Here is a 72,089-nt window from a genome sequence, read left to right on the forward strand (position 1 = left end):
GTAATGAAAGGTGTTTTGGGGTATTTAATGTTTCTTCTTAGTGTTTTATGGTTTAATATTTGATACAACTATCCAATCAGCATGATAAATGTATGGTGTTTGAGGTTTCGATATGTAGTTCATGGTTTAATGTTCCTTCTTAGTGTTAAATCTGGCAGTGTGCATGAGTTCACAGTGGAGATAGATGAGCAGTAGTAGGTGAGGAACTTTTGGTTTCTAATTCTGAAATTTCTGTTTGGAGTTTGTGAGCTACTATTTTTAGATTCTTATAGATATCATGTTCTAAATCTGAGCTAATGTTTTGGAATTTGTGGCAACTTACCATGTTCAAAGTTCCTTTCGTTACATGATTCTTAGATTCTTATAGATATAAGATTTATGAAAAAAGTAGTTTATTCGGTTTCTTGAGCTTCATCATTATTATCTTTCGAAGTTCCTTTCGTCACCATGAAGACCTTTTGATGGTAGTTGAAAAAAATAGAATTTAAACAAGATACAAACAATGGTCTTCAATCTGCAAGCTAAGAACAGTCCTCATCAATAGAGAGATTCATCTTTCACTTTATTACCAACATAAGCATAGAATATAACAAACTGAATTCATTCAAGTATTTCTCTTAAGTTACAATACTTGCATAGTGGAAGAAACAATAACCAAAGTTGTTTTAGTTTTTAAGACTACAAAGAGGGTTAACTAATATCTTCCAGCAAAACACAACTCAAGACTCCAGGAAACTCATGCTGAAACTGCATTATCTATATGAGAAGCTTTTTGATTGCATCCTGCAATTACATCAGTTTGAGAATAGATTAGTATGATTAAATATCAAGAAATTTTAATGACAATTGAACTAAAAATTTCAATAACTGCAATTACATCAGTTACATCAGTTTGAGAATATCATTACTTGCATCCTGCAGTTACATCATATGAGAACTTCATTGCTAGTCATAGAACAAGCAATCACAAGCTCCCTTCCTCAACCTACATTATCGAAGCTTGCAAAAACAAACTAATCACAAAATTTCACAAGAAAGAAGAACAAAAACAAGAAACAAAAGAAGAAGAAGAAGAAGAAGCAACACTTGTGGATCTTCTTTTCTGAAATAAAAGACAAAAAATGAAAAATAATTAAAACTTGGATAGCAATGGTACCTGAACAACTATCAAACCTGAAAATTTTTCAATTTGTTTAATGTTCGATAACTCATCTTGCTTTCTATAAATTGTAGAACCCTGTAACAAATAAAAAAAGTAAAATCAATTATCACCAAAATATAACACCAAAGTAGCAAATTGCACCAAATATATAAACCAAACCTTTTTCTGAGACTTTTCCTTTGCCCTTTTCTCAATTTTCTTAATTTTGGATTATTTTCTTTTCGTCGGTGGACGCCCACGAGACCTTACTTTTAGTGGACTGTGAATCTTTTTACTCTCATTTCTTGATTCTTCATGTATTATGTTGTTGTCCTGGTCACCATCTAATGAATCACCAATATTGATATCCATAAATCTTTTTTTTTTGCTTCTTTCAATATCCCTATTAAAACAAAGCACCTCTCATCATTTTTTGACCCAAGTTGTCCCACTTCTTATAACAATGGTTGAAATTTATTATATCTTTGTCTTTCCTTTTCATGCTGACAAGAATTATCATAAATATTGGTGATTCGTTGATATCCATGTTTAATGCCTTTCCACCATCATTCCAAAATATAATTTTCTAGAACTGTAGTGACATTTCTTTTCACCGGAACAGACATCAAATGTCTACACACAATTCCATGAAACTCAAAGAGATGACACAAACACTTCATTTGACATTGTAACTCACTATATTGTACACAAAAGGAAATTTCTTTTGGAGTTGTTCCCTCTTTTCCATATACAGTTTCCATCACCTCAAAAAAAGTGTTGATGCTTCTATTGGTGCAATCGACCTCCAAGGTTTTAATATCCGACAAATATGTTTAAGTATGTTTAATTAGGCTTGATCATGGGAAGTCCAATCGTGGCTAAGAAAGGGTGAGAAGTCAACCAAGTGACTAGTGCTAACTACGGTTAGGCAAGGGAAATCTCGGTAGATCGTGGAAGCAAGGTGGATTCAATAGGTTTGGAGGACTGATCCCTGGGTAGCTGAATACTGAGTCTTAGTGAGTGAAGCCAGGTGGAGAAAACCCTAGGGGGTGGTAACCTTAGGTTCTGGCGAGTGAAGTCAAATGGTGAAAATTTTAGGGGGAGATAACCTTAAGTAATGAGAAGTCTGGGAAGAGTGAACTCCAAGCAAGGTTGATTAGATGGTTTTTAGTCGACTGCGCGCAGTCGACCGGACCAGCGGATCTTAGTGATTCTAAGTTTAGTTTTACCATAGCATTTTGTATTACTATTATTGCTACTGGCTAATGTAGTATATATTGCAGGAAAAGTCTTAGTGGATCAAGTGATCAGACACTGAGCAGAGAAAGTCCAAACAAGTCTGGAGGACCATGTTTGGCAGGTAGGTTGAGGTAAGTAACTGGAGGAGCAACAGTGAGATCATGCTCTTGAAAGGAACAACCTAAGGTCGCTGATCCAACTGAAGAAACTGGAAAAGTTTCCAAGTTAAGATCAAGACAGTTATACTGTCTAATACTACTTATGCATCATATATATTATTACTGTATTAATCTCTGTTTTGCGGGAGTATACTGTCTAACACTGTTTTGTAGGTTCAGCATGATCGGTCGATCGAACAGAAGGATCGATCGATCGAACAAGGCTAACTCAGAGCAGATACAAGTTCAAACCAAAGAAGAGTAAAGTTTGATCAAGCCATGATCGATCGATCGAACAAAAGGATCAGTCGACTGCACACTGATGATGTGGCACAGATTAGTTCGAGCTGAAGCAAAGAAGGAAAATTGCTTGATCGGTTGACTGAATTAGGTGATTAGTCGACTGAACAATAAAGACATTAATAGCGCATTAATGAAGAATCTTGACGAATGAGGAAAGCTCATTATTCGGTCGACTGAACAATAAGATCAGTCCCATTAAACATCATTAAGGCCTGAGGATATGATCTCAGCAAAGAAGGCAGGGAGCAGGTTCGGTTGATCAAACCCAAGGATCGATCGACCGAACATTGACCATTCTTATAAAAGTGAAGCTCGAGGTCCGAGGCTATAGAATACATTTGTTCGAAGTTGATCTCTGTGCAAGCTGCTATTCATACTACAACTACTAGTTTTCATAAGCAAGCTACTGCCTCAAGAAGTACCGACAAGTTGCATCCCTAATCTTCTGTCGGTATATTTTTATTTGCTTGCACTGTACTTATTTACTTGTAAGATAGTAGGTTGTTACTATCTTACACATCTATTTGTATGCACTACTTCTTTCCGAGATTTTCGAAAAGAAGAGTTTTAGTGAATTACTCAACTGTGTGATCAAGGATCACGATCTTGGAGTAGGAGTCAACATAGGCTCCGAACCAAGTAACCACTTGAGTCTTTTGTATTGTTTTCCGTTGCCGCTTTGTTATTTGTTTTACGAGTTGTTACGAAAAGAAAATATTTTTTAAAAGAGCGATATTCACCCCCCCTCCCCTCTATCACACTCTTTCGATCCTACTCCTTCTTGTTTCACAAATGAAGTATTACAAAACATCAAACCTCGCAGTTCATTTTGAAACAACTTGAATATCTTGTTAGTGTAAACACTTTGAAATTGCTTTTCAATTGGATTGCCACTAATGAGCGGAATAATTGAATTGAAAGACGCAAAATCAGAATTATCTTCCTTTTCAATCTTGCTTTTCAAAGCATTCTCATATTGTTCAACAAACTGCTTCAAAGTTGTTTTTAAATGAACATAATCATCAAAAAATGCATTCATACTCTCACTTCTTTGACTTGTCAACATTTCTACCCAAAACTTATCTTTCACATACACAAGCATTCACTTATGATGAATTTCATATAAAGAATTTAATCAATCATTTTTCTCCAAGCTAAATTCTTCGATCATTTTTTCCAATTGCTATCACATTTTGTAGATGTCAAAGAATTGTAAACAATATTCTTCAAGTTTCTCTTTATCAACTTATAGCTAGCATGACTACTAAACTTGGCTGGAAGTTTTTCATAATATGCTAAAGACATAAATGATGATGAGAGTCCGGAAATACCTCAAGAATTGTATTTTCTATGGTTTTGCATTGATATGTAATAATAGCTCGTGGAGCTCATCCTCTCATACATGTCAACCATAATTTAAATAGCCAAATGAAAGTTTCTGAATTTTCTTTAGATATCAAACCATAGCCAAATAATATGGATTCATCATGATGATTTACTCCAACAAACGGAGCAAATGGCATATCATAACTATAGGTAAGATATGTAGTATCAAATGTAATGACATTAGAAAAAGAATCACATCTATTCCTACATCCTGCATCAGCCCAAAATATATTTCTTATGCGAGAATCTTCATCTACGTCAATCACATAAAAGAAATTTGAATTTCTACTTTGCATATGACAAAAGTAATTATTTAAGGCTTCTACATCACCATTCCCAAGCCTTAATCTCAATGCTTCAGCCACATAATTTCTACACTTTCTCTCATCAAACGGCAAATTTTCATAGCCACCAGCTTCAACAACAAATGATTGAAAACTCTTACTCAAGGTTATTCCTTCTTGATCATTTAACTTTAATTTCCTCTTAGTTTGAGAATCTAACACTTTATTATATCTAAAATATCTTATCTTCCTTGGACTTAATGGGTGATTGTGTTCTAGATGAATACTAGTAATGACACATAATTCATCATTCTGAACTATAATATTAATCTTTGCTTTGCAATCTATTTTGCTACAAGGTCTAGGATAAAAGGAATTTTTCACTCTAGGAATGGTCTTACCATTTTTAGAGCATCCGAAAGAAAAATACTTCATCTAGCCATCATTTCCTTTTTTAGAACCCTACTTTGAAATATTAAAACCAAGACCTTGGGCATATGATTTGTAAAAATCATGAATTTCTTTTTCAGATGAAAAATGCATCCCAACTTGTGGAGTATCAACTACATTTGAGCTTGATGAATCACCCAACACTGACACATCACCCTCAATTAATAGTTCTTGCTCCATAATAATTTTACAACCTAAATTCAAACAAAATTGAAGATGGAAATAAACAATAGCACAAAGAAATGTTTAAGAACATCATTAGAAAAAAAAACTAAAGATGGAAATAAATTCAATATTTTTCTTTTGATGTTATGAATACACATAACCATCAGTAGTAATAGACCATACAAGTTCAACATCATACTCTATCATAAAACTACCAAGTAAGCACATCCATTACTACAAGCAAGTTAATATTGACATGGGGCCTACAATAGTTTGATGCATAATAGTTGTCTACAGCAACACTGAAGAGCATTAAAAAAAGAGAGAGAGAGATCCTAACAATTTAGTCCGAAAGTCAAACTTGACAAGAATTATTATGCGTAACAATGATATAGAGCCATCGGACATAAAATAATAAAATAAATGAAAAATGATATTAGAGAGAATGAAGCGCATGAACTTTGCAAATTATAACAACAAAAGAAACATTCTTCGTGACCCCGAGAAGAATGGAAAGGGTAGGAGATACCATCGAGGGAAAGGGAGAAGGTTACGTCTGTTCATAGTGCTGTGAACACCACTGCTAGGTCGCACGGAGGCAACAACAAGCAGAGCTTGTCATCTGGCAAGAACTCGGTGAGGCAGATGGCGCAGTCGAAGGGCTACTTGCTGCCAAGGATCACGAATCACGATATAGAGGAAGAGGGGGAGGGGGAGGCATCAATATGGGTCCTCGGTGGGGAACCGACGGCAGGGGTGGAAGGACGAGGGAGAGGTGGGGAGGCAACAAGCGGAGCCGAGGTGATAGGAAGCGGAGCTTGTTGTCTGGTCACGACATAGGGGTAGTTCTCGTGGAGGTGGAAGGACTGTTGGAACTAGCACTGGAACCTGCCAGGGTCGGTGGGGAGGCGACGGCCATGGGTAGAGAAGAAGGGAAAAGCGGTGTTAGGGCGTGGAGGAGAAGGGAGTTGCAATGGAATTAGGTTTTGTTCGTATTTGTTGCATTCTTTTATTTTTTTTTATTCTTTTTTTCCACGTAAGATTTGCTGACTGTATCCTTGAGAGTTTCATGCCTTTCTTTCCCTCTACATATCATTTCTCATACTTTTATTGCTGATGCTACATAGTTAATAAACTGTAGTGCCACATTCTTCTCTTGATTTTGCCATGTCATCCCTCGGACTACTTTTTGCAACAACTTTAGCATACTATTTAAAGTCATCATTTATCGTGTAACATGTAATGCTCATCCAACATTTGATATGCTCTCATACAGAGCTATTGATCTCATTTTAAAAAAAACAATTGCACTAAAATTTTTATTTTCATGTTACACTAAAAAAAAATAATCAACTTTACCGACAGAATTTATTAACGGAATTTATTCTATTGGTAAATGTGAAGTTTACTGATAGAAATAATTATTTCTATCCGTAAAAAAAATATAACATTTCTTCATGTGAAACCTACCGACGGAAATCCATTTTCCGTCAATGATTCCTGACGAAAATCCATTATTGTCAGGAATCACCAACGGAAATTGGATTTCTATCAAAAATCATTGATAGAAAACGGATTTCTGTCGAAAAATTCGAACTAGATTACTGACGGAATTCCATTTTCGTCGGTAAAATCATTAAAAGTAGGGCACGCCAACCTCTTTTTTTCACACGTGTGCCTTCTTCCATCTTCTCCTCCTCCTGGTACGTTCACTCCCTCTCCCTCTTCCCTTTGCCCTATTTTCCAACTACCAGTAGCCTCCCACTCCCTCTTTCCTTTTTCCGACCGCTAGCAGGTGGCGGCCTAGCGGCTATGTCGACCACCAGCATGCGGCTAACAGTTGTGTTAGCCACCAACACACGATTACCGACTGTAGCGGTCGCCACTTGTTGGCACCGTGGCCGGCCAACACCTGTTGGATGCAGCTGGCAGCTGATCGCGTGCCTAGCCGCTAGCTCGCGGCCGGGAGTTTGTACAAACCTCAAGCTTTTGCTAAATTTCTAACTAATTTTAGTTAAATTTTTATTGTGATTGTTTATATTTAATTTTAACTAATTTTTATTTTTTTATTTTGTGGTGTACTAAATCTACTACTATTTTCCAATTGGACTACTCTCTTCAAGTATAATTTCTTAAATAGTACATATATGCTATATTAAATAGTTGACATCTTGATGGTGATTTGTAGGTTAATAGAACATATATGTTTTATGGTGATTGTTATACTTTATGGTAATGGTTATGCTTGTGTGAATTTATGTTTTAGATAGTTGACATCTTGATTTTAATAATACAAGTATTAAACATGTTAAGTGATTGAGTTACATAGTTCTCGACATATTAACCAAGTTGGTGATGCACATGTTTGTGTAAGGGATGTAACTAAGTGTGAGCACCCTAGAACAAGTGTTCTATTAAAATTTCAAATGGACAAGAATATTTAGTATCAACTAAAAGAACTAAAGTTTCTTTATTCTCTATTTTATTTTTGATTGTTTTATTTAAGTTTAAATCAAATTTTATAAGTTTAATAGTGTTTCAAATTGTATTTTTAAGTAGGTAACAATGTATATGAATAAAGTTTGGATGTACAATTAATTAGACAATAGATTTATTAAAGATAATTTTATTGCTGAAGTTGTAGAGTTTGTGAACTTTACTAAGAGCCATCTAGAGTGTATGAATGATGTCGAGTTACGGTATCCATATAATTATTCAAAATGTAGAATATAGCCTTCCGTGATGAGGATACCATGAAAGTACATATATGTTGAACTTGCGTTGTGCTAAATTACTATAATTGGTACTGTCATGGAGAATCTTATTTGTATGAACCAATTGAACTTTTTGATGGTTCATCATCTGGCACAACTTTTATTGTGCATGAATCATCAACCAATGATATTGCAATACAATTAATGGTTCACGATGCAATAAATGCTGCAGTTGATTATTCGAATATAGATGAAACACCAATACCTTAATATCAGCAACTATATAAAATGCTAAAGGCTAGTGAAAGAGAAGTGTGGGAAGGTATTTCCTCTGGTCATTCTCAACTATCAACTACTGCAAGATTATTGAATATGAAAGAAGAGCATCACTTTTCAGAAAGATGTTACAATGACATATATCAATTGATGTCAGAGTTGCTTCCTGCTAATAACATAATGACTGATAGTTTTTACAAATAGAAACCAAAGTTGGCGAAGGTGATCGAGTCCAAGAGTTTAAATATCAGGTTTGAGGTTGGAGACGCCTCAGATAAGGTTGGAGGCACCCTCAACATTCAATAAAAGAGGTGTTCATCCAGTAGAACAGACACAAAAAATACATGAGCTCTTTCAACTATTCTATAACCTCGTACTACAACCAATTTAAGCTTCAATGATACAAGGATAACACGATGCCACTACGTGCTCAAACGAGCCTAAACTTGGGTAACGTGTAGTTATTATGTAATATTTCTATCATTTTTTCTGCATATTAAATTATAAAGTTGGTAGTTTTGTTACCAATCTAATTTTTGTAAAGAAGAAATGATCTTGTCCGAATGCTGAATCAACGGATGCTGGGCACGTGGCGCTCTCCAGGTCGATGACGTAGATCTCCGATTGGTCTCACGAACCTACGGCGAACCTGCACAGAAGTCGGGCCGGGAAGGGGTTCCCGGCGACGACCCTCCGACGCTCAAGTCAGGTAAGCGAGTAGTGAAGAAGTGGCTCCAAATATTGTAGAATGCGTACCTCCGTCGAAGGATGAGAGCCTTTATATAGGGCTGTGGAGAAGCGGGTGCACGCATACCGAGGTGTACACATGCCCTCAGGCCATACCCAAGTAAAGGCCTGTCAGTGAGCTTACCTGACCCCATACTGCTACAGTCTAAGCACGTCTCCGATGGGACAGCGGAACCCCCTGTCATAAGGTTTGGAGTACGGCCTAGTCCTAGAGCATGACAACTGTTAGAAGATGTTCCTTGTCCTTTTCACCTTACTTCCTGTCGGGCGTCCGACAGGCCAACATTCGTCTTTCGTCCGGCCGGTCATATATAGAGGTCAACTTGGGAGATTCTTGATAACGGGCTCTGTGGAGACTGTTAGCAGTATGCTACTTTATATCTTTGGCCGAGTGTGACATCCGCTCGGCCCTGCGGTCCTGTTCAATCGAGCGCCGGAACCCCGACCCCTGTCGGGGCGCCTTTTGCCATCGGTCATTCATCGGTCGGCCCATCCTTCTCCGGTCGGCCGGCCGGTCCGCCCTTCTCCGGTCGACCACCTGGCCCTTTGACTTCCGCGTGGCGCTGACCCCTCAAAATGGGGGTCCCCTGTTCTAACCGCCGGATCACTTGCCTCCCCTTCAAGTCTAGTCGAAGGAGGCAATTAGTCCGACTGACTGGACTGAGAGTTTGGCCGGGCGGCTCCTTCGTGCAATTATCCTCCGCTCGGCTTTCGCAGGGATAGCTATAAGGTTAGTCAACAGCAACATTCCTCGGATCTTCTCGTAACTCGTGCCAATCTTCGACATTAAGACTGAGCACGCACTTAGTAAATGCGTCGAATGACCGAATGCCACGTGGCGCACTGTCGTCATCGTACGGCGGCGGCGTGGTCGAGCGACGAGATCGAGGCAGTTTGAAATGAACTGCCAGATGTGTGCTTTGATCCCCGTGACCTGGATCCAACGGTGGAGGCCGTCCGGCCTCCGCCCTATAAAATCTTCGCTTTCTCCTCTGTCGCTTCACTTCTTCTCTCGCGTGCCCCGGTTATCCCTCGCGTTCTAGAGCTCCGACGATCGTGTTCTCCTGTTTCCAGCGATCCCCGACGTCTCCCTTCGATCTTCCTTCTTTTTCGTAAGGTTCTCCTCTTTCCTTTCTTGTTTCCGGTGCTTTCCTTACATTTCTTTCTCCAGTTTTTGCTCCCGGGGTACTGTTCCGGTGCCCTCTTCTTGTTTTTGTCTTTTTGTCATCTTTCCTGGTTTCATCCGCTCGGCCAATGGCTAGTTCTTCTCATCCTGAAGACCAGTCACTCGGCCCATGGTACACCACCATGCAGTCCCGATTTGACCGGCGTGATTTTGATGTTCTGACAGACAATTTTGAAATCCCCGATGATTTTGAACTTCTTTTGGCCGGTCCCTCCGCTCGGCCACACAGGCCGCCGCGCGGAGCCTTCTGTGTCTTCCGCGACCAGTTTACCGCTGGTCTGCGCTTTCCCGTACATCCTTTCATTATAGATGTTTGTAACTTTTTCGGTGTTCCGCTCGGCAGTTTAGTACCCAACACTTTTTGCCTTCTCTGCGGGGTTGTTATTTTGTTCAAAATCCACAACATCCCCCTCCGACCGAACGTCTTTTTTTATTTCTATTACCCCAAGCAGTCCGAGCCGGGCACCTTCATGTTCCAAGCTAGGCCCGGCCTAGTCTTATTTAACAAACTGCCTTCTTCCCATAAACATTGGAAGGAGTATTTTTTCTATATCCGTATGCCCTAGCAGGCCAACTTCCCGACCAAGTGGCAGGTCAACGTACCCCCCACTCCCGAGCTGAAGAAATTCAAGACCCGACCGGACTACCTCCACGCGGCTAATATGCTAGCCGGTCTGCGGCTCGACATCAATAAGCTTCTTCACGAAGGAGTGATGTACATCTTCGGTCTGAGTCTCATGCGGACTCCCCTTCCGAGCAGCTTCGGTAAGAATTTAACTTGGGCATATACTTTGATTGCTAACTGATTTCTCTTCTTTCCTATGCAGCGGACATTGTCATGGAGTCGGTAATGGCCGGCATTTTGAAGAGAAAGGCGGCGGCGCTCGAAGCCGCGGCAGCTAAAGAAATGGAGACGCTCGGGATCCAACCGGTCGGCTCGCACGAAGAAGAGAGCGGGACACATGCTGGGGAGTCAGCCGCTCAGGCTTCTCTCCCAAAGCCAACGGCTGGGGCAACCCTCAGCCAGGAGCCCTCCGCTCGGGGTGACGGCTCAGCTCCAGAAGAAGAGCAGCCACATCCGAAAAGGCGCCGAGTGGAGACCCTCATCCGATCAGCCACGTCGGCGGTTCAACCGTCCGCCCGAGCCACTGCAAGTGCTCGCGGAAAAGCTCCAGAGGTCGAAGCTATTTCGTCTAATCGGACTCCTTCGGAATGGGATGAGCTGGAGGCCCCTATTGAGGCTATTCCGGTCAGCACCCTTCCGCCCCCTCAGCCAGTCGGGCGTTCAACCATCCACTCTCAATTTTCGGCGCCGGCCTCTGATCCTCTTCCGGAAGCCGGTCGGACGACCCCAGGTCATGGTCGCACCATACGAGTCACTCTTCATCTTCCAACGGAAGAACTGCTGCCAGAGGCTGACCAACCAACAGCGCCCGAGCATACCATCACTTTGAAGGGTCCACTAGCTGAGATGTGGGCCGACGCTCGGGCACGCGTCGCGCTAATCCCCCTCCGAAATTTGGCCAATAGCCATATGCAGCAAGCCACGGGGGTAAGTTTATTTTCTCTCCGAGTTTTGTGTGCATTCCTTCCGATCGGCCAATAACAACTTCTTATTTCTTTTGTCAGAGATGGGTGGAGGAGATTGCTGTCTCCAACCGCCTGGCCTTGGTAGATGAAGAATTAAGGCAACTAAAGGCGGCCGTTGGTCCGTCCGGCTCTAAAGGCCCCTCCTATTCTGAGCTGAAAAAGGAGCTGAAGAAAGCTCAAGATTTGTTGGCGGTCGAGCAGAAAAAGACGGCCGATCAAGCCCATGCCTTGGCCGAGTCCGAGAGACAAGTCAAGTCGCTCGACACAAAAATAACCTTGGCCACCACTCGAAAAAACACGGCCATTTCCGACTTAGAGAAGAAGAACGTGGAGGCTCGAGGCTTGAAGCAGATGGTAAAGGAGCTGATGGAGCAGCTCGATAGAGAGAAGGCGGGCCGCTCGGCCGACGCAAACAAGCAGAAGGAAGAGCTTCAAAATACTAAGGAGGCTCTCACCGCCTCTCAGGCGGCCTTCAAAGAGTATCAAGAGGCCGAGCCGAGCCGGGTCGCCGCCCTAAGGCAGAACTACATCTGCTCGCCCGAATTCTCAGAGAAAGTCTGCGAGCGGATGTACACGGCCTTCAACCTGGCTATGACTGCCACCATCACATATCTGAAGTCTAAGGGTCTTCTTCCGGACTCCACCACTATCCCGGCCGGCGATCATGTGGCGCTCCTGGACCACATTCCCAATGATCTTTACGATTATATAGAGTAGATATTTTCATATGTAACTCGGCCGCTCGGCCAAAAATGATCCTTTTTTGTACTTAGACCGCTCGGCCTAAAGTTTTATTTTTAATGCAAGGCTTTCCTCTCGCGTACTTTGTCCTTTTGCTAGTCAATGTGTGTGTTGTCCGCTCGTCTATTAACACACCTCTAGTATCCGAAAAGGAATTTTACGAAGTATTTGGCGTGACCCTTCCGCTCGGCTAAATATGTAATACTCCGGATACGTAACATTCCGCTTTGAGAGCAGAGATCATTCGCTAGATGCTGATGAAGTACCTTTGGGTACTGAGCCGAGCGGAATGCAGAGACGGTCGAATAATACTGACGACAAGTTCCTTGGACACTCGCATCCTTTTTATTGCCCTTATTCGCTCGGAGGGTTTATAGACGCCGGCTCGTCTCTCGATTTTTAACGTCGGAGCTCGACGGTCTTCCGCTCGGATGATTTATAGACGCCGGCTCATCTCTCGATATTTAACGTCGGAGCTCTATGGTCTTCCGCTCGGCTGATTTATAGACGCCGGCTCGTCTCTCGATATTTAACGTCGGAGCTCGACGGTCTTCCGCTGGGCGGGTTTATAGACGCCAGCTCGTCTCTAGATATTTAACGTCGGAGCTCGACGGTCTTCTGCTCGGCGGGTTTATAGACGCCGGCTCGTCTCTCGATATTTAATGTCGGAGCTCGACGGTCTTCCGCTCGGCTGATTTATAGACGCCGTCTCGTCTCTCGATATTTAACGTCGGAGCTCGACGGTCTTCCGCTCGGCGGGTTTATAGACGCCGGCTCGTCTCTCGATATTTAACGTCGGAGCTCGACGGTCTTCCGCTCGGCGGGTTTATAGACGTCGGCTCGTCTCTCGATATTTAACATCAGAGCTCGACGGTCTTCCGCTCGGCTGATTTATAGACGCCGGCTCGTCTCTCGATATTTAACGTCGGAGCTCGACAGTCTTCTGCTCGGCGGGTTTTTAGACGCCGGCTCATCTCTCGATATTTAACGTCGGAGCTCGACGGTCTTCCGCTCGACGGGTTTATAGACGTCGGCTCGTCTCTCGATATTTAACGTCGGAGGTCGACGATCTTTAAGGCTAACTTGACACAGCCGTTCGGCGAATCTATTTGCCATCCTTCAATTATTTTGACTTCCTACATTACAGGTACATGGGCGACCAAAACGTATACGAAATTACATCAGCGCACCTCTTACCCAGCTCGGTACTGCTGAAGATGATTCGCGCTCCACGGCCGATCCAGCTGCCGCCCGTCTTCGTCTTCCAAATAATAAGCGTCCGACCGGAGCTTTTCGATGATTTTGAAGGGGCCTGCCCAAGGAGCTTCTAGCTTGCCGACATCGTCGGCCGGCTTCACTTTCTTCCAGACAAGGTCGCCGACCTGGAATGATCTGGGGATGACACGCCGGTTGTAGTTTTGCTTCATCCGTTGTCGGTACGCCATCAGCCGGACGGACGCCTTGGCTCGCTCCTCGTCAACCAAATCTAGCTCCATGTTCCTCCGCTCAGCGTTGCCATCATCATAATTCTGGATCCGGACGGACTCGACGCCGACTTCAACAGGAATCACCGCTTCGCCGCCGTACACCAAATGGAAAGGCGTGACGCCCGTTCCTTCCTTTGGGGTCGTTCGGATGGCCCACAGAACGCCCGACACTTCATCCACCCAACTTCCCCCCAGACGGTCGAGCCGAGCGCGCAAAATGCGAAGAATTTCCCGATAGGCTACTTCGGCTTGACCATTGCTCTGGGGGTACGCCACAGACGTGAAGTGCTGTTCAATACCATAGCTTTTGCACCAATCTTCGAGTAACTTTCCTGTGAATTACCGCCCGTTGTCGGAAACAAGTCGGCGAGGGATGCCGAACCGGTAGATGATATGTTGCCAGATAAATTTCTTGACCATCTGCTCGGTGATCTTGGCTAGCGGCTCGGCCTCTACCCACTTGGAAAAATAATCAACCGCCACCAATAAAAATTTTCTCTGTCCGGTCGCCATAGGAAACAGACCCACAATATCCATTCCCCATTGGTCGAACGGACAAGACACAGTAGCTGCCTTCATTTCTTCCGCCGGTCGGTGAGAGAAATTATGATACCTTTGGCAAGAAAGGCACGTCGATACGGTCCGAGCGGCGTCTGCCTGTAAGGTTGGCCAGAAGTATCCGGCCAGCAGGATCTTCTTAGCCATCGATCGTCCGCCCGGATGCCCTCCGCATGATCCTTGATGTACTTCTTGGAGGATGTAAGCCGAGTCTTCCGAGTTCACGCATTTCAACAGCGGGCGAGAGAAAGCCTTCTTGTAGAGTTGATCGCCGATGAGTGTGAACCGACCGGCTCTCCTTCTTAACAGCTGGGCTTCATTCCGATCGGACGGTGTGACGCCCGAGCGTAAAAACTCCGTAATGGGTGTCCTCCAGTCGCTCGGAAACGTGAGGCCTTCCATCCGGTCGACGTGCGCCACCAAAGATACCTGTTCAATTGGCTGCTGGATGGCGACCGGCGTTATTGAGCTCGCAAGTTTGGCTAACTCATCGGCCGCTTGATTCTCTGCTCGGGGTATCTTTTGGATAATAACCTCTCGGAAGTCGGCCTTGAGATTTTCAAAGGCTTCGGCATAGTGTTTGAGCCAAGCGTTGTTAATCTCAAAGGTACCTGTGAGCTGCTAAGCGGCCAATTGAGAGTCTGAATGCAGCATCACCCGTCCGGCCCCTACATGTCGGGCGGCCTGTAAGCCGGCTATAAGGGCTTCATACTTTGCCTCATTATTCGTAGCTCTATAGTCAAGCCGGACGAATAAATGCATTTTCTCTTCTTGGGGAGACAGCAATAATACACCAACACCACTCCCGAGCCAAGTGGACGATCCGTCCACAAATATCTTCCACATGGCTTCGGGCTCTGGCCTTTGTACCTCGGTGATAAAATCTACCAAGGACTGCGCTTTTATCGCCGAACGGGGCTGGTATTGAATGTCGAATTCGCTCAACTCTGTAGTCCATTTGATGAGTCGTCCGGAAGCTTCTGGATTCAGCAAAACTCTTCCCAGTGGACTATTCGTCCAGACGATGATGGTATAAGCCAAGAAATATGGGCGAAGACGCCGAGCGGCGAGGACCAGAGCGAAAGCCAACTTCTCGAGCCCGGTGTAGCGAGATTCAGCATCTTTTAAAATGTGGCTCAAAAAATATACAGGCTGCTCTCAACTCGCCCTCACTAGTGCCGAGCCGACTGCTTGCTCGGTTGAAGACAAGTAGATACAAAGCGGCTCACCCGCAGCTGGCTTGGCTAGTACCGGGAGAGAATTCAAATATGTCTTCAAATCTTCGAATGCCTGATCGCATTCTTCGTCCCAATGAAACTTGGTGGCTTTGCGCAAGATTTTGAAGAAAGGTAGGCTCCGGTCGGTGGTTTTGGAGATGAACCTGGATAGGGCAGTTATTCGACCGGTCAATCGCTGCACTTCCCTCAGATTTCTTGGAGGCGGCATATCTTGTAGAGCTTTTACCTTGTTGGGATTTGCTTCGATACCCCGCTCGGTCACTATGTAACCCAAGAAACACCCTCCTTTTGCTCCAAACAGACACTTCAGGGGATTTAGTTTAACTCCATACCTTCTTAGCGTTCGAAAAGTCTCCTCCATGTCTTCAAAGAGATCGGCCGCTCGGACGGACTTGATGAGAATGTCGTCCACATATACTTCAAGGTTTCGCCCGATCTGCTCTTTGAACACTTTGTTCATCAAGCGCTGATATGTGGCTCCCGCATTTTTCAATCCGAACGGCATCACATTATAGCAATATGTGCCGTCGGCGGTGACGAAACTAACCTTTTCTTGGTCTTCACGGGCGAGCGACACTTGATGATAGCCCTGGTAAGCGTCGAGCATACATATCAGCTCGCAGCCAGCTATGGAGTCCACCAATTGATCGATCTGGGGCAAAGGATAAAAATCTTTCGGGCAAGCTTTGTTGAGATCCCGAAAATCTATGCACACTCTCCACTTGTTGCCCGGCATGGAGACTAACACCACGTTCGCCAGCCAGCTCGGGAACTGAATCTCGCGTATATGGCCGGCCTCCAGAAGCTTCTCAACCTCCACCCGAATGATGGCATTCTGTTCAGCGCTGAAATCCCTATTTCTCTGCTTCACCAGCCGAGCGTCCGGTCGGACATGTAGCCCGTGCTGCGCTACACTCGGCGAAATTCCGGGCAGCTCGTGCGTCGACCAGACGAAGACATCACAGTTTCTCTGGAGGCATTTGATCACTTCCTGTTTCTGGCTTTCCTCCAGATCGGCCGCAATGAACGTTGTGGCCTCCGATCGGGTCGGGTAAATCTGCACTTCCTCTTTTTCTTCATAAACTAAAGAGGGAGGCTTTTAGGTTATAGCGTTCACCTCGATCCATGGCGACTTCCGAGCGGAATTGACTTCTGCTCGGACCATCTCGATGTAGCATCGCCGAGCTGCTAGTTGATCTCCTCGTACTTCTCCCACTTTGTCCTTGACGGGGAACTTGATCTTCTGGTGGAAGGTGGAAACGACCGCTCGGAATTCACTGAGAGCTGGTCGCCCCAATATGACGTTGTAGGCCGACGGAGAATCCACCACGACGAAGTTTACAGTACGCGCCCTTCTGAGCGGCTCCTCTCCCAGTGATATGGCTAGCCGGATCTGTCCGACCGGCTAAACTTCATTGCCCGTAAACCCGTAAAGGGGGGTTGTCATGGGCAGCAGCTCGGCTCGATCAATTTGTAGTTGATCGAATGCCTTTTTGAATATGATATTGACCGAGCTTCCTGTGTCAATAAAAACGCGGTGAATAGTGTAATTGGCTATTACCGCTTTGATGAGAAGAGCGTCGTCGTGGGGGACTTCAACTCCTTCCAAGTCCCGGGGCCCGAAATTATCTCGGGTCCGCTCGCCCTTTCCTGGCTGCAGCCGACCGCATGGATCTGGAGCTGTCGGACGCTCGCCTTCCTTGCTCGGTTAGAGTCGCCTCCGGTCGGCCCGCCAGCAATAATATTGATCTCACCTCGGGAAGTTTTACTTCTATTTTCTTCCCCCCGCACGGACGGTCGGGACCGTTCTCTAGACATTCGGCGATTCTCCCACCTCGGAGAGCGATGTCGATCGGGAGTCTGTTGTTTTCGCCTGTCAGCTTGGGTCCGGTTGGCTTCATGAGTTCTCTGTCGCCTATCGGCTGAGGGCGATCGTCGACCACCACTCCGGGGAACGGGATGAGCAACCAAGGGAAGACTTCGACAATCCCTTGTGTTGTGCGTATCCGTCCGGTGGAAGGAGCAGAACATTGGGGTCTATTTCTTCTTTGGCTTGGGCCGAGCGGCAGCTACCTCTTGCACGTGGGACCTAGCATGGGGGAGCGGATTGCTTCGGCCCTCGGTCCTCTGGGTGGCTGAGCAGCGTGCGGCTTCCGCTCGGCAGGAGGAGCTCGCTCGGTTGGAGTTTCTTTTTTCCGGGCCGCTTGGGCTTCCTCCACGTTGATGTATTCGTTGGCCCGGTGTAGCATGTGGTCGTAGTCCCGGGGCGGTTTCGGAATGAGTGATCGGAAGAAATCACCATCCGCGAGGCCTTGTGTGAAGGCATTCATCATGGTCTCTGAGGTGGCTGTTGGAATGTCCATGGCCACCTGATTGAACCGCTGGATATAAGCTCTGAGCGGCTCTCTTGGCTCTTGCTTGATGGCAAACAAGCTGACACTCGTCTTCTGATAACGCCGACTGCTGGCAAAGTGGTGGAGGAAGGCCGTACGGAAGTCTTTGAAGCTTGTGATGGATCCGTCCGGCAACCTCCGAAACCACCGTTGAGCCGATCCCGAGAGGGTGGTAAGAAAAACCTGACACTTCACTCCATCTGTATATTGGTGAAGAGTAGCCGTGTTATCGAACTTACTCAAATGATCATCCAGGTCGGTGGTTCCATTGTATTCACCGATCGCCGGAGGCACATAGTGCTTTGGCAAAGGGTCCTTCAAGATGGCCTCTGAGAACTGACGATTGACCCGCTCGGGCGAGGCATCCGCTCGGGGGGCTTTACCATTTCTATTGTCCCGTATTGGTACTTCATCTGACGAAGAGCCTCTATCGCGATTAGCTGCTGCGGCTTCAGGAGGAGTGCGGAAGAGAGCTCGATGGAATGGAATGGTGGCTGGGGGTGCTTCCGCTCGGCCACCAGATGCTGATGTTGCTTGCTGCTCAGGTCGCTCGGCTGGTGCCTTCTGTTTTTGTTCCACAAGCTTAGCGGCCCTCGACTCGATTAGAGCATCTAGTTCTTCCGTGGAAAGCGTCACTGTGTGCTGCCGTCCAGCTTCGTCCATTACTTTCAATCGAATGCAGGAGCGTTCCCACAGACAGCGCCAAATTGATCCTGTCCGAATGCTGAATCAACGGACGCTGGGCACGTGGCGCTCTCTGGGTCGATGACGTAGATCTCCGACTGGTCGCACGAACCTACGGCGAACCTGCACAGAAGTCGGGCCGGGAAGGGGTTCCCGGCTACGACCCTCCGACGCTCAAGTCAGGTAAGCAAGTAGTGAAGAAGTGGCTCCAAATATTGTAGAACGCGTACCTCCGTCGAAGGATGAGAGCCTTTATATAGGGCTGTGGAGAAGCGGGTGCACGCATACCGAGGTGTACACGTGCCCTCAGGCCATACCCAAGTAAAGGCCTGTCAGTAAGCTTACCTGGCCCCATACTGCTACAGTCCAAGCACGTCTCCGATGGGACAGCGGAACCCCCTGTCATAAGGTTTGGAGTACGGCCTAGTCCTAGAGCATGACAGCTGTTAGAAGATGTTCCTTGTCCTTTTCACCTTACTCCCTATCGGGCGTCCGACCGGCCAGCATTCGTCTTTCGTCCGGCCGGTCATATATAGAGGTCTACTTGGGAGATTCTTGATAACGGGCTCTGTGGAGACTGTTAGCAGTATGCTACTTTATATCTTTGGCCGACTGTGACATCCGCTCGGCCCTGCGGTCCTGTTCAATCGAGCGTCGGAACCCCGACCCCTGTCGGGGCGCCTTTTGCCATCGGTCATTCATCGGTTGGCCGGCCGGGAGGTCAGCCCATCCTTCTCCGGTCGGTCGGCCGGTCCGCCCTTCTCCGGTCGACCACCTGGCCCTTTGACTTCCGCGTGGCGCTGACCCCTCAAAATGGGGGTCCCCTGTTCTAACCGCCGGATCAAGCAATTTGATAGTGAATTACCCATTGATAGATTTGAGAGATCTGGGTCTTGGTGTAGGAGTAACTAAAAGCTCTGAACCAAGTAAAAATCGACCTTGTGTTCTTTCACTTGTTTTTATTGTTTCTATTTTCCACTGCATACTCAAAAATTATAAAAAATAAGTTTTTAAAATACATGTGATTCATCCCCCCCTCTCACATGCATAATCCTACACATCGTTGCCTAACATCTAGTTAACCTTGACTTGCCAAAATTATTAGGACTCATGCTAGCTAGAGGGAGGGGGTGAATAGCTCTTATCACTTCATCTTGATCTTGTGCTCGTCGTTTGAATGAGTAACAGAAACCTTGATTCAAACTTAACTCTATATGCACAACTACGAGATTTTACTTGGTATCCTCTATAAGTACCTCGTGGTAGTTTTGATGTAGTCAACCGAGTTAAGTTAGGTCCTATTTATATTTGATGTCTTATTTCTAAGTGTGCAAAAACTTAAGAGTATAAGAAGTTGAGCAGAAGACATAGTGGATGAGAAGGATGGCACGGGAAGGGAGCCGAAGGGCTCGATGCATCCAAGGACCGAGGAACTGGGAAGAGTACACCAGTGGACGAGAAAGATGTGCATGCTGTTCGAGGGACAAGAAGCTGAGGAGGAAGCTTTCTTGAGGAGAAGGCTAGAGTTGGGTTCGGGTGAGCTCAATTCCAGATATCCAAAGTATCACCCAAGTGAGCGCGAAAAAAAGTCAACTTTAAAGTTGACTTTATAGTCTACCAGAAGCTACTGGAGGCATCTTCAAGGAGCTATAAGGCGCCTTCAACTCCAACTCATAGAAGGCACCTTCAAGCTTGCTGAAGGCACCTTCGAATCCTCATGAAAGGCGCCTTCAAGCTTGTTGAAGGCCACCTTCAATAGCCATTAGCCAAAGATAAAGTTTTATCTTCGATGAATAAAACTTATCTTATTGAAGGCACCTTGGACCATCTTGAAGGCGCCTCCAAGCAACAGATAGATTTTTCCAATGGCTATAAAAAGACCCCTGGAGTTAGAAATTTAATAATAACTTTTGTATTAACTTCCTAATTACTTTCTGAGCTATCAAAGAGTATAAGAGGCTTCTCCACCTTCAACGAAGGAGAATTTTAGTGTGCTTTCTGTAAGAAATGATAAATTTAATAATAAGTGTTATTAGAGAAATAACCTTATTGGATTTTTTGAGAATCTTTATAAATTTTTCAGAAATTAAACGGAGTCCGTATGACACGGTTTAAGGGGATGAATCGATTGTGCATAAGGAAAGCATGTTCAGGATAACTAATTAAGTGGGAGTTGAATGAGGAGTTAACTTAGAGTTTAATTAAGTTAACCTAAGTATTTAAATCAAAAACCTAATCCCTAAATTCCTGATTCCTTCTCATTCTCGCTGATTCCCTTTCTCCCTAAGATGATTCGCTGATCCCCTCTCTTGATCTAGTCGTCATAGCCCTAGATCGCCAACCGCCGCCTACCATCGTCGCGTCTCCTCGTCGACAATAGTCGATGTCTTCCTCTCCTGGCCACGGGCACCAGGTGATCGCCGGAAGCTGAGCACGCGAACTGGCGATAAGGGTAGGCTTCTTGTGTCCTTTCTCCGATCCACTTCCTTGTGCCATTACCGACTACAGTCTGGCGTCGGTCGCCAACCGTCGTGACCCCAACCACGAGACGTGTTGTTAGACGTCGACGATCTCCACCGCAGCCACTCTCATACCCTAGCCTTGATCCTTCTCCAGCTAAGCTCTCCCTCTTCTTGATCCATCACCACCACCCTCTCATCGTTTGCTGGTCAGATTTCTCCACAAGCACGGGTCAACGCTAACGAATTCTTTGTGACTGCAAACAATTTTTTGATAGCTCTCCAACTCGGTGACACCATCGTTGGCTGTGAATGAGAGAAGAGGGCAACCAGCAAGAGGAGATCTCTATTTCCTCATAGCAACATCCAGGATCTTCATCAAGTGGTTATGGATCTGAGTATAGAGCCCCTGTTCATTGCAGCAACTTGTGGATTCTTCATCGATTGATTGTGGACCTGGATTGGGCTAAGATGTGTTTAGGGTTAATACAAAATTGAATCCATTTTGCTGCATTGAATTGATTCTATTTCTGAAATTGAAACTTGTTAATTAGTGGATGATGTGGGATTTGATTAGTGATTGATCAGTGGATTAAGGATGGACTTATCATCTAATTGAATTTGCATCATTAGGTGGAATTAAACATGGTTACCTAATCGAATTAGAATTGGGTTTTAGGTTGAGCTATTTGTATATGTGATTAGCTAAACTATATATCATGTGATTTGCAAGATGTTGATTCAAGACAAGCATCTCAACATGAGGTTGGTTTATCATGATCGATAGATAAAGGCGGGTATTTCTTCCTTGGTCTCTTTAGTTCTTTGAACTTAGTGCATGGCTGTTTGATTGATGAATTAGGTTATTTTACCTTAAATATGTTTGTTTTGATATCTTTCTTGAGACTTATTTGCTTGAACTTGGAGATGTTCTAGTTATTTCATATAAAGTCTTGGCTTTTGGATATCTATACTATTAGAGTGTATACTAAAAGCCTAGCTTTTGTAAACATTTATTTTGAAATAAAGAATCACATTGGTCAAATGTCTACATTTATATGCTAAGTGTAGTTGTTCAATTAATTTATATTGTAGATAACATGGTGTGTGGTGTCACATATAGAAGATCATGTTATCAATTCCTTATAAATTATAAACAGTAGCTCACGACTAAGATGGAAAGGAACAACCCATTGGAATAGTCGTAGTGTAATTTGGTATTAGTTTATCTTAACTATAAAATTACACTAGTACACTCTGAGTGTATTGAGCAGGACCATTTAAGGTAAGTTCTTTTTATACTGACTGTATAAAAGAACAAGACCTTTGTTATTATGGAAGTGTGTGCTCTTAATCATGATATAATAACAAACACATATACTCAATATTCATTTCTTTAATTTATCAAAGGGTGTGATTTATTTCGATAAATCAATAGGCCCGATAAGTTGGGAAATAGTGTTATTTATATGGTGTGTTGTTGATTATAGAATGAAATTGTGTCCTAGTAATCTAGGTTGATGATGTCCCCAAGAGGAGCTCATACGGATTGTCATGTAAACCCTGCAAGTGGACTTAGTCCGACATCACGATAAGGTTGAGTGGTACTACTCTTGGAGCTAGATATTAATTAAGTGAGTTGTCATTAACTCATTTAATTAGTGGGCATTCTATATCTTAAACATAGGGAGATTAACACACTCATGATAAGAACGACCTCATATAGTAACATGGGATTGGTGCGGTAGTTCAATAATAACTCTTTAGTGGTATGAATTATTATTGATGAACTCGAGTTGGGTGTTCGGGGTAAACACAGGAAGCTCAAGTTCATCGGGAGACCAAAACCAATTCCTCCTCTCGGTCCCTGTTGTAGCCTCTTATTTATAAAGTCTTATACCCACCCATACCCACCTTCTTACCCACCTTAAGGTGGCCGGCCAAGCCTATCTTGGAGCCCAAGCTAGGGTCAGCCAAACCAAGGTGAGTTGGTGGCCGACCCTAGCTTGAACCCAAGCTTAGGTGGCCGGCCAAAATAAATTAAAAGGATTTTATTTTTAAAATTTTTTATTATGTGAAAGCCATGGTTTTAAAAGAGAGTTTACAATTTAAATCTTTCCTTTTATAGTCTTCTACAAAAAATTAAGAGAAAGGTTTGATATCTTTCCATATTTGTAGTTAAAAGGAAGATTTTAATTTTTGATAAAACTTTTCTTTTTTAACCATCCTCATGATTTTAAAAGAGAGTTTTAAAATTTAAATCTTTCCTTTTATAGTTTCTACAAAAGATTAAGAAAAGATTTGATATCTTTCCTTATTTGTATATTTAAAGAAAGATTTTAATTTTAGAGAAAACTTTCCTTTTTTTAAATCATCCACATGTTTTAATAGAGAGATTTTAATTTATAAAAGTTTCCTTTTATGACCAACCATGAAGGGAATTTTTTTAAAAAAAATTATTTAAAAATTTTCAGAAACAAATTAGGAAGTTTTAATTTTATGTTTAAAACTTTCCTTCCTTGGAGGATTAGATATGGACGGCCACATTAATAGAGAAAAGGATTTTTAATTAGTTAAATTTCCCTTTTCAATGGCAAGGAAAATAAGGAAGTTTTTATTAAAACTTTCCTTATTTGCCAAGACCAAGGAATATAAAAGAGAGGGCAGAGGTGCCTAACCTCACAAGTATAATACATCTAGTATTTCTCTCTTCCCTTCCTTGTGGTGGCCGGCCTCCCTCTCTTCTTCCTCTTCCCCTTTACTTCTTCCTTGGCCGGCGGCATCAACTCTCTAGGAGACCCTTGTGTTGGACCCCGTGGTTGTTTTGATGTGATCAACCAAGTTGGTTAGGTCATGTTTTGTGTTTGATCCCTGTGTCAAAGTGTGTAGGAGCTTAGGAGCGCAGGAAGTCGAGTGGAAGACGCAGCTAGCGAGAAGGACGACACGGGAAGGGAGCCGACTGGCTCGGTGCGTCCGAAGGATGAGAGAGCTGCGGAAGAGTACACCGGTGGGTGAGAAGAACGTGCGCGACATTCGAGGGGTGTTAAGCCGGGAAGGAAGGCTGCTCGAGGAGAAAGGCGAAAATTGGGTTCGGGTGAGCCCTATTTCGGTTGGCCGAAATCACCCAAAAGAACGGAGCTTTGGAAGTCAAAGCGAAGGAAACAGTGAGCTGGAATTCAAGCTCAAGGCGCCTTGAACAAAGCATAGAGGCACCTTCATGGGCTCGTTGAAGGCACCTTCATGACTCCTTGAAGGCGCCTTGAGCTAGTCAAAACTGACCATTTGCGCTGCGGATAAAGTTTTATCCACCCAATCAATGGAGGCACCTTGGACCTCAGTTGGAGGGGCCTTGGACCTCCGAGATAGAATTTCCAAAGACTATTTAAAAGCCCCAAGAACTAGGAATTAGCAAGGAATTAAGAACTCAACTTTGTAATTAATTCCTAGCAACTAGTGAGCATTCTAAGTGTGTAAAAAGGCTTCTCCGCCTACAGTGAAGGAGACTTTGCTAGTGTGATCTTCAACTCCCTTGGATTAACAACCGTCTTGGTTGTAACCAAGTTAAACTTCTGTCTCCTCTTTTATTTTCCGTCTTAATTTTACTTATTGTTTCTGTATTTTTTAGTTGAAAGCTTTGAGGAGGGTATAGTTTAATTTTGCAGGCAATTCATCCCCTCTTGCCGACCTTCGTTGCACCAACAATTGGTATCAGAGCCAGAGCACCTTAGAAGGACTAACCGCTGACTGAAGTACAACGATCAAGATGATGGTCGAAGTGAATATTCATCCCCCGAAGTTCGACAGAGACTTCGCGACGTGGAAACGCCGGATGGAGGTATTTTTCAAGACATAATATAACGACTCGGCCCTTTTGGCCTCTTGGGCGGCCCTTGTGGCGGCCCAACTGGTGGCCCTTATGTCATCGGTCCATTTGGCGACCTCTAATGTCATTGACCGATGACCTTTGGCCGTGCCGTTACTCACTAGGACTTTCCACCCCTGGCTAGTGGCATTTTGCCTTCCCTAGGATTCGAACTCTAGACCTCCAGGCTTAAGTACTAGAGTTTATGAATCTTGGTAGCCAAGTGAGAGCCGCTCACTTGGCTACCAGGATTCATAAACTTAAGCCTGGAGGTCTAGAGTTCGAATCCTGGGGAAGGAAAAAAGCCACTAGCTAGGGGTGGAAAGTCCTAGTGAGTAACAACACGGCCAAAGATCATCGGTCGACGACATTAGAGGTCACCAAATGGGCCGAAGACATAAGGGCCGCCAGTTGGGCCACCACAAGGGCCGCCCAAGAGGCCAAAAGGGCCGGGTCGTTACAATAAAAAGGCACCTTTTTATTGTAACGACCCGACCCATTTGGCGACCCATTTGGCGGCCCATTTGACGGCCCATTTGGCGACCCTCGGGTCATCGACCGTCGACCGTCGGTCGTGCCGTTACTCACTAGGACTTTCCACCCCTGGCCAGTGGATTTTTTGCCTCCCCCAGGGTGGGAACTCTAGACCTCCAGGCATCCACTGGCCAGGGGTGGAAAGTCCTAGTGAGTAACGACACGGTCAAAGGGTCGTTGGTCGACGACATGAGAGGTCGTCAAATGGGCCGACGACATAAGGGCCGCCAGTTGGGCCACCACAAGGGCCGCCCAATAGGCCAAAGGGCTGGGTCATTACACATAATTTGATATTTGTTTAATTATGAAATATGGCTATGCAGTTCCAAAAGACAAAGAATAACTCAACTGGACAAAGAAGGAGCAGACTGAATTCGTGGCCAATGGAAAGGCGGAATTCCACCTACTCAGCGTGTTGCCGCCCCAGGAGGTAAGTCGGATCGGGAGCTACGATTCCGCTAAAGACCTCTGGGATAAATTCCTAGAGCTTCACGAAGGTACCTCAGAAGCTAAGCTAGCAAGGCGCGACATCCTCCGGACCCAGTTAACGAACCTTCGGATGAACAACGGTGAGAAGATAGCGCAACTCCAAGCAAGGATTAAGGAGCTAATAACTCAACTAAGCAATCTTGGAGAAGAAGTATCGAACCGGGACTCAATCCGGTATGCGCTCAACGCCTTCCCCAGGACTCCAGAATGGGCGTCCTTAGTAGATGCATACTACATCTCCAAGTACTTTGAGGTAAGCACTTTAGAAAAAAAATTTTCAACTTTTGAACTTCACGAATCTCGAGTTGCAGAGCCTATTGGAGTAGAGAAGACTAGTTAGAACATTGCCCTAAAGGCAAGATCAAATGATTCTAACTCCGAAGCCACGATCGACCAATCGAAAGCGGCACTACTGGTAAAGCGTTTCAATAAGTTTTTTAATTCTAATAAATTTAGGTCGCAGACAAAGAGGCATCAGCAATGAAAAAGAATGGTTCGTTGTTACAATTGCAACGAAGAAGGGCACATCAAAGATGACTGCCCAAAATTAAAGAAAAAGGAGAAAGAGAAGGAAAAGACAAAGTACAAGAAACCCAAATCCTCCAAGCAGAAGAACCTGAAGGCCACTTGGTCAGATTCGTCTTCTTCCGAATCAAACGTCGAAGCCTTCTTTGGGTTAGCACTAATGGCTAACCATCAGCTGGAAAAAGAGTCAAGCTCAGAAATGAGCATAGATGAAGGGGGAGGAACTTCAGACGAAGAAAGCGACGATGAAGGGGGAGCATCACCGAGTCAGGTAAGTCAGGTACGTAATCTAACCCCTACTCAATCGTTTCAATTTATTAAGTCTCTTTCTAAAGATTTATTCCAATTAGAAAAAGAAAATGCTAAATTGAAAGTGAACCTACCAAAAGCATGCTCACTAGAAATGTATGATAATCTAAAATTAGAAAATGAAAAATTAAAAGTTGAAATTGAGAAATTGAATGATAATGATGCATGCTTAAATAAATTTCCAAAATCAAAATTAAGAATTTATGGAAAATTGAATTGGTATATTAGAAAACATCAGGGACAACTTAAGAAAGTCTCCAGAAATTATGTACCCCCTAAATTTTTGAATAACCCAGTAGGAAGGAATCTATACTGGATTCCAAAATCCTTGCTAGATTAAAAATTTTTTTAAGGCTTTTAGAAGAAAAATTAAACGTTGAAATTTCTTTATGAAGCTTTGTCTAAGGAAGTGGTTGTTGCTCCAATAACCAAGAAGGTCTAGTGCCTCGCCACGACCTGAAAGCTAAAATATTAAAATAAAATGTTTAATTAACTTTCTGAAAAAGCATTAAAACTAGAATTAAATAATGCTTTGAAAGTTTTCAAACATTTTTTGAAAAATTCTAAAAATTCAGTTTACTTAGATATTTTTACTCATTTTTGCTTAAAAATTTGCTAAATATTTTTTTAAATATCATATTCTCTTATTATAACCCCGTTTTTGCTGTGATCAAAGGGGGAAAGAAAAGCACAAGTTCAAAGGGAGAGAATTTTTTAAAATTTAAAAATATTTTTGAAAAATAATATTTTTGAAAAATAATATTTTTGAAAAATAATATTTTTGAAAAATTTTGCTTAACTCTTAATTAAGTAGTTGTAATTTTATTTATTGCAAACTTATGTTTAACATGTTAGTTTAGTAATTTTCTTTAAACTTACTGTTTGTCTATTTTTACCCTAACTTGAAGTTGGGTTGATGCACATCAAAAAGGGGGAGATTGTTGGACCCCGTGGTTGTTTTGATGTAATCAACCAAGTTGGTTAGGTCCTGCTTTGTGTTTGATCCCTGTGTCTGAGTGTGCAGGAGCTTAGGAGCGCAGGAAGTCAAGCGGAAGACGCAGCTAGCGAGAAGGACAGCACGGGAAGGGAGCCGACGGGCTCGGTGCGTCCGAATGATGAGAGAGCTGTGGAAGAGTACACCGATGGACGAGAAGAACGTGTGCGGCGTTCGAGGGACGTTAAGCCGGGGAGGAAAGCTGCTCGAGGAGAAGGCCGGAAATTGGGTTCGATTGAGCCCTATTTCGGTTGGTCTAAATCACCCAAAAGAACGGAGCTTCGGAAGTCAAAGCGAAGGAAACAGCGAGCTAGAATTCAAGCTCAAGGCGCCTTGAACAAAACATGGAGGCACCTTCATGGGCTCGTTAAAGGCACCTTCATGACTCATTGAAGGCGCCTTGACCTGGTCAAAACTGACCGTTTGCGCTGCGGATAAAGTTTTATCCACCCAATCAATGGAGGCACCTTGGACCTCGGTTGGAGGTGCCTTGGACCTCCGAGATAGAATTTCCAGAGACTATTTAAAGGCTCCTGGAACTAGGAATTAGCAAGGAATTAAGAACTCAACTCTGTAATCAATTCCTAGCAACTAGTGAGCGTTCTAAATGTGTAAAAAGGTTTCTCCGCCTAAAGTGAAGGAGACTCTGCTAGTGCGATCTTCGACTGCCTTGGATTAACAACCGTCTTGGTTGTAACCAAGTTAAACTTCTGTCTCCTCTTTTATTTTCCGCCTTAATTTTACTTATTGTTGCTATATTTTTGAGTTGAAAGCTTTAAGGAGGGTATAGTTTAATTTTGCAGGCAATTCACCCCCCTCTTGCCGACCTCCGCTACACCAACACCTTGGTGGCCGGATTTTTCTTGGAGAAGAAGTAGAGAAAGGAGGCTTTGTTTCTTTGCATCCCTTGGAGCTTAGTTGGTGCCCGAAGTTCTTCAACTCAAGGAGTTTGTTGTTGGCCGAAACTTGTTTGGAGAAGGAGGCTTGGGTGGATTCTCGTCTCGGTAGATCGTCGCCCACACGACGTCCGAGATAAGAAGAGGAATACGGCAGAAGATCGTAAGGTATATAAGCTATAAAAGGTATAACTAGTTATTAATTTCCGCATCATAACTAGTTCATCATTTTATTTAGATCTTGAAATATCAAACACAAGAGGCTAATGAATCTAGGTTATCGAATTTATGTTTTTGATTTTGTGTTTCTTTTGTTTTTCGAATTTGTTATTCGATTGTTCTTTTTGGTTAAACCTAGGGTTACTATAAGGAAATTAAATAGTAAATTTCGTTGAAAGACTTTGTCTAGGAAGTGGTGGATGCTCCCATACCTAAGAAGGCCTAGTGCCTCACCATGTTTAACCTGGAAGTTAATCTCTGAAATTAATATTTAATTGAATTTGTAACATGAGTGGATTTGGATCAATAATATTAAGCATCATTTTTGATCCAAGTCTAAACCACTAAGAATAGATAAGTTGAATTTGGAATCAATAATGTTATGTTTTATTTGTGATTCCAAATTTAATTTCTAAAGAACATAATAGGTTATCAGGAAAGGTTCAGGACTTGTACAAAATTTTTGTACAGGGGAACCGATACGATATTCTGAGTAGAAACCAACATATACTTTGTTATGTATATACATGTAGAGCATGTATGATAGGGGATATTTTGTTGAATGTGTTAATATGCTAATTATACATATGTTGTTGAGCATACACATGTTGGGTATGGGTTATAGGAGTCACCTTATTGACTATCTATTTGTATGTTGTGTGCGTACACTTGTCTGGTGTTTACTATTGGGGGGACTATGTTGATTATATCTTTGTTGTGTGTAGATGTGTCTGACTATTGGGGATATTATGTCGATAATACCTATATTGGTGATCATATGTCTGGTGTGATATTAGAGGTATCATGTGTTGGATCGAAAGCGCTAGAGGGGGGGTGAATGTAACACCCACTAAGCTTTTAAGATAAATATGAGAATGATGAATTTGCCTTAGAAAAATATTAGTAGAATGTTGAACCAAAAAGAAATAAAAAGAAATAAAAATAGGGAGTGGTCAAGGATTGAACCTTGAACCTCTCATGATGTAAATGATAGGATTAATGGGTAATAACCAGTTGGGATAGGAATGATATATTGATAGCAAAGGAGGGAAACTCATGATAAGGATGAGAGTAAAAGCTAGCCAAAAGAAAGCAAGAAAAGAGCAAGAGAAAGGCAACTTGCCTTCCTTCTTTTCTCTCCCTCTTCCTCTCCCTTTGCCGTGACTTAAAGAGGACAATTAAGGGGATTCATTCCCCCTTGTTTCATCATGAATGATGAGAACAAATAAATAAATAAAATAAAAAAAAAAAAAGGGGCTAAGGGAGAAGGAAAGCAAAAACTAATTTTGCTACCTCTTCCCCCTTAACATAAAATGGAGCATGTAAAGAGACACTACAACAAAAACCTTCATAGACATCGGTTTTCCACCGGTGTCTATTTGATTTTCGACCGATGTCTATGAAGCCGATGTTAAAAGTCTGCCATTTTAGACATCGGGTTAAAACTGGTGTAGTATCACTTAACGACACCGGTCTTCGAATCAGTTATTAACCGGTGTAGTATCACTTAACGACACCGTTTCATCAACGGTGTAAAACCGATGTAATATTGTATGTTAATAACACCAGTTTTGGCAGCGGTAAATGACCGATGTAATATTACTTTATAACACCGGTTTTACATCGGTGGAAAACCGATGTAATATGTATATTTTTTTAACAGCACAGATTTGATTTTAAAACCGACAATAACAAAAAAAAATACACAAATATTCAAAAATTATACAAATATTCTTCATTCAATAATATCCATAAAATACACAAATATTCATAAATTATATAAATAATATTCTTACAACAATATCCATAAAATACCCAAACATTCTTTTTACATCAAAAGCTAGCTAATAGATATCAAAATCAAGGTAGAACATTCTTTTAACACATCAAGGTAGAACTACACTTCAAATGTAATCTAGCATGCATTCAGCCGACTCGAACTGCACTTCATCAATTTCAACTCTGGAGTACTTGAGATTTGTAAACTGTAAAAACACATAAATCCACCATATGTCAAATAACTAAAACAAATGTGTACATGTATCAAATAAAAAATATAAGATCACAAGTGCTTGTCATAAACATGCTTACCAGCGTGTTGAAACCTATTCTGTGAATGGTGGCTTCGAATGAACTTCACGAGCAAGGCCAAAATTTGCTATCTTCATAAAGTCCTTGGTTACCAATAAGTTCTCTGCAAAGGTCATAATCTAGTTTAATAGAATGCTAATTTCACCAGAATAATTATAGGTGCATAAATCACATTTAACAAAATAAATGCTAATCCTAGATAACAACGTTGTAGGAATAGATCTGTTAAGAGCACACAAATGAATCTTTATAGGGATATTTGGTTAAAAGCGGAACTAAAGAGGTACACCTACCTCCCATGTCAATAAGTCACTTCCTCGAGTTGGATATGACTTTTGCAAATCTAGCTCCATATAGAAGGTGTAGAGTTTGATATCTTGAAGCTGCAAATCCAATCAGAATGGTAAGCAAGACATTGAAAATCCCATTAATAGACACATATTGGCCATGAGAACCCTTGTTCTTGTCATTGAAATAAGGTGGGGTAGTTGTCATGCCTCCCAAACTTGAATTAAAAGGATATGGTAGAAGACCCCTAAATCCTTCATTTATCCATTGAACTTCCTTAATGTACGAAGGCATAAAAAATGAAGAAGGATAACGATGCCATTCACTTCCGATGCAAAGCATAGTCTCTGTGCATAAAGGCAAGCATTCCATCAAATTTAAAACTATAATCCAATCAATATAAAACTATAATCCAATCAAATTTACAGGCTATCGCTTCTGCATAATTTTCCTATTGTAATACAAGAGAACTATCAATTTCCAACTAGGGGCAAAGACAAAAAAGAAGATGATAGACAAATTATATGACTTTCTTCTATTCACATGAGGCAATATGCAGTAACTCTCAAACTAGCAATGAAAAAGGCAGATATAGTACTCTACCTGTTGCTTGTATATAATAGCCAAGTTGTTGAAGGGCACAGATATCCCTGTTGTAACTGCTAAAATTGCCTTATAGAATGATGCAGCAACACTCATCATATTACTGCATGAAGAGAAGTTTCATTAAGGAACAAAAATAAACTATCCGCACAGTTGTCATCAAACATTTCTAAAGCTTACCAATCCATGTATATATATGTTGCCAAGGCTTGACAATGCTTGTGCATTATGCAACTTTGATGACTTTAGGGGACAGAGAGTGAGGTAATATTATAAGTGGAATGAAAGACTTCACTTTCTAGACAATACATTCATTTGCTATCTGTTTGATTTCTTAATCCTTACAAATTCTCAAAAACACCAAAAAGGTATAGGTAACAAGTGCATGCTCAACATGATAAACAATCTTAGCCTAGTAAAACTCAAAAATGAGGTTAAAGAGTGGATAGACATGTCTAAGAATACAGACGAAGTTTCGAGTATTGACGTGTAAATGAACAAGCTTCCTGCAATTCCTATTCTGGATGTCAATAGCAGGTGAAGTTGCAAGAAAGAACATGATGCATGAATGGATGCAGCATAAGTTGAAGCAGTCATTCTGATGGAGTATCTGGAATATCTGCCAAGACTGCAGAAGAGAGTTCAATATGTGTAATTCGAACAGCACCAATGAGCCGTTCTGGAAGCTCATCGCTACCAATAGCCTGCAGAAACTCCAAACTGTAAGCTGAAACAATCTTTTCAGGAAGGATCGTATGAGATTTAAAGTTTTTACCTGTATTAGAAATGCCATATCAACCACCAAGGATGTGATTACACCAAAGACGAGCCCTAACACTCCATTAGCCACTGTCGAAGAACCAATATCCACATCTATCTGCACAATCATCATTCTATCTTTCTTCAAAACCAAATATTGATTATCATCATTCTATCTTTCTTCAAAACCAAAGGATAGAGGATAAGGAATAACCATGACAAGAAACCAGGAAAATATATAATAACAGTAGTCCTTCAAAGACAATGAAAATAAAGTAACTAACTTAAATTTGAAGGTGATGCGTAAGTTCAAAAATCTTAATAAAATAAATTAGAAGTCGACATAAAAGGATATAGCTTTATAAGTAATTTAGAAATTATAGACAGTTTTAGCAGCCAACAATAAAATAAATTAACAACAAAACTAACCTAAAGACCTTGTAAATAGATTGCAATTTTAGCAAAGAACACGAACTTGCTCTAGGTGCCGGTGCCATATAGAACATGAACGACCTCTAAAACACCTATTCAATTAATAAGTTAATGTTAGGTCTAAGATAGGCAGGAATTGCAATTTTTATTTGAGTTAGAAAGCCATAGTTTCTTAATCTAGACGCGGTAAATGAAAAACAAGGAAAATAACAAAGTTTGCAACACAACTGACCTCTGTCATTAAACTGAGAGAATTTGGTATGCCTAAACTTTTCAGGGCACTTTAGGTTTCATCCTGATTCCAGCCTCAAAGGCTAGGTAACTAGGTATAATGTCATGATTTTTATATATTTCCAATTTGTCAGTGTGTATTAGAAAAAAGAAAGAAACAAAACTGAGATATAAAATAGGCACTAGGAATGACTAAAAATAAGTACAACTAAAATTCATAATTAGGATATCACTAGGAACGACAGTAGTGAAATAGTCTCCTTTCCGATGCCAATCAATTTTTGTCACAACCTGCAAAGCAAAAGAATGAATAATAGAAAGGTAGTGGCAAATACTCTACCAATTAAAATAAAGTAATCCAAAGGATTAAGTCTATGTCTAGAAACAATTAAGGTAATTTGATGTGCCTATATTGAAATTAATTACTATACAGATACATATGTACTCTGAAGGGGGGATACACAATGAATATAGCTCACCTTGCAATGCTTTAATCGGATGCAATCATATTTATCATCTCGAACCCATCTCACTGCTGGAGTGGTATTTCCTAAAGCACAGAATCGAGTGCCAACTGATCTGAACAGAAACTAAAATAATATTATGAGTAAAAACACTTACCCTCATCCTCCTCTAGTTTTGATTCCTCCACATGAAGCAACTCCTTGACCCTAGCTTGATTCTCTACACTTCCCAATCCAGTATCTAAAATAAGCACATCGCATCCTCTGAAACAATGTGTAAATGTATGTCAGAAAGAAGCAGGGTGGAATTAGGCATCGAAAACTGAATTAAAAAAAAAAAACCTAGAGGGTGGAAATTAAATTACAAAAACCTGGAGGAAATGAACATACAAAAGAAACACTAACCATAGGTACGGCTCCCTTCTTTTAACATAACCATATTAAATTTATATTCTAACCTAAACCATCCAATATCTAAATTCCCATTAGATCTTCAAGGTTACAATCTTCCATAATCACCTAACATGAAACCTAAATGTCACTGAAACCATTTCAGATTCAGGTTAATCTTTATTTACAACATTCAATTACCCAATATAACAACTCTTATCCTTGTTAACTAGTAACACATCATACCCTTAACCTCCAACACCAGAACAAACAAATTCTTATTGACTCTGCCGTGGATCCAGCTCAAAACACACAGGATTCATTAGGTAACATCTACTGCAACTAATGATCGCACAAGGGTAAGGAACAAGAACTAAACCATACCTCAATCCCCTACAAACAGAACATTACATAGTGCATCTTCACTAGCCGGATCAAGAAGAAAGAATAACAAGAAGTCATCAAAACAACCTGTTAACAACAACAACAGATCGACCTCATTACCTCTGCACCCTTCAATCACCGGAGACGATCATCCAACAGAGCTGTGGTGGCCAGGACCAAAATACCAGTCTCTGCTTCCCAGAAAGAACCACCTGAATCAACACTAGAAAGGATCAAGGTTCGAATTCACAACCAAAACCAAACCCTTACCTCCAAGATCGAAGTTAGGGCAACGACTTGTTCTTACCGACGAACAGGGACAGAGATCGGGAAGGAACAATGGTTGTTACCTCCTCCAAACAATCGATGCTGGCCTGATCCAACGCCGATGCCCTTGGTTCCCTCCCGACAGCCGGCGAAATCCACCGATCGAGATCCGTCGCCGTTGTTCACCGAGATCAGAGAAGGGAGGAAGGGATCGGGGAGAAAGAAGGTTCGGCTAACCTCTCTTCCTCTCAACGCTCCAAGGTCCGCTCTTCGCCGGCGCTGGCGCCACCGAGAGAAGAAGAAATCGTCGGTCTCGGTCGCGTGAAGTCCGAAGTCGCAAGAAGGAGAAAGTCGGGGGAAAAGAAAAGGCCTTCGGCGCTTTATAGAGAGGTTAACCCCAAACCCCATCCTCAACCTTTAGCAATCAGACGATTAAGAAGAATGAAAAGAGGAAACGAGAGGTTTTGAAGATGACCGTGTACCTAGAAAGCGAAGAGGCCGAGAAGGAGAAAATGAAGCACGGAGAGCCTTTATGCCTGCAATTTTAGGGTTTTAACAGGCAGACATACTTCGTTATTCTTGTACTGCACTCGATCTCTCTGCTTCAGAAGAAGGAGACCCCTTTACACAAGATCAGAGATCTCGGTGTTGTTCTCTCTTCCTTTGGATTCCCTCATGTTGCGGATCAGAGAGATGGTCGAAGGTTTAGGTTTAGGTTTAGGCTGAGAGAAGGGGCGCGATATTGATTTAGGTTTGGAGGGAACTTTGTGAAGTGTTATAAATTTTGGCTCATGGAAAAATTAAATTATTTTTTTTTGTTCATTAACATCGGGTTTTAAAAACCGCTGTTAAAACCGATGTCTATTAACAAAAAAAAAAAGGCGCTCATAGACATTGGCTAAAAAATCGATGTCTATGAGTGAAAATCTGCGCTTATAGACACCGGTTTTTGGAAAACCCGGTGTAAAATACTCAAAGACATCGGTTTTTGCTTAAAACTGTTGTTGTTCCACCGATGTCTATGAGGCTTTTTCTTGTAGTGAGAAGATTTTATTTTTCTCTCATTTCTCTCATTCTCTCCTCTCCACCACCGAGAGCCTCAGCCCCCTCTCCTCCATTTTCGGCCCCCAAAACAAGGTTCCTCCTAGGATACAAGGAAGGCTACCAAGGGAAATCAAAGGAGGAGAACAAGAAGAAGAGACCCTTTCTTCCATCACCACACTTTAGAACCACAAGTGAAAAGGAAGTAAGTATCCCCTCACCTGTGGTACAAGTGGTTTTAATGTGTTTTTGGATTTTATGAGGATTTTAAAACCTAGAAACAAAGTTGTGAAAATTCGGCCAAAGAAAGGACTTGTTGATCCTAGGAATGTTTAATATAAGGCTTGATTCATGATAATTTTTCTATGCTTTGTAAGAAGGTTTTCTCTCATATTTTTATATATATGTGATGCTGGATTAGAGATGTACCTAACCCTAGAGTTTCTGCCAAAAAAGTTTTATAAGGGCTAGGGAATTTATTTGTTTACCTAACTTGCACAAAACCCTCTAAATAAATGGTTAAGGATCCATTATTGTTTTCATACTTGAAGGTTACTTGGAACCAAAAGTACCCCACTCACAAGTTTCGGCCAAGGAAGGGTTTAGGGTTAGGAAGACTTTGAATTTAAATTCACCATGTTTATATGATAGAATATAGAGTTTCTTAAAGAGCTGCATGCTTGTATGTTGATAGAAACTCATGAACATCACTTTTAATGTTTCGTCCATGGTAAGGTGGATGGTTTAGAATAGCTTAAACAGATTTTTTTTTAACATGCTCAAAACCTCCATGACAATAAGATATGAAAGTTGTTTGATGCTCCCATGCTTAATTAGAGTATAGGAAAATTGGTTGCATGATATATGATAATTATGACCACAAGGGTCCTAGCTTGTTTGTGAACCAAACTTATATGTATAGTTTCTTTGATATTTTTGCCATAAAACTTGTTTAGGTTTTCCATACTTTAGGCCACCTAAAACCTAGTTTAAAGACTTGGAAGGTTTCGGCCAAACATATGCTATGAGATAAAGAAAGGAAAAACCTAGGAAACCTAAGACACAATTTAAATGTATGCTTATAGTGCTTGACTTTGATACATGTTATGAAATGTGTTATGACTTTCTATGCTTTTATGCCATTTGAACAAATTCCATGCTTGATGAGGTTCGGCCATGTAGGGTTTAAAGACCTAGAAACCTTAAAATTTAGACCTCATGTGTTAAAGATGCTTCTTATGAAATTGAGATAACATGTTTATTGTGTTCACATGCTTATACAATTAACTATGATTCAAATGGACACCTTAAAGTCTCGGCCATGAAGGGATACATGCCTTAGAAACCCTAGAACTTACATTGAACATGCTCATGTCACTCTCCATGAAATATGAAATGTAGAAAGCTAAAAAAATTCACATGCTATATGTTGTTAGTGACCTAAATTGATGCTAAGGGAAGTTTCGGCCATGACCACTTGTATGATGCCATTTATAAATTTATACATGATGTTAGAGTAAGTTCACATGCTTGTATGCTTGCTTGAAAACCTAAATGAGTACTTGTAAGTTTCGGCCATGACATAATTTTAAGGGCTTAAAGGATTTAGGAACTAACTCAATTGTGCTTACCATGTTCCTTGAAACAAATGCTATAAATATGGTTAAGGTTTCCATACTTTATGTCATTTAGAACCTTGTTTCACACTTGTTAAGGTTCGGCCAAATGAGGTTTAAGGATTTGGAGAACTTAGAGTCCAAGTAAATCTTGTTTATAATACTTCCTATGAAAATGATATGTGGATGAATTAGGTTCTACATGCTTGGATGTTGTTTAAAACCTGAATTGGCACCTAAGAGGGTTTCGTCCAAGATAAGAACCCAAAGGATTAGGAAGCTTAGTACCCAAATTAATCATATTACATTGTTCCTTATGATTGGATGAGCACATGATACACTTTTATGCTTAGACATGTATGCTTGTGAGCTATACAAGATGAGAATTTCTACGATATGTTATGAGTTCAAAATATGCATGCTTTATGTTATGATATGTGGGTAAATTTTACATGCTTTGATGATATGATATGAGCTGAAAATATGCATGCTTATGTTATGATATGTGGTTAAATTATGCATGCTTTGATGCTATGTTTAGTGCTTAAAATATGCATGCTTTCATGATATGCTATGTGGTTAAATTATGCATGCTTGATGATATGCTTTATGCTTAAGATATGCATGTTTTTATGATCTATGCCTAAGTGATGCATATTGTTATGATATGATGTATGCCTAAGTGATGCATACTTTTATGGTATGATGTATGCCTAAGTGATGCATACCTTTATGACATGATGTATGCCTAAGTGATGCATACCTTTATGATATGATGTATGCCTAAGTGATGCATACTTTTATGACATGATGTATGCCTAAGTGATGCATACTTTTATGATAGGATGTGTGCCTAAGTGGTGCATGCTTTTATGATGTATGATATGTATAAGTATGACATGTACTTTACTTTATATGGCTTGTACCAAGGGTGGGCTCCATAAGCGCCCCGGGGTCGATGGAATAAGACTCGGGCCTCGTTAGGGATGGGCTCCTAAGTGCCCCTAGGTCGATGGAGTAAGACTCGGGCCTAGTATGTTGCCTTGTAGGGTTCAAGACTTGCTACCTTGGACCTACATAGGTTGCGCGCAATATGTAAGTGGTACATAGTCGGGATCCCCTTTAAGTTGAGATTATGTTCAAGTATATATGTAAGAAGAAATGGTTTTAAAGATCATGAGACATACACATGTTTTTCGGATACATGTTTTTTCAAAATCATATTGTATATACCTTATGATGATTTATGATATGCCATGGTTAGATATGATTATGTTATGTTCCATGATATGTCCATGTGTAGGATATGCCATGACTCCTTATGACGATATGCCATGATTAGATACGATTATGTTATGCTTCATGCTATGCTTTACGCTATGATATGCCATGACTAGTTATGATTTCTTCATGTTGCATGATATGCTTAAAAGAGTATGTAACATTATGTCATGACTAGTTGAAATGATGCCATGTTGAGACATTCTTTGATTATACTATGATTTTCGGTTTTAGTGAGTAGAAAAGGAACTTACTGAGCCATGCGTGCTCACAGCTTACTGTCCTTGTACCATAGATAAAGGAAAAAGTTGGATGAGCTAGAGGAGCAGCAGGAGAGGCAAGGAGATGTGTGTGGCAGTGGCTAGGCAACCAAGTAAGAACCTGCTTTAAAAACTTTTAAAGAACTATGCTTTGGTATCATGAATTGTAGTACCGTATGTGTGACTTGATATTATGTTTCTACTAATTTTGATATCATGTTATTGAGGCCATGATAGTGTAGTTCGGATTTGATGAAAGGGAAAACAAAAGAAAAGTTTTTATTAAACTAAGAGAATTATTTTAAGTCTTCCGCTGTTTTAAAAAGAAAAATTTGTACATAGAGTATCGTAGCCCCGTCCCTTAGGGTTAGCAGGGAGGGCGGGCGTTACAGTGAATAGAGCTCGTGGCTATTTCATACGTTTCTAAATCATAAATCGTTCGAGTAATTAAATGCAGTGGAATAATGGAAAGAAAGTAAAGCAACACAGAAGGACACGAGGAGTTACTTGGTTCGGAGCCTGTGGCGACTCCTACTCCAAGGCCCGCGATCGTTGATCACTTCCGGTGGGCAACAACTATAAGCTCGAAAAACTATTACAAACTAAGTACAATTGAAAGTAGTAATAATAAAAATTATACCGACTACAAAAGACTAAATCTGAAGCTCCGGGTTGTCAGCGTCGAGTTGAAGCTTTATCGGAACGTCTTATTAGCAGCAGGTTGCAGAAAGATAGCTTGTGTGAAGTTGTGAAGAGCTACTATTCAAAGTCCCCTTATAAACAATGCTGGAGGCGCCTCCAAGGCTGTCCAAGGCACCTCCAACAAGCCGATTCAGCCGCGTAGATCAGCGCAGACTCCTTCTGCGCTTATCCTCCTCAAGGCGCGTTAAGGCCAGTCCAAGGTGCCTTGAACCCCAGCTCTAAGGCGCCTTCAAGCCCATTTGAGGCGCCTCCAGCATTTCGGGACAACTGGCTTCGGCTAGCACCTGAGGCGCCTCCAAGCCCCATGGAGGCGCCTCAGACACTGTTCATCCGAGGTTTGAGTTGCTCCTTTATTCCTAAAAATTGTGTTAGTCCCAAGCACAAATCTTGCAAAACAAAGTTAGCACAGAAATAATATTATAGATAAACTTGACAGTCGTCGGACTGTCCGGGTCTGACTTCGGATTTCCAACCGGAAACACTAGGTCGACCCGACGCCTACTGTTTCCTCTACTGGGAACGCGTCCTCACCTACTCCACTCAGGAGACTTACCTGTTGCCAGTGCGATCCTTCAGATTGACTGGACTTTTGCTCAGCGTTCGAAGCTTCCGGACTTTCTGCTGGACTTCCGCTTCCCGGCTGGTCCAGTCTTTCACCTGGTTCGCGACACCAGGACTTTCCACCTAGGGTTATCCCCCCCTAGGACTTTTGCCTGAAGCTCTCGACCCGCCAAGACTTTCCGCATAGGGTTACCACCCCCTATGACCTAGAGTTACCACCCCCTAAGATTTTCCACCTGCCTAACCGCAGCTAGGACTTTCCTGAAACATTCAATCAAGTGCATTAGATCACAAAACAACTTAACTTTGAATTCCTCTACCATTATCAAAACAACGGTCGATCGTCGGATGCTTCCCGCACCAGCAATCTCCCCCTTTTTGATTATGGCAACTGAAATTCAAAGCTAATTAAAATAGATACATAAAGTTTAAGTAAGCAAGGTTAATTGATTTTAAATGCACGCATGGTTAAGCTAAACACTTAAACTTTGTCAGGCTCCCCCTTAATAAAGGCATTCTTAAAAAAAAATTTTATTAACTTTCTTTTGAATTTCCCTATTCTCCTCCTTTGCCATTTATCAAAAACTAAGCATGTTTGAAAAAAAATTGAAACAAAATCTGTAACGCCCGAAAATTCTCAAAATTATTTTATAAATATTCTATGAATTTTCTGAAATTTTAGAATATTTTTATGGAAATTTTAGAGTAGCGGAAGTAGCAAAAATAAATAGAAACGTAAAATAGTTTAAGCGGGAATTGAACCCGAGACCTATTGGGTCCTATGACTTAAGGTGAACTCTAGTAACCAGGAGAACCCAGCAGGGCCGTGCTAAAAGAAAAGGGAATCAATTATATTTATGTTTGAGTTGGGAGAATTAACCACTTAATATAAATAGGGGAGTTAAGTGGGAGATGTTATTTTCTTAGACGATAAGTCCTCTCTCTCAAACCCTCACCGCCGAACCCCTCTCTCTCTCCCGCACCCTCTCTTCACGCCAAACCCAAGGAAAGGCTAGGGTTTCATTTCTAGGGTCATAAGGGCTCCTTCCGGTAAGAACTCCGACACAAGGGCGCTCCTCTCCACGAGAGGAACACGTAGACGCAAGGAGATCGCCGAAGGGATCTTCTTCACCGGAAAACTAGCGACTAGATTCATAAGAAAACTAGCGCAGGAGGTAAGAAACCCCTTACCTGCAGTATAAGTAGTTCTCGTGTGATTTCCTTCTTAGTTTAGTAGCATATGAATTTTGACACTTAGACTATGCAATAGCGCACACCAAGTGTTCGACAATTGGTTCAACACAGGTAAAATGCAACCTAGGCATTTTAATAGCCTAGCTGAATGCAATAGAAGCATTTAGTTAGTATATGTTTAGTTTTATTACAGCTTTTATGGGACTACAATCCAATGGGTGGGCTCCCACAGTCGCCTCTAGGTTCAGACAACCTAGCTCTAGGTTCAGATAATCTAGAAATAACGAGATAGGAAAATTCAGCTATAATCAGTATTTTATTTTCAGCAGTGGCACTGTACTGGATTAGATATCCATTGGGTTGGGATCCCATAGTCGTCCCTAGGTTTAGATAACCTAGTAAACCCTACTAAGTTCGGGACTTACAAACCCGGGTCTAGTTAGGGATGCGCGCATAGCACGTACAGTTGCCGGGCCCATCAGTAGCATGATTATATATTTTCATCTATCTATGAATATAGTTTTTAAAACTTCACAAATAGTTATGTGGAATCAGTATAGCTTTAGCATTAGCTTAGAATTAGCACAACTCAGTTTTTGTATCAGTTTAGTTTTCTATTGATACAATATGATAGCTTATGTTAGCACTTTTTGCCATGACTAGTTTGCTTGTATGCCCTGCTATGCTTTTACATGTCCAGTATATATTTCAAATAGCATGTTTTAAAAGCATGATTTCATCGTGTGCATGTTTTTGTGAGGTAGATGGTTTCTTACTAAGCGAAAGCTTACAGATACTTCTTTTCCTTATACTGCAGATAAAGGTAAAGGAAAGATGGATTAGCGGAGGCTGGAGGTTAATGCGATGAAGATGTGTGTGGAAGGAACCTGGAATAAAGATCTTGGAGAAATTAGCAAACTAAGACTTTAGTTTTTATATAATGTTATTTTTCGCATTTCTAGTTATTTTAATGTCTTGAATCATAAAAGACTTGCATAGATTGTTAGTACTTATGCTCATAATCCTAGTTACGTGTTATTAGTATGTTTCCAGCTGTTATAGAACTCTTGTAGTTGAGTTTGGCACGAAACAGTGCTGAAATCAGAGTTTTGCTGCGAAATCAGAAACCCCAATCGATCAGTGGATCGATTGGGGGCCCTCAATCGATCAGCGGATCGATTGGGAGCCTGGTTCCATGAACAGTAAGCTTCTGGATCGATCAGCCGATCGATCCAGTCGCATTCTGTCGTAAACAAAGAGTTCAGGGATCGATCGATCGGGAAATCGCTCCCGCGAACAGAGAGCACAGGAATCGATCACTGGATCGATTGGCTAATCTGGATCAATCAGCCGATCGATCCAGAGTATTACCCGAGCACAGTAGCGATCTGAATCGATCCATGGATCGATCCAACAGCTTGCAATCGATCAAGTTCAGTCTGGATCGATTGGGAAGTTGGTTTCGACCAAGAGACCTTGTAATTCAGCTTCGTGACCATAGGGGATGTAGGATATGCCATGTATACCTTAGATTGCATCCCTTAGCACATGTAGGACCAAGAACTTGTATTAGCTTAGCAAGATTTTAAATTGATACAGTTTTCCGCACCTAGACTTACTAATGGTCATGGATATAGCTTAGCACAGCATAATGTGACGGTCCGGCCTTACAGCCTAGCTAGTAGAAGGCGGGTCGTTACAGAGTGGTATCAGAGCAGAAAGTTCCATACTTCCTATACACACATCAGCATTGAACCTGCAGCTTCCAAGTAAGAATACCTCTCACTTTGTTATGTTATTGCTTTCATATTTGTAGACAACTAAAGTATGCTTATCTGCGATAGTAAATAACATGATAGTAGTAGTTATGTAAACATGATGCTTTAGTTATGTATGTCCTCTATGTCTCTAGAAATGGCACGAGGACGCCCAGCTAGAAGGGCACCAGCTACTGAGCCCCAGTATGAGGTAGGAAGTTCAGAACCTCCCCCAGACCTTATGGCAGTAGTGGCTCAGTTACAGAAGCAGCTAGCAGAACAGCAACAGGAGATAGCCACCTTAAAGGCTAATCAGCAGAATACTCCCACTGTCACCCCGGAACCAAACATAGCAACCCCAGTAGTTATAGTGGTTCCACCAGTCCAGCCTACAGCACCAGTAGCCCTAGCAGCAGATGCAAAGAAAGAAGCCTATCTGATCCAGTGGCAGAGAGTCAAGCCTGAGAACTTCTCAGGCACCAGTGAACCATGGGATGCTCAAGCTTGGTTCAAAACGCTGGAGAGTACGATGGAGCTTCTGGACTGGCCAGAGCATGAACAAGTGAAGTGCGCCTCATACGCTGACGGGGAGATGCCGTATGTGGTGGGAGAATTAGGCCAAGCGCCCGGTGAACCGGATGACATGGGGCGACTTGAGAAAGAATTCTTCGAGAGTTCTTTCACATGCGGGTCATAAACCGCCACTACGATGAGTTCACCGAGTTTCGTCGGAAACCTATCGATGGAGGAAGCCGTGAAGAAATTCAATAGATTGGCTCGTCTATGCCTGAACTAGTCGGCCACGAGAAAAAGAGCGAGTCGGTTGATGCTCAAGATCTTGGTAGGAAATAGCAATGAGCGTGGTGGCGGCGTTCATAGGTCGCGAACCATAGAAGAACTAGTCGGCGGTGCTCGACCACCGAGCACTACGAGAATAATATCAGCGGAAGCAAGTCCTCTCGAGTCCAAAGGGCAGGAGGCTCGGTACTCGAAACAGGGGCCTGACTCTAGCGGAAGGAACTCCGGCAAGCGCAAACTAGGGAGTTACCCAAAGGGAGGACCAGCCAACAAACAGCCTAGTTATCCCAAATGTGCTACTTGTGGAAAATTTCACCCAGGAGTTTGTCGCAAGGGCACACGAGGATGCTTTGAATGTGGACAGGAAGGGCATATGGCTAAGCAATGCCCGAACAAGACAAGCCTTCCTCAACCACAGCCGATACAGTATGGAGGCCAGCCAGCACAGGTACATCAGATGCAGGTCGTTTTAGATGGTCCACACATCAGCTAGGGCAGACTAGAAGCCCCTCCAGCTATGACAAATGCGAGGATCTACTCCTTAACCAGAGAGGACGTAGCGAGTGCCTCGACAATTGTTACAGGTCAGATCAGTATTTTACAGCAATGTACAACTGTCTTATTCGATACTGGGGCAACCCATTCCTATATATCCAGGGCATTTTCCGAAAGGTTAGCGATACCTGCAGAGGTACTTCGTGGTCAGTTTTTGACAACATTACCTTCAGGAGAAATAATGGCGTCCACGCACTGGCTCAGAGTAGTGTCAGTCATTATAGCAGACAGAGAGCTCTTTTATAATCTGATAGTGCTAGATATGACTGATTACGATGTCATATTTGGAATGGACTTCCTAATCAGATACGGTGCCTCTATCGAGTGCCGTAAATAGAATGTCATATTCCAAACTGAAGTAGGAGTACAATTTGAGTATAGCGGAGAACCAAAGAGAAAAGCGAAGAAATTTCTCTCAGCTCTGAAGGCACAGAAATTGTTAGATTCAGGATGTACGGGATTTTTAGCGCATGTAGTCAATGCCAGTCAGGACAAGGACCAACAGCTAGCAGAGGTCCGAGTCGTCTTCCCTGAGGAGTTACCAGGCCTAGCACCAGACAGGGAGATTGAATTTGAGATAGAGCTCATTTCCGGTACAAATCCTATCTCCAAAGCACCTTACCGCATGGCCCCAGCATAACTAAAAGAACTTCAGGAGCAATTACAGGAGCTGCTTGACAAAGGCTTCATACGCCCTAGTCACTCACCATGGGGAGCACCTGTATTGTTCGTGAAGAACAAGGACGGGAGCATGCGCTTATGCATAGATTACCGGGCACTGAACAAAGTCACGATTAAGAACAGCTATCCTCTTCCCAGAATAGATGACTTGTTTGATCAGCTAAAGGGAGTGGCAATGTTCTCTAAAATAGATCTATGGTCAGGATATCACCAGGTTAGAGTTAAAGAAGGTGATATACCCAAGACAGCCTTCAGGACTAGATACGGACACTACGAGTTCGTAGTCATGCCCTTTGGCGTGACAAATGCTCCAGCTACTTTCATGGACCTCATGAACAGGGTATTCAGGGAATACTTAGATAAGTTTGTTATTGTGTTCATCGATGACATCCTTATCTATTCAGGAACTCAGGAAGAACACGCAGAGCACCTGAAGATAGTATTGTAGACCCTTCAACAGAACCAGTTGTACGCCAAGTTCACGAAATGTGAATTTTGGTTAGATCAGGTGTCCTTCCTGGGTCACATCATCTCAAAGGATGGTATCATGGTAGACCCAGTAAGATAGAAGCTGTGAGTAACTGGAAAAGACCTAAAAATGCCAATGAGATCAGGAGCTTTTTGGGATTAGCAGGTTATTACAGGAAATTTGTAGAGGACTTCTCCAGAATAGCCTCCCCACTGACAGCTCTTACCAGAAAGAACAGAAAATTTCAGTGGACAGAGCACTGCGAGAACAGCTTCAGCGAGTTGAAGAGGAGATTGACCAGTGCTCCCATTTTGACTCTACCAGAAAACACAGACAACTTTGATATTTATAGTGATGCCTCTAAGTTGGGACTAGGAGCAGTACTGATGCAAAATGGCAAGGTGATCGTCTATGCCTCCAGACAACTCAAGGAATATGAGAAGAATTACCCTACTCATGATCTTGAGCTTGCAGCAGTAGTGTTCGCCCTCAAAATTTGGAGACATTACTTGTATGGAGCTCAGTGCAGAGTATATACAGATCATCAGAGTCTGAAGTACTTCTTCACTCAGAAAGATCTGAATATGCGACAGCGTAGATGGCTTGACCTGGTCAAAGATTATGACATAGACATCCTCTACCACCCAGGAAAGGCCAATAAGGTGGCAGACGCACTTAGCAGAAAGTCCAGTGCTACCTTACTATCCCTAGCAGCCATGTCACCGCTCCTACAGAAAGAGATCACAGATTTTGGTCTCGAACTTATAGTAGGACAGCTCTCTACTATGACATTAGCATCTAACCTGCTTGGTGACATTCAGACAGCTTAGGAGTAGGATCCTGAAATTTAGAAAATCAAGCAAGAGTTAGCAGAATCAGAAAGTAGAGAATTCAGAGTATCCGATAGTGGGGTATTATACTTCGGTGACAGACTCTGTGTTCCAGATCAAGAGGAACTAAAGAGGAAGATTTTAGACGAGGCTCACAGGACTCCTTATGCGATGCATCCAGGTTCCACCAAGATGTACCAAGATCTAAAGAAACGTTTTTGGTGGCCCGGGATGAAAAGAGACATCGCTAGATATGTTAGCACCTGTCTGACCTGTCAGAGGGTCAAGGCAGAATATCAGAGACCAGGAGGAGTTCTGCAGCCTATTCAGATTCCAGAATGGAAGTGGGAAGATATCTCTATGGATTTCATAGTGGGCTTACCCACAACCACGAATGGTTTCGATGCCATCTGGGTAATAGTCGACAGGTTGACTAAATCAGCCCACTTCTTAGCTATCAGGATATCCTACTCCATGGAACAGCTAGCTCAGTTGTATCTCAAGGAGATCGTCAGACTACATTGAGTCCCACGGACCATTATATCAGACAGAGACAGTAGGTTCACATCACACTTCTGGGGGTGTGTACAGTCAGCATTGGGCACTAAGTTAAATTTAGCACAGCTTTCCATCCCCAGACAGATGGTCAAACGGAGCGAGTAAATCAGGTACTCGAAGATATGCTCCGCGCATGTGCCCTAGACTTTAAGGGAAGTTGGTGCAAATATCTGAGCTTAGCAGAATTTGCATACAACAATAGCTATCAGACCACTATTGGTATGGCACCTTACGAGACTCTCTATGGGCGGAGGTGTAGATCTCCAATCTGCTGGTATGAAAGTGGTGAACAGAAAGAACTAGGGCTTCAGACAGATTTAGTAGCAGATACCACAGCAGCTATACAGCAGATCCGCCAGAGGATAGAGACAGCTTAGAGCCGCCAGAAAAGTTATGCTGATACATGGCGCAGACCTTTAGAGTTTTCAGTTGGGGATACAGTATTCCTCAGAGTGGCTCCCATGAAGGGAGTAATGCGTTTTGGGAAGAAGGGCAAACTAAGTCCCAGATATGTGGGACCATACCTTATCACTAGAAGAGTTGGCAAGGTAGCATATGAGCTAGAGCTACCACAGGAGATGTCATCCATCCATAATGTATTTCATGTCTCTATGCTGAAGAAGCATATCCCAGATGCCACCCAGGTGATTGAGCCCGAGTCGGTACCAGTCCGCGAAGACCTCAGCTATAATAGTCGACCTATTTAGATAATAGATCGAGCAGTTAAGAAATTACGGAACAAGGAGGTACCATTAGTAAAAGTTATTTGGCAAAATCACACCACAAAAGAGGCAACATGGAAGACAGAAGCTAGTATGAGACAGAAGTACCCAGAATTATTCTAAGTTCGAGGATGAACTTTTTATAAGGTATGGGGTATTGTAACGCCCAAAAATTCTCAAAATTATTTTAGAAATATTCTATGAATTTTCTGGAATTTTAGAATATTTTTATGGAAATTTTAGAGTAGCGGAAGTAGCAAAAATAAATAGAAACGTAAAATAGTTTAAGCGGGAATTGAACCCGAGACCTATTGGGTCCTATGACTTAAGGTGAACTCTAGTAACCAGGAAAACCCAGCAGGGCCGTGCTGAAAGGAAAGGGAATCAATTATATTTATGTTTGAGTTGGGCGAATTAACCACTTAATATAAATAGGCGAGTTAAGTGGGAGATGTTATTTTCTTAGACGATAAGTCCTCTCTCTCAAACCCTCAACGCCGAACCCCTCTCTCTCTCCCGCACCCTCTCTTCACGGCAAAGCCAAAGAAAGGCTAGGGTTTCATTTCTAGGGTCATAAGGGCTCCTTCCGGTAACAACTCCGACACAAGGACGCTCCTCTCCACGAGAGGAACACGTAGACGCAAGGAGATCGCCGAAGGGATCTTCTTCACCGGAAAACTAGCGACTAGATTCGTAAGAAAACTAGCGCAGGAGGTAAGAAACCCCTCACCTGCAGTATAATTAGTTCTTGTGTGATTTCCTTCTTTAGTTTAGTAGCATATGAATTTTGACACTTAGACTATGCAATAGCGCACACCAAGTGTTCGACAATTGGTTCAACACAGGTAAAATGCAACCTAGGCATTTTAATAGCCTAGCTGAATTCAATAGAAGCATTTAGTTAGTATATGTTCAGTTTTATTACAGCTTTTATGGGACTACAATCCAATGGGTGGGCTCCCACAGTCGCCTCTAGGTTCAGACAACCTAGCTCTAGGTTCAGATAATCTAGAAATAACGAGATAGGAAAATTCAGCTATAATCAGTATTTTATTTTCAGCAGTGGCACTGTACTGGATTAGATATCCATTGGGTTGGGCTCCCATAGTCGTCCCTAGGTTTAGATAACCTAGTAAACCCTACTAAATTCGGGACTTGCAAACCCGGGTCTAGTTAGGGATGCGCGCATAGCACGTATAGTTGCCGGGCCCATCAGCAGCATGATTATATATTTTCATCTATCTATGAATATAGTTTTTAAAACTTCACAAATAGTTATGTGGAATCAGTACAGCTTTAGCATTAGCTTAGAATTAGCTCAACTCAATTTTTGTATCAGTTTAGTTTTCTATTGATACAATATGATAGCTTATGTTAGCACTTTTTGCCATTACTAGTTTGCTTGTATGCCCTGCTATGCTTTTACATGTCCAGTATATATTTCAAATAGCATGTTTTAAAAGCATGATTTCATCGTATGTATGTTTTTGTGAGGTAGATGGTTTCTTACTAAGCGAAAGCTTACAGATACTTCTTTTCCTTATACTGCAGATAAAGGTAAAGGAAAGATGGATTAGTGGAGGCTGGAGGTTAATGCGATGAAGATGTGTGTGGAAGGAACCAGGAATAAAGATCTTGGAGAAATTAGCAAACTAAGACTTTAGTTTTTATATAATGTTATTTTCCGCATTTCTAGTTATTTTAATGCCTTGAATCATAAAAGACTTGCTTAGATTGTTAGCACTTATGCTCATAATCCTAGTTACGTGTTATTAGTATGTTTCCAGCTGTTATAGAACTCTTGTAGTTGAGTTTGGCATGAAACAGTGCTGAAATCAGAGTTTTACTGCGAAATCAGAAACCCCAATCGATCAATGGATCGATTGGGGGCCCTCAATCGATCAGCGGATCGATTGGGAGCCTGGTTCCATGAACAGTAAGCTTCTGGATCGATCAGCCGATCGATCCAGTCGCATTCTGTCGTAAACAGAGAGTTTAGGGATCGATCGTTCGATCGATCGGGAAATCGCTCCCGCGAACAGAGAGCACAGGAATCGATCACTGGATCGATTGGCCAATCTGGATCGATCAGCCGATCGATCCAGAGTATTACCCGAGCACAGTATCGATCTAAATCGATCCATGGATCTATCCAACAGCTTGCAATCGATCAAATTCAGTCTGGATCGATTGGGAAGTTGGGTTTCGACCAAGAGACCTTGTAATTCAGCTTCGTGACCATAGGGGATGTAGGATATGCCATGTATACCTTAGATTGCATCCCTTAGCACATGTAGGACCAAGAACTTGTATTAGCTTAGCAAGGTTTTAAATTGATACAGTTTTCCGCACCTAGACTTACTAATGGTCATGGATATAGCTTAGCACAGCATAATGTGACGGTCCGGCCTTACAGCCTAGCCAGTAGAAGGCGGGTCGTTACAAAATCTTAGCAACTTTTCTTGTAAATCAAATTCACTAAGTTAAAACGGTTTGAGCTCGAAGTTTGGTTTTAAAAAAAGGATAAATTTTGTTGGAGAAGGAGTTTCCTTTTGTAGTATAGAAAAAAAATTTAAGCAATTTTGAACCATTAGTCTTTTAATAAGAGACAAAGATAACTCTTGGTTTTATATAATATTCTTTAGCTAAGTGAAACCAAGGTTTAAGGAGCAATTTTTCTTTCAAAAAGCTAAAAAGTTGACTTTGAAAAGTACTTAGTTAAATTTTCAAAATACTTTAGCTTTTTAAAATGACCAGAATTTTGAAATCTTAGTCTAAAAAATACTTAGCCTGAATTTTCAAAAAGAAGGAAAACATCATTTGAAAGTTTAAGGTTTTGAAAACTTAGCTTAAAGTTTAAATTTTTCTTTTAGTCAAATAATTAATTCAAGGCTTTTGAGGGCAAGGGAGGAGCTTTTAATCCTTAATGTCCAAGCATGAGTTGGGTTAGATTGATTGTTAATTAGTTAATTTCACTTTAAGTAAGGTATCAGAGCCCTAATGTCCATGCCAACAAAGAGGTTTAACAATCAAGCACTTGGGTTCGCGGCCACATGTCTAACCAGTTAGCTACTAGCTGATTACCTAGAGGGCAATAACTTTCACTTGGTTAGTCAAGTTAAGTCAATAGATCCAGTTAGATTTGTCTAGTGTTGGAAGACTTGACTTGATTACTGTTAACTCGGTGTTTAACACCCAGACTCATTGATGCACAGATATAAGCATTCTTGAGTCCAGGCTGTACCCTATGCTTCTCACGCTGTTCTATGTTTTTTAAACACAAGCAAGTTAAGCATAGGTGTTTGTGAGATGCTCTGGCTGTATTCTAGGGGAGCAAGATATCTAGGGTAGAGCCTAAGCTGAATCCATATTTTTGAAAGTATAGTAAAATTAGAATTTTAAAAGCAATATTTTCCTAGAATTTTTAAAACATATGATGATTTTGATAACTGTACGAAGCTGATTTGAAAATTTGAAGCTATTCTACCCAACACATTCCTATTTGCCTTCTTAGTGCACTGAACTCAAGTTCAGGTAAGGGTTTAGTGAAAATGTCAGCAAGGTTTGACTTGGACTCAACATAGCTGAGTACAATTTCATCCTTAGCCACATGATCTCTTACAAAATGGTGTTTTACCTCTATGTGTTTGGTCCTGGAGTGGTGAATTGGGTTTTTGGTTAAGTTAATTGAACTTATATTGTCAATTAAAATTTTTGTATTTTTGTATTCTAGCTGATAATCTTTTAGTGTATGCATCATCCACAAAAGTTGGGAGGCACATTCTCCTAGTGCTATGTATTCAGCTTCAGTAGTGGATAGAGCAACACAGTGTTGCTTTCTACTTGACCAACTTACTAGGCACTGACCTTGAATTTGGCAGCGCGCACTTGTACTTTTTCTATCTAACTTGCACCCGGCATAGTCTGAATCAGAATAGCCAACAAGTTGATGGGTACAAGTTCTAGGGTACCAAAGTCCTACATTTAGGGTGTCCTTAATGTATCTGAGTATTCTTTTAACATATGTTAGGTGTGACTCTTTTGCACAGGATTGGTATCTTGTGCACATACCTACTGCAAACAAGATATCGGGCCGACTTGCAATTAGGTAGAGTAGACTACCTATTATACTTCTATAGTACTTTGGGTCTACTGGTTTTCCATCTGGGTCAGAATCAATGTTGCTATTTGTTGCCATTGGAGTAATTATAATTTTTGAGTTTTCCATGCCAAATTTTTTAATTAGTTCTTTGGCATATTTGGTTTGGTAAATGTAGATTCCATCTTTGGTTTGTTTTATTTGTAAACCTAAGAAAAAGTTGAGTTCCCTTACCAAACTCATCTCAAATTCGTTTTCCATTAAATTAACAAATTCTTTTAACAGTTTTGTGTTGGTTGAGCCGAATATTATGTCGTCAACATAGATTTGGGCAACAAAAATGTCTTTTTCTATTGTTTTGACGAATAGAGTCTGGTCTATTTGGTCTTGGTTAAAGCCCTTGGATATTAGGTAATTAGATAACCGTTCATATCATGCCCTAGGTGCTTGTTTTAGTCCATATAAAGTCTTTTTAAATCTAAATACATGGTTTGAATGATCTAAGTCCTCAAAACCTGGGGTTGACCTACATATACCTCTTCTTTAATAAATCCATTCAAAAAGGCTGACTTGACATCCATTTGGTATAATCTGAATCCTTTATGTGTTGCAAAAGCTAGCAGCATCCTAATGGATTCGAGTCTAGCTACTGGTGCATAGGTTTCGTCATAATCTAAACCTTCAACCTGACTGAATCCTTTGGCTACTAGTCTGCCCTTGTTTCTAACTATTTCACCCTGATCATCCAATTTGTTTCTAAATACCCACTTGGTGTCAATTATCGACTTATCTATGGGTTTAGGTACAAGTTCCCAGACTTGGTTTCTTTCGAATTGTGCTAGCTCTTCTTGCATAGCAATGATCCAGTCTGGGTCGGGTAGGGCTTCTTCTATAGTCTTAGGCTCAATCTTTGAAATAAGGGTCATCTGACTCAGGTTTCTATAAGAGGATCTAGTTCAAACTCCTAAGTTTGGGTCACCCAAAATTTGTTCAAGTGGGTGAGAAGTACATATTCTTGTTGTTCTTATATTTGTGTTAGTATTTAGTTCCTCTGGTTTACTGGTGTTAAGTTGAATTTCATCGTCTTCTATAATTTTTGGGTTAATGTCAATATTTTGATCTATATTTGGTAGATTATTTTCTTCATCAAATATTACATTAGTTGTTTCTTTAACCTTTAGGGTATTTTGATTATAGACTCTATAGGCCCTACTGGTTGTAGAGTACCCTAAAAAGATTCCTTGATTTGATTTGGGTGTAAATTCTCCTAAGTAGTCTTTAGTGTTTAAAATATGAACTTTACATCCAAATACTTTTAGGTAGTTTAAGTTGGGAATTTTATTATAATAAATTTCATAGGGGGTTTTATTATACAGTTTGTTAATTAGAATTTGATTTTGAATATAGTTTGCCATATTTATTGCTTCAGCCTAAAATTTATGATTTAGATTATATTCGTTTAGCATGGTTCTAGCGGTTTCTTGTAAGGTTCTATTTTTCCGTTCTACTAGCCCGTTCTAATGGGGGGTTCTAGGGCATGAAAATTCGTGTTTGTATCCGTTGGTTTTACAAAATTGAATAAATCTATGATTTTCAAATTCCCCCCCATGATCACTTCTAATCCTTTTAATTTTAGTATCTTTTTCATTTTATGTTAATTTACAAAAATTACTAAAGACTTCAAAAGTTTCATCTTTTGTTTTTAGAAATTTTACCCAGGTGAACCTGGAGTTGTCATCAATTATAACTAAACAATACTGGTTCTTGTTTAGTGACTTGGCTTCATGTGAATCAAATAGATCTAGGTGTAGGAACTCAAGTAAGGAGTTAGTTCTTTCTAGATTGGTTGACTTGTGGGTTGACTTGGCTTGTTTTCCTTGTTGACAGGGATAGCAAATTGTATTTTCTAGATTTCTTAATTTGGGCAATCCTCTGACTTGGTCGTTTTGACTCATTTTTGAAATGAATCTGATATGAGTGTGACCCAGTCTTCTGTGCCACAAGTTGGTTTCTCTTGTTGTGTCAAGAGACACTTTATTGAGGGTAGGTCAATTGTGTAGATGTTATTTTTCCTAAGTCCTTTAAGTCTGATTTTGGGGTTGTCAACGTTTTCAATTAAGCATCCAGAATTGTCAAAGGTAACTGAGTATCCACTATCACATAACTGGCTAATACTCAATAGATTGAAATTGAAATTTTCAACTAATAGAACTTTTTGAATGACAAAATTGGAGTTAAGTTCGATGTTACCTCTTCCGATTACCTTAAGTTTACTGTCGTTACTGAATGCAACTGACCCTAGGTTCTTCAGTTTGAGCTTAGTGAACTTCAACTTATCTCCAGTCATATGTCTGGAGCATCCACTATCTATCATCCATTGATCCAATTCCTACACATAAAGTAGTTGATTTGGATTTAATGGATTAAAGGATAGTTTGATTGAATTAAGCTCTCTACTCGTACTAGGTTTCCAATCGTTAGTAGGTTAGTTGGTTTGAAAGATTTTAAGTTGATACATTTGAAAAAATAATTTAAGTTAATAGATTTGAAAAAATAATTTTAAGTTAATTAAATTTTGAATTAATTAGTTAATTTTGAAAAATAATTTTAAGTTAATTAATTTTTGAAAAATAATTTAAGTTAATTAATTTTTGAAAAATAATTTAAGTTAATTAAAATAATTTAAGTTAATAAATTTTGGAATTAATTTTAATTATGAGTTTAATTTTGAATTAATTTTAATTATGAATTTTATTTTTGAATTAATTTTAATTACGAATTTAATTTTGAATTAATTTTAATTAGGAATTTAATTTTGAATTAATTTTAATTAGGAATTTAATTTTGAATTAATTTTAATTACGAATTTATTTTTGAATTAATTTTAATTAGGAATTTAATTTTGAATTAATTTTAATTATGAATTTTATTTTGAATTAATTTTAATTATGAATTTTATTTTTGAGTTAATTTTAATTATGAATTTTATTTTGAGTTAATTTTAATTACGAATTTAATTTTGAATTAATTTTAATTATGAATTTAATTTTGAATTAATTTTAATTACGAATTTAATTTTGAATTAATTTTAATTCCTTAGTCATCTCACCTAATCTAAATTTTCAATCAGGGAATCCTATAATTGTTGTGAGATGAATTATGGTTCAATTTTAGGGTTTAGTTTAACTTTGTGTTAGATTTAGGTTTAGCTTTGGGTTCAACAAGTAGACATTTTTTGGATAAACTTCTAGGCTATGGTGAGTCACAAGGGCATCATTAAAGTAACCATACCTTCGAGGTTTTCCAAATAGTCCTACCCATTGAACTTAGTACAAAACCTTGGTCTAACTGGTTAGGATCCATAAAGGGTAGCTTCGGTCAGTTCCACTTAGGCAAATGCACCAGGTCGAAGCCATATCTTCCTAGACATGCGATAACTGAGTTTCCCCAACGTACTATCATCCAATACTTCACCAGTACCGTGGGTCAACTCTTGTTTACCCATCCGGGTAGTCTACTCTAACCTTAATTACCCATTCGGGTAGTCTACTCTTGTTTACCCTTATCGGGTGGATTAATTTCGGAGGTGCCAGCTATTCTGGAGCCTTCCTTTGGATTTTGATTTAGTTTGAATTTAATTTGATTTGAATCTAATTTTAATTTAATTTGGATTTAATTTAATTTTATTTTATTTTATTTTTATTGTCTTTCTTCTAGCTCCCCCTGGATCATAGTCTCGATATGATTTATCGAGGTAATGTATTTGATCCTTAGGGACCCAATATTGTCCATGTCCAACTTGATTGATCAGGTTGGACTTGGGGACCCATGCTTGGATCATTTTTCTATTTGTTCTTTGTATAAGTGATAAATACGATTTATATTTCTTTTTCGATTTGAATCCTAGTCCAGTTCTATTGTAAATTGCCCTTTGTGTTCCAAGAAGTAGGTCAAGGTTCTTGGAACCCAAAGAGAATCGTTCTAATATTTTCTCCAGATTCTTGATCTAAGTTTTCAGGCTGGAATTCTCTTCCTCAAGTTTTTGGACTTGAGTCGAGTTTCCAGTCTGAACTGGTTCAGTCAAAGATTCGGAGTTAGTCACTTCTTTAAGGACAGCTACTTCCTTTAGAAGTGACTTAATTCTAATATTAGACTTAGCTAATTTTCTTAACAAATAATTAACTAGGTTGTTAAGCCGAGGGATACTTATAGAGGAATTGGGCCCTTCGGAAACGGATACGGATCCATGGCTTCTTTCTGATTCTACTTCCGACTCACTCTCGCTCTCGGACACACTGATCTGGTCTCTGGCCATCAGGGCAAGAAGACTCGTCTGTTCGAGCTCGTCGTCGGTATCCTCTTCTGAAGATTCCTCAAAGGTTGCTTTTAGTACCTTCTTCTTTCTTTGCTTCTTTGCATCCTTTTGATTGGGGCAGTTGGCCTTGATATGCCCCTTCTGGTTGCATCCGTAGCAGGTCACTTCAAATTTGACCTTTGAGCTCAGTTGACCCTCCTTTGATTGGACTGCCTTCTTTAGATCTTTCTTGTTGAAGCCCTTCTTTTTCTTGTAGAGCTTCTTTACCAAGTTCACGAGTTCAGCTGTTAGTTCGTCATCTTCATCGTCTAAGTCTGGTTCTAGTTCTGACTCTTGCTCAGTTTTTCTTCGTGATCTTGGTTCGCGTGTTCTACTGGTACCTACAAGCAAAGCTACACCTTTCTCGGGTGGCTGTGTATTAGTCTACTCATGAAGTTCAAATTCAAAAAATAATTCGTCTAATCTAATTGAAGATAAATCCTTGGAGACTTTGTAGGCATCTACCATTGATGCCCACGATGTGCTCCTCGGAAAAGAATTAAGTGCGTACCTTATGATGTCTCTGTTCTCGACCTTTTGCCCGATTACGTGGAGGGAATTTAGGATATCTTGTATACGAGCATGAAGTTGGCTGACCGTCTCGTCTTCTTGCATTTTCAAATTATATAATTTATTGAACAAGAGATCTCTCTTGCTTACCTTAGTGTCGGAAGTGCCCTCGTGGAGTTCGATCAGCTTCTCCCAAAGTTCTTTTGCACTGGAGAATGGTCCAACTCTGTTGAGTTCTTCCTTGGTCAGTCCGCACTGGAGGGTGCAGGTTACTTTGGCATCAGCTTCCACCTTCTTGATTAGGGTCGGTTCCCATTTTTCGCAAGGTGTCGGCTTATCGTCTTCGTCGGATGGCAGTTCTAGTCCAGTCTTGATAATCATCCATGTGTCAAACTGTGTCTTGAGAAAGGTTTCCATTCGCCCCTTCTAATATCCGAAGTCTTCTCCGGAGAAAAGTGGGGGGCGAACGGTGCTGAACCCTTCTTGTTGGGCCATTAGCGATATGCAACAACAAAAAGAAAAGGAATATCCCAAGACTAGGTCTTGGATTAGCAGTGCAGGAAGTAAAGTAAAGAATTTGCGAACTCGAGTGGTGTTGCACCAGTCTCGAGCAAAAGCCGATTCGAAAAAAAAATTAATTAGAATATAGCTATTAAGCTAATTCTAATTGACTCCGTAAAACTGAAAATACCATGAAAAAAAATTGCGTGATTGGTGGTTGCACCAGATCAACATGACCCCGCTCTGATACCAATTATTGGATCGAAAGCGCTAGAGGGGGGTGAATAGCGCTCGTGGCTATTTCGTATGTTTCGAAATCGTAAATCGTTCGAGTAATTAAATGCAGCGGAATAATGGAAAGAAAGTAAAGCAACACAGAAGGACACGATGAGTTACTTGGTTCGGAGCATGTAGCGACTCCTACTCCAAGGCCCGCGATCGTTGATCGCTTCCGGTGGGCAACAACTATAAGCTCAAAAAACTATTACAAACTAAGTACAATTGAAAGCAGTAATAATAAAAATTATACCGACTACAAAAGACTAAATCTGAAGCTCCGGGTTGTCGGCGTCGAGTTGAAGCTTTATCAAAACGTCTTGTTAGCAACAGGTTGCAAAAAGATAGCTTGTGTGAAGTTGTGAAGAGTTGCTGTTCGAAGTCCCCTTATAAACAGTGCTGGAGGCGCCTCCAACGAGCTGATTCAGCCGCGTAGATCAGCGCAGACTCCTTCTGCGCTTATCCTCCTCAAGGCGCGTTAAAGGCCAGTCCAAGGCGCCTTGAACCCCAGCGCCTTCAAGCCCATCTGAGGCGCCTCCAGCGTTTCTGGACAGTTGGCTTCGGCTAGCACCCGAGGCGCCTCCAAGCCCCATGGAGGCGCCTCGGACACTGTTCATCCGAGGTTTGAGTTGCTCCTTTGTTCCTGTAAATTGTGTTAGTCCCAAGCACAAACCCTGCAAAACAAAGTTAGCACAGAAATAATATTATAGATAAACTTGACAGTCGTCGGACTGTCCGGGTCTGACTTCGAATTTCCATTAGGAAACCCTAGGTCGACCTGACGCCTACTGTTCCCTCTACTGGGAATGCGTCCTTACCTACTCCACTCAGGAGATTTTCCTGTTGCTAGTGTGATCCTCCAGATCGACTAGACTTTTGCTCAGCGTTCGAAGCTTCCGGACTTTCTGCTGGACTTCCGCTTCCCGGCTAGTCCAGTCTTTCACCTTGTTCGCGACACCAGGACTTTCCACCTAGGGTTACCCCCCCCCCCCCAGGACTTTTGCCTGAAGCTCTCGACCCGCCAAGACTTTCCGCATAGGGTTACCACCCCCTAGGGTTTTCCACCTGCCTAACCGCAGTTAGGACTTTCCTAAAACACTTAATCAAGTGCATTAGATCACAAAACAACTTAACTTTGAATTCCTCTGTCATTATCAAAACAACGGTCGATCGTCGGATGCTTCCCGCACCAACATCATGTTGATTATATCTATGTTGTAGGGTGTGTATGTGTGTGGTGTGTACATGTCTAGTGTGTATGTGTCTGGTGTTTCTACTTATTATATTTGTTTTTTAATAGACACTAGTTGGATTTACCCATACCTATAGATATAGGTGTTAGATAGATCATTATACTGGAGGTATTTATGATGGATTGAGGTGTTGTATTGATGATGGTTGTGTCTATATCATGATTATTACATCATGCCCATCATTTGCATTGCATGTTGACAATCAAATGTCTCCATTGTGGTTGAGCAGGTTGTCAGGCATTTCTAGCGTCAAACATTCATCCACTCATGGGTAGTGGTAGCTAGAGCGGTTGCCGCTTGTCCTGTCGTGCTCACTTTGCTGCTCTATGTTATACTCTATTTGCCTTGGCCACTCATGAGTAGTGGGTTTGGAGGGTATAGTAGTTAGGGGACTAGAGATATGAGTAGTCAGGAACCCTGATGTTATGTAGTTAGATAACTACTTAGCGAACTGTCCGCCTCGGCCACTTGGTAGTGGTATCTGGAGGATAGTACAATTGTCACAGACCCAAGCCTCTCAGCCATATAAGGGTCGTGGTGTCTTGAGAGGTGATGGGGGTGACCATGTGACATGCATGCACATTTACATTTAATATTCAGTGCATCTATGGAGATATATCTACATACATATCTTGTAGTTACTAGCTATATGTGATTGTGATATGTTGTACTTGTTTGAGCTATGATTGTTGCATATGGTTGTCATGCTTCATACATATCATTTATTATACACGTATATGATGTCGATTATATTGCTCAAGTGTTACGAACAGATCTGTTGCTAATCCTCGGTGAGATTACTAATCATTATACCGTATGTGTCAATTTTCAGATTGGGTATGTGTATTTATTATGTCAGTTATGGTTATGTGTATTCACTTATGTTAGTTATGATTATGTGCGGTCATTATGCAAGTTATGTTTAGGTGCATTGATTATGTTAGTATGATCATGTTCTTATTTCCTTACTGAGACTGTATACATTGATCTCCATGTTTTATATAGACCATGCACTATCTTGTCTATTACTCGCTGAGTGACCTACACTCACCACCGTATTTTTGTATTGTCTTTTTCCTCATGTAGCAGGTAGTGATTATGGAGTCGCTTGGAGTATCCTGTCTGCTAGTCCTGTTGGTTGCTACTTGGAATACCATTCTATTTCCCCTGTACAAAAATTTATACAAGCACAAAACTTAACCTAGCTACCCATGTGCTCTACTGAAGTTAAACTTGGATTGCAAATGATGCTTAACATTATTAATCCAAATTGCTCTTCAGAAGTTAAACTAGGATTGGAAACAATACTTAATATTTTTACTCCAAGTTTAACCTATGTGATCTTCCTAAGTTAAACCATATTACATAAGTTGATTAAATATCTATTTCAAATATTGGTTTCCAGGTTAAATATGGTGAGGCACTAGGCCTTCTTGGTTATGGGATCATCCACCACTTCCTAGACAAAGTCTTTCAAAGAAATTGGATATTTAACTTCTTATAGTAACCCTAGGTTTAACTACAGAGACCATAATAGAAACATAAGATCGAAACGCAAAATCGAAATACAAAATCGATAGCACAAAATCAAAACATAAAATTGCTAGTCTCTTGTATTGGTGTTTCAGAATCCATGCAAAGAAAACTAACTAATTAATTCGAAGCAGAAATCATTAATTAGTTATACCTTTCTTTGTAGCTAAAGACCTCTTGATCTTCTGTTGTATTCCTCTCTTTCTCTTGGACGTTATGTGGGCAACGATCTGCCAAGATGGAATCCACCCGAATCACTTCTTCTCCTCCAAGACTCTCGAGCCACCAAGGGATGCCAAAATAAGAAACTTTCTTCCTCTTCTTCTCCTCTAAGCAACCGGCCACCAAGTGCTTCTCCTCTTCTTCTTCTTCCTCTCCAAGCAACCGGCCACAAGGAATTTTCAATCCTTGATACCACCGGCCCTAAGGAAGCAAAAGAGGAGATAAGTGGGGTGTCGACCTAAGAGAAAGGGAGAAGGGAAGGGGTCAGCCACCAAGGGATTAGGAAGAGAGGGAACTTAGGTTGTATATTTCATGAGGCACCCTCTCCTTCTCTTTTATAATCCTTGGTCATGGTAAAAAAGGTAAGTTTTAAACACAATTAAAACTTTCTTATTTGTGGCCTCCCATTAAAAATAAAATTTTAACAACAATTAAAATCTCTCTTTTCTAAATTTCCTATTGTACATGAAGGAAAGTTTTAAAATTAATCTCTCTCTTTTAAAACATGTAGACAACTACAAAAAGGAAAGATTAATTAAAACTTCTCTTTTTAAATCATGGTTACAAAAAAGGAAAGTTTTATCAAAAATTAAAATCTCTCTTTTAAATATTATAGATAACTACAAATAAGGAAAGATTTTAACAAAATTAAAATTTTTCTTTAATCTTTTGTAGATAGCTATAAAAGGAAAGATTTTAAAATTTTAAAACTCTCTTTTAAAACAACGAGGATGACTTTAAAAGGAAATTTTAAAATTAAAATTTCTCTTTTAAATTCCTTCATGAATGGCTATAAAAGGAAGGATTTTAACAAAAAATAAAATCTCCCTTTAGTTCTAATGATGTGGTCGGCCCCATGCTTGGACACCAAGCATGGCTTCGCCGGCCACCTCTTGGGCTCCAAGCTAATGCTTGACCGGCCCCCTTGCTCCAAGCAAGGATGTGTCCGGCCCATTACTTGGGTAAGAAGTGGACTTGGTGGATACAAGGTTTTATAGAGGCTACAACAAGGACCGAGAGAAGAAATTGATTTTGGTCTCTTGATGAGCTTGAGCTTCCTGTGTTCGCCCCGAACACCCAACTCAAGTTCATCAATAATAACTCATACCACTAAAGAGTTATTATTGAACTACCACACCAATCCCAAATTACATTATGGGCTCCTTCTTATCATGAGTGTGTTAGTCCCCCTTTGTTTAAGATATCGAATGTCCACTAATTAAATGAGTTACTGACAACTCACTTAATTAATATCTAGCTCCAAGAGTAGTACCACTCAACTTCATTATCATGTCGGACTAAGTCCATCTGTAGGGTTTACATGATAATCCTTATGAGCTCCTCAAGGGGGCATCGTCAACCTAGATTACTAGGACACAGTTTCCTTCTATAATCAATAACACACCATATAAATAATATCATTTCTCAACTTATCAGGCCTATTGATTTATCGAACTAAATCTCACTCATTGATAAATCAAAGAAATAAATACTAAGTATACGTGCTTGTTATTATATCAGGATTAAGAGTACGTATCCTAACAAGTCCCACGTCATATCAGAGAACAGACTTTGCTTTAGGCTTTTATTGCATTTCTTAAGATTTATATACTTGGCATTGCTTTTCTTTTATTGTATATATACTTAGCCTTGTGGCTACTTTTGATGTTTCTGATGGTTATTGTGTAAAATCTAGCCGGCTAGTAGTGTGTCGTTTTGATTTATGGGCTTTCCTTTCGCTTTCCACTGTGTTTTTAGTACAGCCGTGTGGGTTGTTTATTATACAACTGTGTGATTGTGATCATTTTGTTCTAGTCGAGTGGGTTGTGTATATAAATGTGTATTTGTGTATATTCCAGCTGTGTGGGTTGTTGATTATAGCTTATGAGTAGCCTTGTGGCATTGTATGCATGTTTCAATTGTCATTGTTACAGGGGAGATGTTGTTCATTTGTGGGGCAAGGACTCCTCTGGGGAGTGACACTTTCAACTACCTTGGATTAACAACATCCTTAGGTGTAACCAAGGACTCCTCTAAAGCATTATTTAACGCATATCTACTTGTATTTTATGCATATAATCTATGTTTAGTGCACTCTATTTTATTATTATGTCATACTTCCATTCTACTTATTTGAAAATATGCTCTTTGCATATTTTGATTGATAAGACATATTTCAGAGCAAAAATAAAATAAAAAGTCCTAAAACGTGAAGTCGAAGGAAGTAACATGCTCACACGAAACATACACAAAGGAAAAGGCTTTTAAAAGACCTTCAAATTGGATATTTAATCAAGGAATATGCTTTAGCCATGTTTTTTTATACGTGCATGATCCTACAGAAGAAATTTGATAGAAAATAGAGTGTAAATGGAGTCTAGAGCCTCCAAAAGGTCTGGTCGTGCCTATAAAGCACGGCTATGTGACAATCAAGTTTTTCCCAAGCTCTGGCCATGCCTCTTAGGCATGGCCATATCTGAAAAAAGGCACAACCATGTGAAATTTTCTACATAGACTGAAAGTAAAAAGGGTCATAGCTTTTTATTCGGTCAGAGTTACGGACTGTTCTAGATAAAAAAAAAGTAAATAACTTCAAGATCTACAACTTTGCCAAAGACTTCAACCAAAGAAAACCATGTTTAGATGGTCTAAAATATGTTTCCATGAGACATAGCCATGCAAGGTCGTGCTAGGGTCAAGTTTTTTCATAGGGCCATGAGACATGACCGTGTGAAATCACACGGCCATACCTCCCATTCAGAGCCTATTCAAAGGGAGCCCTTGTGAAATCGCATGGTCGTGCCTCTTTAGCAGAGTTGCTTCAAGCCCCAGTTGTGCCAAAATGCATGGTCGTGACATGCCCTAGGCAGGGGTTGTGCCTAGTGCTATAAAAGGAAGGTTCTCCCCTTTTCACTCATCTTTTGTCTTGGGGCTCACTCTCATTCCTTAGGGTAGGGTTCTCCCCCTTAGGGGAACCCTAAAAGCTTCATCTTTGTCGATCCATCCACCTCCAGAGCAAGGATTGCATCAAAGAAGACTAGTGCTACATGGATAAATCTTCTCTTCTCTTCTCTTCTCTTTATGTTTTGAATTGTAGATTATTTTACTTCTTGTCTCTTGGTTGTATTTCCTTCTCTATGGAGTAGATCCTCCACATCTAGGATATAGGAAGTAGTTGTGATGTGATGTGATATATGAACTATGTAATTGGGCATTTATTTGTGCAATGATATGTTCTATAGATTTGTTCCTATGTGTTGTGTCTTGTACATATTTAATGAAATGTGTGTGCGGTATATGCATGTAGATTGTGATGGATTTATCTCTTTATAGAGGATAAGTACTAGATTGTATGACCGTGGAGCCCTATGATAAGGGGTAATCCTTTAAGTGGCCTTTCTATGATGATCCTCTTGCAAGGAGACTGATTCACTACAAAGGAGTATCTAATTAGAGTTTAAAGGGTTTCTCCCAAATTAATGTCAGGAAGTGACTTGTGTAATCTAGAACTGTATGACCGGGGGGCCCTGTGATAGAGGGTAATCATTTAACCAGACTTTCTAGGTTATCTCTTCTATTTAGTTGCATTAATCTACCGTTAGGAAGTAAATTGAAAAATTATAGGATTTTATGACTAGGGGACCTTCGGCTAACCCTTTAATCAGACTTTCTAGAGTTGCTTCTTTACTTAATGGCATTAGGACTTGGGTAAGCTCTCTGGTACAATCTACGCGGGGTTATGTCAAACTTCAGTTAGAATTCCTACAAGAATATAAACATGGAGTTAGGTAAATGAACAACGTATAAGGACATTAACTAGTATCATAATGAAACCGAAATCCTAGAATCTATCATCCTTCCTTCACTTACCCTCATTCTCTCCCTCTCTACTCTTTTTTACTCTCTTTCTCTCTCTCTCTCTATCTCCCCTTCTCTTTCTCTTTCTCTTTTAGTGTCTGTGAGCCAACATTCGATTGTCTAGATAACTCACCGTGCGAAGTTAACTAGTACTTAATCAATAGTCCTCATGGAATCGATATTTTATTACTTGAAAACAACCATACACTTGCTGATTGTATACATTAGTAGAAAAGGGATAAGCTAAACTCTATCTGCTGAGTGTACTTCCACCCCAGGAAGTCAATCAGATAGGAGCCTACAAGTTAGCTAAAGAACTCTGAGAGAAATTCCTGTGCACAAAGGAACATCGGAGGGAAAGCTAGAGAAATGAGACCTGCTCCAAAATCAACTAACGAACCTATGGAAGGAAAAGGAAGAAATAGTAGCTCATCTACACACTATAATCAAGGAGCTGATCACTAGCCTGACAAACCTCAGAGAAATGGTAACGAATCAGGACTCTCTCTGATATGCGCTTAATGCCTTTCCAAGACAATCAGAGTGGACATCGATTGTCGACTCCTACTACATCTCAAAGGACTTAGAGGTAACTAAACTAGAGATTTTTTTTTCTATATTCGAATTACATGAATTTCGATGTGCATACTCAAGAAAAGAAAAGGAGTCAACTCAGAACCTAGCACTACAAGCCTAGAAGAAGGAACCAGATTCAGACGCATCAGCAAGTGAAGACGAGCAAGCATACGTGGTAAGAAAGCTAAATAAATTTTTTAAGACTAATAAATTTATTAAGAAGCAGGCCAAAAATTTTATCCCTTAAAGAAGAAAGTGTGATGTTATAACTGTTAAGAAGAAGCGCATATCAAGAACAACTGCCCGAAGTTAAAGAAAAAGGAAAAAGGGCCAAGACGGACAAAGCACAAAAATCTTAAGACGACATGGGATGAAACATCAATATCCAAATTTGAAATTGAGACCCACGTTGCAATCACGCTAATAGCCAACTACCAAGAGAAAAGCATCGATGAAAAGGGGAGCCACTTCAGAGGAAAACAGTAGCGAAGGTGAAGCATCCAATTTTGAATGTGACACAGCAAGTGAGGTATGTCTTCTAACCCCTCACCAATTATATGAAGGTTAATAGTTAATATCTAAATCCTTGTGTAAACCTAAAACTAAGAATATCAAATTAAAATGTGAGAATTTATAATTAAGAATCACCTTAGTGAAATCATGCTTATTAGAGTATTTTGATAAAATAAAAATTGAAAATGAGAAACTAAAAAAATAGATAGAAAAATTAAAATCAAAAAGAAATCTTGCATATTCAAATTCATATGCTTCACAAAATAATTTTAGATTTTCTGAAGGACTAAACTGGTATTTAGGATTTCATAAGAGTCAAATTCGAAAAAACCCTAAAAATCATATACCACAAAATTTTTTGATTAATTCAGTAGAAAATAATTTATTTCAGAAAACAAAATCACATGTAGCTCAATAAATTAATTTTTTGCATACTAAAAAATTAATTTACTTAATTTATTCTTTTGGTAAATTTAATTATTTCATCAACTTTCTCTTTATATTTTCTGCTTAAAATTTTATTTGTGTAAACTGAAAATATTATCTACAAATAAAAAACTTTTTGAAATTTTTTTCTGTTAAATTATTTTCAATGAATTTATTAATAAAAATAATATTTTTAAAATTAAAAATATTTTATAGAATTATTTTGGAAAACTTTTATTTTTTTTGAGATAAAACATGATGTTCCCTATCATAATACAATTATTTTGATTTTTTTAATATTATCTAAATTATTATAAATTTTTTTATGAAAATAAATTTTTTATTATTAAAAATTATAGAACATTACCTTTTGAAACATTAATTTTTTCTATAGATAAACATTAAATTTTACATTTTCAGACAAATTATCAAGATTAAATTCTATTTGGTTTTTTTAGTTATAATGAATATTCATGCTCTAAAATATTATTCGGGTCAAAATTAATTTTTTTATCATTAAAATTTTTTCCACTAATCTATCTACTCATTTTTTACTTTGACAAAAAGTTTTAGGAATTTTTTTTCTGAAAGCATAAATATTTTTTAAATTATTTTTATAAAAAAGAGAATTAATTAGTAAAATTGAGAAAAAAATTGTTGAAAATATTTTGTTTACTATTAATTCTGTTCATAAACCTCTAGATTTTTTTTTAATTTTTCTAACTGCCTTCGTATTTTTCCCTATTTTTTTTTAAGTTATCAAAGGAGGAGAAATAGGGAGTAAGTTAAGGGAAAAAAAATTTTGTACTTAATTACAAATCTTGGTATAATTACAAATTCATTTACTTAGTACTAATTACTTTTTTTTTTGTTACCTCCAACTTTAACTCGGGTTGATGTACATCAAAAGGCGGAAGATTATAAATACCCCATGGTAGTTTTGATGTGGTCAATCAAGTTAAGTTAAGTTATGTTTGTATTTAATGTCTTGTGTCTAAGTGTACAGGAACATAGGAGCACAAGAAGTCAAGCAGAAGATGCAACTGATGAGAATGATGGCATGGGATGCGAGCCCACAGGCTAGATGCATCCGAGAGATGAGAAGGTGCGGAAGAGTACACTGGTGGACGAGAAGAACATGTGCGACGTTAGAGGGATGAGAAGCTGGGGAGGAAGCCTGCTCGAGGAGAAGGTTGGGGTTGGGTTCAGGTGAGCTCAATTCCAGATAGCCAGAGCATCACCCAAGTGAGAGCGAAGAAAAGTCAACTCTAAAGTTGATTTTAGAGTCTGCTAGAAGCTGTTGGAGGTGTTAGGATATATACTAAAAGCCTAGTTTTTTGTATGAACATTTATATTTTGAAATAAGAATTACATTGGTCAAATGTCTGCATTTATGCTAAACGCAGTTGTCCATTTAATTTATATTGTAGATAGCATGATGTTTGGTGTGACACAGAAGATCATGTTATCAGTTCCTTATAAATTAAAAATAGTAGCTCACAACCAAGATGGAATGGGATAAACCATTGGAGTGGTTGTAGTGTAATTTGGTATTAGTTTATTTTAACTATAAAATTACACTAGTACACTATGTGTGTATTGAGCAGGACCATTTGAGGTTGTTTCTTTTTATACTGGCTGTAAAAAAGAACAGGACATCTGTTATTATGGAAGTGTGTGCTCTTAATCATGATATAATAACAAGCGTGTATACTTAATATTTATTTTTTAAATTTATCAAAGGGTGAGATTTAGTTCGTTAAATCAATAGGCCCGATAAGTTGGGAAATGATATTATTTATATGGTGTGTTGTTGATTATAGAATGAAACTGTATCCTAGTGATATAGGTTGATGATGTCCCCTTGAGGAGCTCATAAGGATTGTCATGTAAACCCTGTAGGTGGACTTAGTCCGATATGACAATAAGGTTGAGTGGTACTAATCTTAGAACTAAATATTAATTAAGTGAGTTATCAGTAACTCATTTAATTAGTGGGCATTCTATATCTTAAAAATAAGGAGACTAACGCACTCATGATAAGAAGGAGCTCATATTGTAATATGGGATTGGTGCAGTAGTAAAATAATAACTCTTTAGTGGTATGAGTTATTATTGATGAACTTGAGTTAGGTGTTCGGGGTGAACATGGGAAGCTCAAGCCCATCGGGAGACCAAAACCAATTCCTCCTCTCGGTCCCTGTTGTAGCCTCTTATTTATAAAGCCTTATATCTACCCAAAGCCTAGTTTCTTAACCAAGTTTAAGGGTCGGCCACATCCTTGCTTAGAGCCCAGGCAAGGGGTCGGCCAAGCCAATTTTGGAGCCCAAGCTAGGGTCGGTCAAGCCTTGTCTGGTGCCCAAGCAAGGGGCCGGCCACACATGGAAAAGGAAGTTTTATTTTTTGTAAAATCTTTCCTTTTATAGAGATCCATTAAAAGGATTTAAAAGGATGATTTTAATTATAAAACTTTTCTTTTTTAGATCGGTCACAAAAGGAAATAAAAGGAAGTTTTTATTTTGTTAAAAACTTTCCTTTTATGATGCTTTCCACATGATTTTAAAAGAGAGTTTTAAATTTAAAAATCTTTCCTTTTATAACTTTCTACAAAGGATTAAAAGAGAGATTTGAAATCTTTCCTTATTTGTAGTTATCTATAATGTTTAAAAGAAAGATTTTAATTTTAAACTTTTCTTTTTGTAACCATGATATAAAAGGAGTTTTATTTTAAATCTTTTCTTTTATAGACACCCACAAAAGGATTTAAAAGAGAAGATTTTAATTTTATAAAACATGCCTTTTATAGCTATCTATAAAAGGGATTTTAAAAGAGAGATTTTAATTTTTGTTTAAAATCTTTCCTTGTTTGAACATGATGTGGCCGGCCATGTAAAGGAATAAAAGGATGTTTTAATTTTTTGTTTTAAAAATTTCCTTTTTTGGATTCACCAAGGATTATAAAAGAGAGGGAGAGGGTGCTTCATTGAGAACAACCTAAGCCTTGTATCCACTCTATTGTGGCCGAAACTCCTCTCTTCTATTCCCTTGGTGGCCGGCCCTCTTCCTTCTCTCTTCTCCTTTTGTTTTCATTTTTGGAGGTAGCCGACATCAAGCTTGGTTTTCTCTTGGTGGTCGGTTGCTTAAAGGAGAAGAAGAAGAGAAGGAAGCTCTCTTATCTAGCATCCCTTGGAGGTTAGTTGGTGGCCGAAACTTGGAAGCAAAGGAAGTAGTTTGGGTGGATTTCATCTTGGTAGATCGTTGCTCACACGACGTCCAAGAGAAGGAGAGGAATACAATAGAAGATCAAGACGTCTATAAGCTACTAAGAAAGATATAACTAGTTATTTGTTTTCGCATCATAACTAGTTCATCTTCTTTGTATAGATCTTGAAAAACCAAACACAAGAGGCTATCGATATTAGGCTATTGTTTTTGTTATTGATTTGTGTTTCGATTTCATGTTTCGATATTGTGCTTCTATTGAGATCTCTGTAGTTAAACTTAGTTTACTGTAAGAAGTTAAATATCCATTTTATTTGAAAGGTTTTGTCTAGGAAGTGGTGGATGATCTCATAACCAAGAAAGCCTAGTGCCTCTCCATGTTTAACCTGAAAGTCGATCTTTGAAATAGATATTTTAATTAACTTCTGTAATATGGTTTAACTTATGAAGAACACATCTGGAAGTTGATCTTTAATTTTAATATGGATGATCTAGACTTTATGTACATTCCTTTGTGGAATATAAGATTAATATATGTAAAATTTTATTTTTGTCGTGGATCGTATCCTTGCAAGGCATGGTACTATTTGAGGACCAGAGGCGCAGCCGAAAAGGAAGCTTGATGGACGCAACGATATGAGCCCCAGGGTTGGTGGCTAGGTTTGACAACTTCTAGTGCTGGAGGCACACGGAGGACAATGATGGAAGAGGTCATAATAGTTGGAAAATTAGTTTTCATATTTATTGTCTTTTATGCTATAATGTGATGTGTTTGTGTGCTTGTGTGCATGTTAAAATTCCTCGTTTCTAAATAACTAAGTGCGAGAGGAATTAATTAAATTCCATGGTCTCCATTACTGGTTTGTAAGTGATGCATTCAAACTTGCGCGTTGGCTCTTAGTGCCTTCCTCCACATCGGATGAGTTTGTTTGTGGATCACTAGATCAAACTTCCTTAATGGATGATTATAGGAAATTATTTAAGAGCATGTGATCTTCTCCATCTGAAGGGGCACAATCCTATTTAATGGACTTAGTATCAAGTAATGGTATACACTTAGGCGTATTTAATAGTATCCTCCCCATCGGAGTCACTGCTATTATTTGTGTGACCGAAGAAAAACCAACTATTAATTTGTCATAAAGCTAGGTAAAACCCCCTCTTACAAATGATTGAATTTGTATAGGTCCACACTATCGTGGCATATAAAATTCATTGTGTTTGAGGTAATTTTATTTGTCATAAAGTTAGGTTGACAAAATAAAATTAATGGGTAAAACCTCCTCTTACAAATAATTAAATTTGTATACATCCACACTATCGTGGCATACAAAATTCACGGTGTTTGAGGTAATAAAGTTAGGTTGACAAGATAATTAATGGGTAAACCCCTCCTCTTACAAATATTTGAATTTGTATACGTCCACACTATCGTGGCATACAAAATTCACAGTGTTTTGAGGTGTTGATGAATTTAAATAATATTGTTTGAGGAATCAATATTATTTTAAATTCTAAGGTTTTGACCAAATATTTGATCAAAAACAGATCAACTATTAATTTTATTTGTCATAAAGTTAGGTTGACAAGATAATACAATTAATGGGTAAAGTCTCCTCTTACAAATGTTTGAGTTTGTATATGTCCATACTAACGTGGCATACAAAATTCACGGTGTTTTGAGGTGTTGGTGGATTTAAATGATATTGAGGAATCAATATTAGTTTAAGGTCTTGACCAAATATTTTGTGATTTTTAGGATTTCAAATGTTTATCAATCCCCTGGCTGTTATATTAGAGAATACACTTACTAGTCCTAATTATATTGATTGGAAACAAAAGGAAGACTGCCCTTGTAGAATTGAGAACAACAAATGTGTATCCTATTCATTAGCTGTTGAAACATGTTTAGTGGTGTTATCTACCGGTACCTGGTGGGTAGATATGGGAGCCACTGATCATGTCTGCAATTCATTGCAGGGGTTCTAGGAAACCCGACGACTACATAAAGGGGAAATCACTGTCTACATGGGCAATGCTACAAAAGTGGCGGTTGTTGCAGTGGGAGATGTTTATAGGAATAAAACATTGATTTTGAGAAATTATCTTTACGTACCAAGTTTTAGAAATAACTTGGTTTCAGTTTCTAAACTATTTAAGGATGGATATTCTGTCTCTTTTTATGACAAAGTTGTTATCAAGAAAAATAGGGAAGTTATCTATTTGGTACGTTGGTTGGCAATTTATATAAATCCAATAACTCTCATGATGCAACAAATGGAAATTAATAACACATCTTCTAATTCGAATAAGAGAAAGCAACCTTTGGATATGAACTAAACATATTTTTGGCATCTAAGGCTAGGTCATATTAACTTAAGTATGATTCAAAGGTTAATAGCCGATGAACTTTTGGGTTCATTGGTGGTGGAAAACTTTCCTACTTGTGAGTCTTACTTGGAAGGGAAAATGACCAAGAGACCTTTTAAGGCTAAGGGGTATAGAGCAAAAGATATGTTGGAATTGGTTCATTCTGATTTGTGTAAACCTATGACTATCCAAGCAAGAGATGGTTTTGAATATTTTATTTTTTTTATAGATGACTATTCGAGATACGGGTACATTTACTTGATGTGCCGCAAGTCTGAGTGCTTTGATAAGTTCAAAGAATACAAGGCTGATGTGGACAGACGTCATGGTAAAAGTATTAAGACACTACGGTCTGATTGTAGTGGCGAGTACCTCTCAGGAGAGTTTAGGAATTACTTATCAGACGTTGGGATCT

At 40.2% G+C, this 72,089-nt stretch overlaps 2 long non-coding RNA genes across 3 annotated transcripts; both read right to left on the reverse strand.

Moving 5' to 3' along the window:
• Nucleotides 1–30,958: 30,958 nt before the first annotated feature.
• Nucleotides 30,959–32,207, reverse strand: LOC122028084. The gene is made up of 4 exons (XR_006124637.1): nucleotides 32,010–32,207; nucleotides 31,412–31,501; nucleotides 31,119–31,221; nucleotides 30,959–31,012 (listed from the first exon to the last, which is right to left on the reverse strand). It is a non-coding gene; the product is annotated as an uncharacterized LOC122028084 (long non-coding RNA).
• A 1,075-nt stretch (nucleotides 32,208–33,282) lies between these two features.
• Nucleotides 33,283–34,843, reverse strand: LOC122027577. Of its 2 annotated transcripts, XR_006124463.1 has the most exons (5): nucleotides 34,790–34,843; nucleotides 34,053–34,159; nucleotides 33,911–33,981; nucleotides 33,433–33,722; nucleotides 33,283–33,292 (listed from the first exon to the last, which is right to left on the reverse strand). It is a non-coding gene; the product is annotated as an uncharacterized LOC122027577 (long non-coding RNA). The 2 variants fall into 2 exon arrangements; XR_006124462.1 differs by lacking the exon at nucleotides 33,283–33,292 and having other exon boundaries at nucleotides 33,303–33,722.
• Nucleotides 34,844–72,089: the final 37,246 nt, after the last annotated feature.

This window comes from Zingiber officinale, chromosome 10A, assembly GCF_018446385.1.
Source record: "Zingiber officinale cultivar Zhangliang chromosome 10A, Zo_v1.1, whole genome shotgun sequence".
In the NCBI taxonomy this organism is placed as follows: domain Eukaryota; kingdom Viridiplantae; phylum Streptophyta; class Magnoliopsida; order Zingiberales; family Zingiberaceae; genus Zingiber; species Zingiber officinale.